Here is a 72089-nt window from a genome sequence, read left to right as displayed (position 1 = left end):
CCATTACCGGTGTGGCCTGTCATTGAACAACCAAGTCCATCAACTAGATTGGCTTACTACCAGAGCGGCTTTTCAAGGGATGGTCAAGTCCGTCAACTAACTTAACCTACTACCAGTGCCGCATGTCAAGAGATGGCCAAGTTCGTCAACTAGCTCGGCTTACTACCAGTACGGCCTATCAATATAGGGACGGTTAAGACCGTTGACTAACTTGGCCTTCTACCAGTGCGGCTTGTCAAGGGACGGTTAAGTCCGTCAACTAACTTGACCAACTACAGATGCGACCTGTCAAGGGATGGCCAAGTCCGTCAACTATCTTGACCAACTACCAGTGCGGCCTGTCAAACGATGGCCAAGTCCTTCAACTAACTTGGCCTACTACCAGTGTGGCCTGTCAAACGATGGCTAAGTCTGTCAGCTAACTTGGTCTACTACCAGTGCGGCCTGTCAAACGATGGCTAAGTCTGTCAGCTAACTTGGTCTACTAACAGTGCGGCCTGTCAAACGATGGCTAAGTCTGTCAGCTAACTCAGCCAACTTTCAGTGCAGCCTATCTTCAAATAATAAAGATAAACAACTGTACACCTGCAAGGATACCTGTGCAAGGAGGGTGGTATGCAGCTAGAAACTGTAACTGAAATCACTGTTTAGAACCTTTCTTTTTTTTAAATACAACTAGATCAAAAATAAATAGGGTGTTAATATTTAAAAATTAGTGATGTCTGTTTATACAATTAGCAAGAGTAGAATGCAATTTGCTAGGTAATTTTACAAAGACCCTAATTGCTATATGCTAAAAATGTTTTCTTTAAAACAACCAGAGAAATTTCAATCTGTTGTAGATGACATGATGAAAAATAAGGTACACTTGAATTTTGAAAACAATTGCATGTGCATTCATTTAGTTGTATTTGACAATAAACCAAGCTATCTTTATCGTGTTTGTTAGGTAAAATTGTTATTGCCTTTAATATGTTTAAATAATCTTTTTTGTATAAATTTCAAAAATCTTTTTTTTTTTTTATTTTAATGAGTAGCTTTTTAAAAGCGTATAACTGAGTAAATCCACAACAGGTTAACATACAGTGTATAATTTCACTGGAACTTTTACGAAAGTTTTTATTAATAGGTATAACTTTTTATAGTTATAACTTTTTGCAGTTATAACTTTTTTTAGGTATAACTTTTCTATAACTTTTTCATAACTTTCTTGGGGTATAACTTTTTTGTAACTTTTTCATAACTTTACAATAGGTATAACTTTTTTTAGTTATAACTTTTCCTGGGTATAACTTTTTCCGGGTATAACTTTTTTGTAACTTTTTCATAACTTTTTTTGGGTATAACTTTTTTGTAACTTTTCCACTGTTTATTTGGGTATAACTAAAGTATAACTTTGTAACTATTTTATAACTTTTTGTGTAACTTTTAATAAGTATAACTTTTTGTAGTTATAACTTTTTTATAACTTTTATGATCTTGCTGTATTTATGTTGAATAAAAAGTGAAAAGTTATGCAAAAGTTATAACTTTTTTGTAACTAAGTTATAACTAAATAATACCTCACTTAAAACATGCCATTCCAAACTCCGATAACTTAGTTATAACTTTTTTGTAACTTTTTTTAGTTACAAAAGTTATAACTAAGTTATAACTTTTTTCGGTATGGGAACATACAAACTCCCATTTTTCCAACATGTCCTTAATATACACTTTTTTTATTGATTAATTAGCTTCTGTTATGTGTCCCTTGCAAGATTATTACACTCATGTAAGATTTGGTGAAGAGCTTCACATCATGACCTTTACTAATGACACTCAGAGCCAATGAGTTGGGTGATCTTTATTAAAATTTTCAAAAATTTAGAATTTATGCACACATATTAAAAAGCATGCAGATATTGATGAAACACACATTCTTTTCCATAACAGATTAAAAAAGTGCCAAGCCACAGCATAACATGCCCGTCAAAAAATTACAATTAAAAGGCTTTCCATCAAATGACATATGCTATAACCTGACCAATGATTCTATTGTCTAATGATTCTATTGTCTAATTCCCAAAGGATACAGATATGACTGCTCTAAAGAAATTATTGAGACAGCTAACCTTCCTACATTGAACTCATTAATTAATCTTTGACTGAGATGAATGGATCTGCACTTTCTACCCTAAAACATTTTTAAAACATAAAAAACTTAATGATTTTTTTGGGGGGATATGTCAGACAGGTTTAAATATGCAACTCATATGGACAAATGGACATGCTGATTTCACCCCCTTAAAAATAGTTTTTAAATTAATAATATTATATAATATTAGTTTGTTAAGCAATATAAAAGAAGTTTTAATTACTTTTCATCAAATTCATTTTAAAAACTTATGTTGGCTATTAAACAAGAGCTATTTCTATCCAACAGGATGACCTATCTGCCCAATACCCAGATAACGCCGATGCTTCTCACACTAATCTCATTAAAGGTACTTGGACACAGATTTGAAGTCAATATTTTTCAATAATTTTCTGTAATATTACAACTTATCTATCTAAATAGCATTTCACATAAAAATTAATTAGAAATCTTATTTGATATAAAAGATATTAACATTTCAAATTCTTTGGCGTGTTTGATTGACACATCCCTGCACATTCGCAAATTTAATTTTACTCTTAATCCTTAAGAAAAGTGGCAATCTTTTTGTGCATAAATAAAAAATATTAATACTATAATCCAGAAAAATCAGAGTAGGCATGTTTGAAAGTGAAACAAACACACAATATATTGTCAGTCCGTGCAGTTGAGATAAGCAGACTGTGACGATATTAACGCACCCGGTGAATTCTAAATATATACAATGACAGAACTCGAGCCTTGTTTACAAAAACTGTGTACATAACACAGGTTAGCTCGATTTGCCAAATTCTTGACGCAACCCGTAGTTCGGAATGACGATACTTGTGACGGTGTTTTGCTTTCTAGCGTTTGTACTCAGAATAAAACTATTTTTCTGGATAAAAGTTTTAATATTTCTCATTAATACACAACAAAATTGCCACCCTTCCTAGGAATGAAGAATAAGGTTAAAATTTGTGAAAGTGTAAGGGTGTGTCAATCAAATCTGCCCAAAATTTTGAAGTTTTAATAACTTTTAAATGAATTAAGATTTTTAGTTAATTTCTATGTAAAACGCTATCAAAATATATAAGTCGTAATATTATAGAAAATTATTGAAAAATATTGACTTCAAATCTGTGTCCAAGTACCTTTAATTTTTCTCTAATTTGACATGAACAGTGTATTATTTAAAATTGGAATTATTTTGATTATTGGAATTTGGGGTTTTCAAGAAAAAATCCCTTAGTTAGACTAACTAAGACAACTAACAAGAATTTCCTTTGCAATTTTCTGCTATTAGAATTCTTCTTGACCAGTGCTTGATAATTACACTCATGGGAAAGGTGGAATTTCTTTAATATACATTATATTTGTTATAGATTTCTGTTAATTAGTATATGCTAAAAAAATAAGGGATTTTCTTGATTTAATACTTTTTATATAAGGATAGTGCAATACTCTTACATTTATCGGGATGTGTAAATGAACACTAAAAAGACAATTTAAAAAAAAAATTCACTTAAAGGTCACAGTGACCTTAAGATAGGTCGCAAGACACCTTCTATCTAAGATGCATAAACTGGCCAAGTTTGATGATTTTAAGTCTAATAGTTTTCTAGTTATGGTCCGGAAAGGATTTTTCCATATTTGGCTATAACTTTTTAAGTATAGGTCAGAGCGACCTACATTTTGTGCATGACACACCTATAAACACAAGATATGTGAAAGGAGTACACAGTAATGGAGCTGGTACCTCGAGGTCTGGTACCCTGGATGAAGACCTCAGTCCACGATGGACAGACGGACTGACACAAAGCCTTGAAACTGGCATATAAAAAAATTGCTTTCAAAGACAACTTGAGTGTCTTACATTATCAAATGTAAATTGTTACATTATTTATAAATCACAAAAAAGATTTTGAATTCAATCCAAGTTTTATTTCTCGTTATTGAAGGTAATGTAAGGTTCATGTGCTGCTCTTTGTTATTATAATTAATGTCCCCATTATAATTAAAGCCTAACAATAGGCCACAGTTATAAAATTTAAATCCCAACTATGTATGGACCAGGAAGTAAAATACCTGACAGGTCATTTGCTCAGGTGTGTAGATCATGTGACCTCAATACATAGCAACAGTCATTAACAAGTCGGCAGCCATTTTACTATCTAACACCAGGTAATGTTTACTTTACTTTTAAATTTTGATATTTCCAAAGCTATATTACTTTTAAATATTAAATTGCTGTAGGTATTTCGTTGACAAAAATAAATAGTAAAAAAAAAAAAATAGTTGTTAGATTTTAAAAACATTCATATCACACTTTGTAATCAGCTGTACATAAATTGATTACTTTTTTTTAGTACAGAAAATATTATAGTATTATAGTCCAGTAACAGAAAATAACTTTCAAATAAAACTGGGGACATCCAAAGCAATTCTTGTAGTGTCCATCCCTAGATACATCATCCATGCACATTTGGTCTGGGTAGGGCTTATAGTTCCTTGGGAATAGGCCTGCTCCAAAAACTTTAACCTGGTCACTCATCTGGAAAATGTAGGTCAGAACCAGCAAGTCTGGTAGTGTACATCCCTAGATGCATCATCCATGCAAATTTGGTCCAGATAGGGGTTATAGTTCCTTGGGAATGTACCTGCTCCAAAAACTTTTACCTGCTCATTCATCTAGATAATGAAGGTCAATTCCAGCATCTGAAGTAAGTCTGGTAGTGTACATCCCTAGATGCATCATCCATGCAAGTTTGGTTCAGGTAGGGCTTATAGTTATTTGGGAATGGACTTGCACCTTATAAACTTTAACCTGGAACGCTGACACCAACGCCAACGCCAGGGTTATAGCATAAGCTCAACTTGACTTCGTCGAGGTTTGCTAAAAATTAATTTGTACATTTCAAAATCAATTCAAATGTAAGTGTGAGTTGTGAAATATATATGGACTAACCTAAAAAATTAAAACCTGGAAATGGTTTTATAAAGTGGAATCAACAATGTTCTTCAAAGGGTCATTTTACACATCTTTTGTATTTAATGTAATGTACAATTTGACAACTGACAAACCCCCTACTTTTCCACCATGCCATTAATATAAACTACTGTAGATCACTAAATTTTTGTGTCACTTTAATTTTGCGTGATAAACATTGACTCCTGATTAGCGAGACAAAATTTTCACGAATTATGGTTATTGCTTTATATAATCTTAAGGAATACTACTGTACGCGAGAATTAAAATTTTCACAAGCACACTGTCTCGCATAATTACGCGAAAATAAAATTCTTGTGAATAAAAAGTGATTTACAGTAATTTTTTTGATTAAATGACTGCTGTTTTATGTCCCTTGCGAGATTATCACACTCATGTAAAATTTGGTGAAGGGCTTCACATCATGACCTTTACTTGACACTCAGAGCCATCGAGTAGGGAGTGGTCTTTATTGTGTCAACTCCTACTGTGACTCTTAAAGACCCTCAACTTTCACCTCAAAATGTCAATGCCCTCTGTGACACAGTACCTCAGTTTTTTAAGGTACGTCTCATCTGAAAGACCCTCAATAAGCAAGAATGAATGAGGAACAAGCGCTATCTATTTTTATGGACTTTAGTTTATTGGGGTACATGTGTCTTGAACCCACGACCATCCATTCTCTAATTTAGTGCTCTACCCATTAAGCGTGTGTGACAGCGTAATTTTTGAAGACAAAAAAATTAATTTGAAAAACTTGACTTTCAAAAAGAAATATTTTTTTCAATACTTGTCAAAAACCCAAATATACCTCTTAACACCACTAGATTTACTTTTATTGATATCCTGTTGAGATAAAGATCTATTTATATTTCAGAAATCATGGACCCCCGTACCAGTGCCCAGGACGTGATGCGATGTGACCTGTGTGAGACCGCTGTGGTACAGATGCACTGTGATACGTGTCTTGTCAACCTGTGTACAGCTTGCGTAGGGAAACACATGATATCTGATGAATCCAAAGACCATAAAGTCATCAAATTTCAGGCCAGAAAATCCACTCCCCTCTATCCTGCATGTACATCTCATTCCAAAGAACTAAGTACAATGTACTGCAACCAATGTGAAATTCCTGTTTGTCCTAAATGCATTGCATCCGGTAAACATCAAGGTCATAAAATATCAGAAATCTTAGAAGTTGTGAATGAAAGAAAGAGTAAATTTGTCAATGAACAAAATGAACTAAATGATTCAATTTACCCTACCTACCAGGACATTGCCTCTGATGTACAGAACAGAATGAGTCGGTTACAAAAGGAATATGGAGATCTCTCAACAGCCATAACAAAACATGGAGAGAACTGGCACAGAGAAATTGACAAACTTGTCAGGAAACTTAAAGCTGGAGTTGATGAGATGAAAAACACACAGTTACAAACTCTACAGAAACATCTGGATAAAATAAAAAAGACAATGTCTGACATCAAGGATGAAATCGATTCAGTCGAAATGTGTACTGATACAAATGACTTGTCAAAACTACTTGGTGTCACATCCAATGCAGATAGATACAAAAATCTTCCACACAAATTAGCACCATCTCTACCTAAATTCATTCCAGGAAAAATCCAAGGAGAAGAACTTTGTAAATCATTTGGAACCTTATCATCAAGTTCTTTGACTTCAGATAAACATGGCTACAGCATGAAGACAACACAGAAATCACCAGAAACTGGATCCTCTCCTCCAGTCAAACAGCTGCTTGATGAACCAGAGACTGTCACCATCATAGACACTGAGTATCACTATGGACTTTACCGTGTGGCCTGTCTGAGTGATGAAGAAATCTGGACAAGTGGAAATGAGAGAACCATGAAACTCTACTGCATCAATCAGGGATCACTACTCAAGTCAATCACAACCAAGTCAGTGTACATACAATCTGACATAACAGTGACAAAAAGTGGAGATCTTGTTTATACTGATTATGATACAACTGTGAACATTGTGAAGAATAAGAAGATAGAGGAGGTGATCAGATTACAGAACTGGGTACCTCTAGGTGTCTGTAGTACCTCCTCTGGTGACCTCCTGGTTATCATGGTCAGTGATGATATAAAACAAACAAAAGTTGTCCGTTACTCTGGCTCCACAGAGAAACAAACCATTCAGTTTGATGATAAAGGTAAACCTCTCTATTCATCTGGTTATCATAACACATTCTACATAACTGAGAACAGGAACCTGGATATCTGTGTGTCTGACTTGGTAGCTAGAGCAGTAGTGGTGGTCAATCAGGCCGGGAAACTGAGATTCAGGTACACTGGACATACTCCTGCTCCAAAGAACAAATCATTCAATCCACATGGAATCACCACAGACAGTCAGAGTCACATCCTTACAGCTGATTATAACAATCGTTGTGTCCACATCATAGACCAGGATGGACAGTTCCTCCGTTACATAGACTGTGGACTGAGTAAACCCTGTGGACTGTGTACAGATACAAATGACAATCTGTTTGTTGCTCAAAAGACAAACAGTCAAGTGAAGAAAATCAAATATCTGCAGTAAAAATCATCCCAGTATAGATTAAGAATAATGAAAGCATTAAATACTTCCTAGATGAAATTTACCATTATTATATTAGTTTAATTTGTGCAAAGTACATGATACAATTGTACCCCTGAACTGCATGACTGAAAGTAACAGGAATTGAAGAAAATGAATTACATGTATCAGTAAAATCCAATGCATACTCCAGAAGATGTCAGTACATGTAACTGATTTTATCAAATTTACAGATCCAGTGTACTTCATATTCAAGATTTAGGCAAAATTTGAATTCAACATTCTTTTTATATACACCTTGTACAGAAACAAAATTTACTGTATGCAAACTCAATGAAATTTCCTCTGAAAAGAAGGGATGAAATGGAAATAAAGAAAATTGTTTAGGAGACAAAGTTACATTTTTTGAGTTTAAAGAGAGGGAAAGGGGGACCAAGAACAAACAGCTCCTCTGTATAAAATTCCTACCTGTTATCTACGATGATAAAGTTGATGATTTCTGCAACTTGTTTGGGCAGGTGCTCCAGAAGTGGGAGTAGAATAGCAATAATCTGTGACATCATTTGTCCAAAGAAAGACAACTTATGGCAGATAGTTTGTTTGCTTTCAATACATCCCTTGAATCCTTTCAAAGATTCTGCCTTTGGCTTTTGTTTTTGATACTCAATCAGAAGATTGTATATTAAGTGTGTTCTCGTTCACTTTGATTGGATATGGTTTCAAAAATTGGTCTGTAGGTATCAAAGTCCATTTTCGGTCCGTAAAGTGGCAGCTCTATTGAAATCAGCTAGTTTCCACATAATCCAAGGTTTCTTCTCATATTTGGATAATGTCACGAACTTTAATTTTATGCGATCAAAGTCGATACTGTTTCGTACTCTCTCTGTGATGTAAAATATTCTCTCTTCCAGCGGCTCCAAAAGTGGTTTAAAATAGTATTCTGATTATCCAGACCTTGAAGTTACTCCTACAGTAGTAAATGGTGCTGGACACTTTCATTTTTCCTAAAAGTAGAAAGATTAATTGCTTCAGATTTCCTTTGGGTGATTTCCAACTCATTTGCAAGTTTTTCTGTTATGAAGTTCAACGATCTTTGTGATCCTTCACCAAAAAAGATACTAGGATCAATTGTCTGATTCTCATGGCTCACTGGGGCAGTAGCAGTTTTCAGTTGAACATTTGTAGGTCAATCCTCAACATTCAGTACTGTGATATTTGGCTGCATATACTTGTATGGTGTTCTTCTTACACTTTTTACACCTGTTCCAGGATTTACAATCTGAGGCATAGTGGTTTACTAAGTAGTAATTTCTTCCATCTTTTAAGATGTCAAATTTAGCACTTTAAAATTCTGTTACTTTCTTACAATCCTTTAGAAAGTGATTCCCTATGCCTCAGTAAATGCATTGATGGCTCTTCATCTGAGCTAGGTGTTGACTCTTTATTGTTTTGTGATTATGTGCAAAATGAACATTGCATTTTCTTTGAGGCTCGATCCCGTAAGAAAGATTGCTGGTGGGTGGAATCGATTGCTGTTTTCGATCTCGCGTGATTCAAGGATTTTGATGTCTTTGCTGTCAACCTTACAAAGATTTTGTATTAAAATGTTGTCAATATCGTACTTATATAGGTACAATATTTTTCCAATTTCAATTGGAAACTTGTTTATTATGATTGGAATAAGTAGAGCTCCATAATCACTTGTTTTTGCCCTGGACTCTCAAAGTTCCTAACATGATATTCCTAGAAATATCCATAACTTCTTAAACTAAGGGCATCATTTCTGGGAGGAGGAAGTTCCATGAGAGTTCTCATATGAGCGTTAATAATAATTTTCTGTGGCTGACCAAAACCGTTCTTTGAGCAGGTCTATGGCCATTGAATCGTAACTGACATTTGTACATGTAAGTGTACATTGGTGCCTGCTAATTGAGGCTTGAGATAGGTAACTGTTAAATTGGTGTCAATTAAGTACAGTTGCAATGAATTGTTGATTATAAAGAATCCCAAAATGTACAGGTAATACATCAATGTAAAAATGTGGAAGATCTAACTTTAGTAATCGATGATTATTCGTGGCTTAATTGTTAGGATGGTACCATGGGTAATGACAACACATTTTCCAAGCTACTTTGTGCATTGAAATAAGAGGCAGGGAAATTGTTCAAAATATTCTCGTAAGCTGTATAACTTGAGTTACTTGTAGCTGAAATGTTAACGTTATTTAAGGAATGAAGCTTATATATATATATATAATGATAGCGAAGCGATTTATAAGAAAGTGTAAACTGCCCCAAGTTATGTAATATCGTATAACATAAGTTAAAATAAGCTTCATTTCTTATAATTTAATTTCAATGTAGACAATGAGACAATATTTCCATTTTTTCTTTACGAAAAAGGCTTCAAATACAACATATTTTAAAAATAATGTTAAGTGGAGTGATACGTTTTGACAAAACTCATTGTGACATAGGCAAGTCATGTTATCCAAAATATTACATGTTCCTCTGAAGGATTCAGCGAGTGAAATTGCTTAATACGAGTGAAATTAAATTATTATCATGAATTCTCATGCATTTCTGTGGTAGGTGTAAAACACTCAGCATTGGCATTCAAAGTTTTACATATAATTTTTCAAATTAAAAAAATTGCACAAACTTTTCTATGACAGACAAAAAAGAGAGGATTCCAATCATAGACAATTTGAGTATGACTATAATATAAAATCCCATGAAACTGCAAACTTCTCTTGTATTAATATATTCATCCCCAAAAAAATCCTGAATTAGAACTGACTTAGAAAGGGGTTTTCTTTTTTTTCCTACGTGTGTGTACTAGCTAGCATGCTTCATGAAATATGCCTACGTGACAAGTCTGACTGTGATTTACACATCAGTAACTGGCACAAAATTTAATACTTGAAAAGTTTTAAAAACAGTAAGCCACAGTTCAAAAATTAAGCCTATAATTTGAATACACACTACATACAGACAAGGAAGTAAAATACGTGGCAGGTAGAAATTACAGGTATGTGGGTCATGTGACTGGAATACACAGCAAGTCAGCAGCCATTACTGTGGACGGTCTTACATCTGGTATGTTTATTTCATTTTAAAATTTTGATATTTACCTGAATTCCAATACTAGGTAATGGGTTGACAGCCATAATTGTAATGTTTTTGTAGAAAACTTTGAAATAGATCTGACCTTGTTATCAAACTTTAACTTTTGATATTCAATTGCAATAGACATTTTGCTATCTTGCTGACAATAAGGAATTGCTTTAAAAAAAGTTGTATTTGCCTTGATAATTGTTGCCATAATACATAGTAGAATATCCTTTTTTATAATTAATTACCATAAAGCGGGATATTTTAGTGGGGTGCTCATTTTGGCTTATTTCGACATTTTGATGGTAGACCACTAAAATTTTAATCGCTAATATAGCAGGTTCCTTTCTAAGTGTTTAGCTGCAAAGAGCCGAAAAGTCTGTGTCCACTAAAATAAATGAAGCCAAAATTAATGGCATACATTTGAACAGGTAAAACGCCAAATTTTACAACCGGGAAGATTGATTGATTGTATACTGTTTAACGTCCCTCTCCAGAATATTTCACTGATATGGAGACGTCACCATTGCCGGTGAAGGGCTGCAAATTTCCGCCTATGCTCGGCACTCAGGGCCATTGAGCAGGGAGGGATCTTTATAGTGCCACACCTGCTGTGACACGGGGCCTCAGTTTATACAGTCTCATCAGAAGGACCGCCCCATTTAGTTGCCTTTTACGACAAGCAAGGGGGTACTGAGGACCTATTCTAACCCGGATCCCCACGGGAAACCGCCAAGAAAACCGCTATACGGTATATAAAAGCTGAACATGATTCCTAAAAGGAGGAGAGTTCTCTTTGCCTGCCCATATTTAATTTCTCGAGATCTCAGGTCTCAGGCAGCTATATATGCGGGCACTTTCAATGAATTTTACTTTATGAACTACCCTATATACTCGCCTATAAGTCTGTTTTTGGGAGTTAATCTCTGGTCCAAAACTCTGTGTCCGACTTATAGGCGAGCTATAAAAAGAATGGTATATTATGGGGTCAGTCCATCTGAAATATAAGTTTATTAAATACAACCGACTTATAGGCGGATCGACTTATAAGTGAGTATATATGGTACACCTGAGAGAATGTCTCCTTCATTGTCATTGTGTTTAACTTGGGGGGGGGGGGGGGGGGGTTTAAAAAAAATGACCTCTGTTTGCTTCTGTAAAAAGTTACCAAAACTATTTGTCATATGATATCAATTGCACAGGTCAATGTGAAACAGGTGTTTGTAAAACACTTATGCCCCCTCCCCATATAATTAAAATTTTACTTAGTCCAATGGGGCATAATTCTGTTTAAAGGGGCTCGATCATACCCCAAACAGAACTTGACCTAGATATATAATATATATACTAAATTTCATTTTAATATGTGCATCCTCTGCAAAGAAAATGAACAAAAATTGATGGTAGACAGACAGACAGCAGCAAAGCAATATGCCCTCCCTTCTGCAAAGGGGGCATAAAAAGTAAAATAAAGCTGAAACACATATGTGCACGACTCGACAAGGTAATAGTTATCAAGTGTGACGAATGCCAGGGGTTTAAATATACCAGTAATATGATAGGTAGGGAATTCAATATGGCATATGCTTTTTTATGGGTCATGTTCAGCTTTATCAATCTCGATCTACAGAACAATGCTTCTGAATACAAAAAGTTGATGCCAGAATTTTTAAATCTATTCAGAATTTTAAAATCGGTTCAAATTTAAGGATGAAATAATCTAAAAATAGAGAAGAAAATTTTTCCTACCTGAAAACGGTTACGTGTATAGAGGTTGATTCAAGGTTTCAGAATTTATTAAATTTCAAAAATGAAAATTTTGCTAGTGCATCAAAGCTCACTTTACAGGTTTCTGTATTAAAATATCATAGTAAATATACAGTTTGACAACAGACAAATTCCTGTTATTTCTAAAATGTCCTAATAAACTGTAAATTTTTTTATGAATTGATTGTTTGACTTATTACAGGCTTTGTACAGGTTTTAGAACCCAAATCCTCCTGAAATTGGAGTTCTAATTAACCTTGACAGTGTTATTGTTGAAGACAAAAGAGAATTACTGAAAATGTGGTGACTTTTTAAAGAAAGATATTGTTGTTAATTTGGAAGGATTTGTACAATATTTTTGATTTTGTCATCTTTCTAAACAAAAGGCCCATGGGTAATACTGGTAATGCTCACCTGAGTAAATTTGACCTTGCCCTAGCTTCCTCACTAGATTCTCCCCCCTTGTGAAACCTACTGTGGCCCCAACCCTATGCCCTATTTGGAAAGTCGAACTCAACAACAGAGTGGTAGATAAATCATTGTAGAAGAAAATGGTAATTAATAAGTTTGCTAGTGCATTTCCCATGAAGGTGTAAATAAGTGCGTTTCTGAGGAGGGGGCACTGTATCTAGTTGTAAAATATTTTAGTCATCAATATTACATATTAAATATATCTAGTCGCTAGGTTCAGCCAATTACCTAAATCAGATTTTATATTTTTTCTTGTAAAGTACAGGCGGATTTAATAATTTGAGGTAAGGAAATCAATTAAAAGAAAAAATTTAAGTGGACCGACACTCCACTTAGTCCAGAACATTTTGTGTATCTTCCAATGTTTTTTTGCACTGGAGCCGCTGGTCCACCATTAGAGTTGAACCCTGCAAACTGTATATTAACTTTTATTTATATCTTGCTAGATATTCAGAACAACAAATATCTATTTATACTTTAGAGTCACAAGTTCAACCATGGACCCCCGTACCAGTGCCCAGGACGTGCTGAGATGTGACCTTTGTAAAATCGCTGAGGTAGAAATGCATTGCGATATTTGTATTGTCAACCTGTGTACAGCTTGCGTAGGGAAACACATGATATCTGATGAATCCAAGGACCACAAAGTCGTCAAATTTCAGTCCAGAAAATCCACTCTCCTCTGTAAATCTCATGATAAACAACAATGCATGATGTTCTGCAACCAATGTGACATTCCTGTTTGCCCTAAGTGCATTGCATCTGATCAGCATAGAGGTCATAAATTATCAGAAATCTTACAAGTTGTGGATGAAATAAAGAACAACATTGTCAAAGAACAAAATGAATTAAAAGACACAATTTATCCCACCTACCAGGACATTGCCTCTGATGTACAAAACAGAATGAGTCAGTTAGAAAAGGAATATGGAGATCTCTCAACAGCCATAACAAAACATGGAGAGGACTGGCACAGAGAAATTGACAAACTTGTCAAGAAACTTAAAGCTGAAGTTGATGAGATGAAAAACACACAGTTACAAACTTTGCAGAAACATCTGGATGAAATAAACAAGACAATGTCTGACATCAAGGAAGAAATCGATTCAATAGAAACTGCAATAGACACCAGTGACTTGTCAAAACTATTTAGTGTCACATCCATTGCTGAAAAATACAAAAAGCTTCCAAACAAATTAGAACCATGCTTACCTAAATTCATTCCAGGAAAAATCCAAGGAGAAGAACTTGATAAATTATTTGGAATCTTATCATCGAGTTCATTAACTTCAGATAAACATGACTACAGCATGAAGACACCACAGAAATCAGCAGAAGCTGGATCCTCTCCTCCAGTCAAACAGCTGCTTGATGAACCAGAGACTGTCACCACCATAGACACTGGGTATAGAATTGATCTTTACAATGTGGCCTGTCTGAGTGATGAAGAAATCTGGACAAGTGGACATGGCAGCACCATGAAACTCTACAGCATCAATCAGAGATCACTACTCAAGTCAATCACAACCAAGTCATGGCTCTATCCATCTGACATAGCAGTGACAAAAAGTGGAGATCTAGTTTATACTGATTACGGTGATAGAACTGTAAACATTGTGAAGAATAAGAAGATAGAGGAGGTGATCAGACTACAGAACTGGAAACCTCGCAGTGTCTGTAGTACCTCCTCTGGTGACCTCCTGGTTACCATGGAAAGTGATGATTATAAACAAACAAAAGTTGTCCGTTACTCGGGCTCCACAGAGAAACAAACCATTCAGTTTGATGATCAAGGTAAACCTCTCTTTTCATCTAGTAGTTATCACATAACAGAGAACAGGAACCTGGATATCTGTGTGTCCGACTGTGTAGGTAGAGCAGTAGTGGTGGTCAATCAGGCCGGGAATCTGAGATTCAGGTACACTAGACATACTCCTGCTACAAAGAACCTACCATTCAGTCCACGAGGAATCACCACAGACAGTCAGAGTCACATCCTTACAGCTGATTATAACAATGCCTGTGTCCACATCATAGACCAGGATGGACAGTTTCTCCGTTACATAGAATGTGGACTGAGAGATCCCCGGGGACTGTGTATAGATACAAATGACAATCTGTTTGTTGCCCAACAGACAAACAGTCTAGTGAAGAAAATCAAATATCTGCAGTAAAAATTACCACATTATAGAGTACGAATAATGAAAGCAAATACTTCCTATATGAAATTTACCATTATTACTGTATGCGAGTTTATTACGTGGAAAGTACATGATACAACTGTACCTCTGAATTGCATAACTGAAGGTAACAGGAATTGAAGAAAATCTATTTCATGCATCAGTAAAATCCATATATTGTGATCCATATTCTAGAAGATGTCAGTGCATGTAACTGATTTTATTTTAATTTACAGATACAGTGTATATTATATTCAATATTTAGGCAAAATTTGAAATCAACATTTTTTTTCTTTTTACATACACCTTGTACAGAAACAAAAGTCACAATATGCAAAGTTGATGAAATTTCCTCTGAAAAGAAGGGATGAAATTGAAATAAGGAAAATTGTTTAGGAGACAAAGTAACATTTTGAGAATTTATAGAGAGTGAAAAGAGAACCAAGAACAAACAGCTTCTCTGTATAAACTTGGTACCTCTTATCTACGATGATAAAGTTGATGATTTCCGCGACTTGTTTAGGCAGGTGTTCAAGGAGTGGTAGGAGAGTAGCAATTATCTGGGACATCATTTGTCCAAGGAAAGGCAACTCTAGGCTAAAAATAAATCACAACTATTTATAGAATGTGTATATTCTTCCAATTATAGAAAGATATAAATTTACAGCTGAAACAATTTGCCGCATTTCAATGCATTGAGTAAGCTTCAGTAAAAAAAAAAAATGTACCGGGTATGACTTAATCAAAGCAATTAAATTTTAATGTTTAATAAGAACATGCAATCTTATAGAATAACGTTAGTACATGCATGTACTTATAAATTTTTACAGAACTGTTTTAGTGTACCTTACCTCTTAACAAAACAGTTCCAGGCTTGACAAATAATCTCGATGAACTCTCGATCCGTGAACTGGAGTCCAATTCTGTAGGGAAAAAACACAACTATAAACATATGTGTCAAAATCTTTTATATCAAAATTAATTTTTACATTTATAAAATATGGTCATTTCAATATGTGTCTCTAAATACTATTGCATTGGGGAGGCGGCAAAATTAAATATATTTACTTGTGAAAAAAAAAATGTAATAAATCATGTTAATTTAAAAGATTAAAAGATTATAATGTTTTAACTTTATAGTCAAGAAAATCAGAAATCTTTACAAATAGAAATAATTTTTTAGGTTTTGTGAATGTCATTAAAATGATGTATATAATCTGTGTTTTTATCTGCATGTTTCATTCATAATCTATCAATTGTATTTTTCTTGTTATAGCAAGAAAATGTATTAGCTTTTTATTACCTTATCCAGCATCATTTTAGCATCCTTTTATGACATCACTGCTTGTATCAAATTCAATGCTAGTGCATGCTTCCAAAATTTCTTGTTTGTATTTTGATTTCAAGCCTTTTGATACTGATTTTGTCTTAACAAATCATGTAGATATATTTCACTTCTGGATGTGAATGCATTTTACATACTTATTGCATGTACTTTTGTAACTGAATTTTTGTGTTTATGTGACTGGAAAATTGCTTTCAAATATGGCATCAAGATGCAGGTGAAGAACTCAAACACTTTCTCAAATCCAGCAAACTGGACCAAGATACAGTTAAAACAGCAGTACAAGACTTGGGAAACAATCCATAATAACAAGAGGCCCATGGGCCACATCGCTCACCTGAGAAGCTTTGACAATTCTGTACTTAACTAGATTTACCCCTTGTAATAAATATTGTGACCCCACCCTACCCCACTGATCATAATTTAGACAATTTGAAATCTACACTACCCCAGGATGCTTCCATATATAAGTTTCAGTTTTTCTGGCCCAGTTGTTATTAAGAAGATTTTGAAAGATGTTTCCTATATATTTCTATGTAAAACTTTAATTCCCCATTGTGGCCCCGCCCAATCCCTGGGGGTCATGATTTGTATAATTCAAAATCTGCACTACCCCAGGATGCTTAAATATAAGTTTCAGCTTTTCAGGCACAGTGCTTCTTGAGAAGAAGATTTTCAAAGATGTTTCCTATATATTTCTATGTATAACTTTGATTCCCCATTGTGGCCCCGCCCAATCCCCGGGGGTCATGATTTGAACAATTTAGAATCTACACTATCCCAGGTTGCTTCCACATAAGTTTCAGCTTTTCTGGCACAGTGGTTCTTGAGAAGAAGATTTTCAAAGATTTTTCCTATATATTTCTATGTAAAACTTTGATTCCCCATTGTGGCCTCGCCCAATCCCCAGGGGTTATGATTTGAACAATTTAGAATCTACACTATCCCAGGATGCTTCCACATAAGTTTCAGCTTTTCTGGCACAGTGGTTCTTGAGAAGAAGATTTTCAAAGATGTTTCCTATATATTTCTATGTATAACTTTGATTCCCCATTGTGGCCCCGCCCAATCCCCGGGGGTCATGATTTGAACAATTTAGAATCTACACTATCCCAGGTTGCTTCCACATAAGTTTCAGCTTTTCTGGCACAGTGGTTCTTGAGAAGAAGATTTTCAAAGATTTTTCCTATATATTTCTATGTAAAACTTTGATTCCCCATTGTGGCCTCGCCCAATCCCCGGGGGTTATGATTTGAACAATTTAGAATCTACACTATCCCAGGATGCTTCCACATAAGTTTCAGCTTTTCTGGCCCAATGGTTCTTGAGAAGAAGATTTTCAAAGATTTTTCCTATATATTTCTATGTAAAACTTTGATTCACCATTGTGGCCCCGCCCAATCCCTGGGGGTTATGATTTGAACAATTTAGAATCTACAATATCCCAGGATGCTTCCACATAAGTTTCAACTTTTCTGGCCCAGTGGTTCTTGAGAAGAAGATTTTCAAAGATTTCTCCTATATATTTCTATGTAAAACTTTGATTCCCCATTGTGGCCCCGCCTAATCCCCGGGGGTCATGATTTGAACAATTTAGAATCTACACTACCCCAGGATGCTTCCACATAAGTTTCAGCTTTTCTGGCCCAGTGGTTCTTGAGAAGAAGATTTTTTAATGACCCCACCCTATTTTTGTCTTTTCTTGATTATCTCCCCTTGCGAGGGGATATGTCCCTTCATTTTAACAATTTAAATTCCCCTTCACCCAAGGATGCTTTGTACCAAGTTTGGTCAAAATTGGCCCAGTGGTTCTTGAGAAGAAGTCGAAAATGTGAAAAGTTTACGGACGGACAGACGGACGGACAGACGGACAGACAGACGGACGGACGGACGGACGACGGACACAATGTGATCAGAAAAGCTCACTTGAGCCTTCGGCTCAGGTGAGCTAAAAACTGAATGAAGGGCAAACGCACTACAAACCTTACTCAAATTTTTGTACCTTATCCCCAAAGATGTCTTTTATATGAAAGGAGGCTAACTTTCAGAAAATGTTCATTTAGTGCTCTCCCCCCAAGTGTATTGTTTACTAAAGGGGGATAACTTTTTAAATGTAATTTGTATCTCATCTTCCATGTTTCAATTTTAAACACATGATGTATTTGTAGAACAGTTGTGCTTATTTTACTTGCTTATGATGTACATGTATATGCAGTGTAATAAATCAGTTAACCTTATAAAATATCTTGTTTTCCGAAAGTCAGAGCAGTCAAGATATATATATACAGATCATACAACTATAAATTACAAAGAGTAAGAGGTCTACAAACTGTAAATAACAAGGTCACACAAACCTGAGGGTTCCGATGACTTTGTGTCGAATTGTTCCTATATGTTTCTTCCCCATCAGTTTAATAATGGCTGTCAGGCTCTCCATTGTCTAAAATGAAAGCCAAACTTACTTCACATAAACTTGGAATAAAAATGAACAGTCAGGCCATCTGCAAAATGATGTTTGCTTGCCCTCTCCCTATTCATGGCCAGTATAATGAGTCGGTACTAGGTAGGTGGAAAAAAAATCTTTTTTTCCCTCAGAAAATTTCAAATATTTGTTGACAGGATCAGACGAATTTAAGGTTTATAAACCTTCTGCTCACTAATATAAAATGCTGCTTGAACTTTAATGATTTTCCTAAAGAAATGTATTTCATAAGCACACAACTGACAATTATAGCTTAGCTTGTGGGACAAAATTGGACAAAAAAGACACTTCAACAGGCCAAATGTATAAAGGAATAATAGAAATTTATGTCATTAAGAGTTATCTCTCTTATCAGAGTATCAATGAACCTTAAAAAAAAAAATGTCCTAAAATTAAAAAAAAAAATTGAATCAGGTGATTTTTAGTGAGTTGATTGTGAGAGGGCATTCAAACAATATTTCAAAGAGGTGACCTCAGAACAAAGAAAAAAGAAGCTCTGAGAGTACGCTTGTGAGATCAATTTGCATAATGAAAGGTAAAACATTGTAAAAACTTTAAGAGACAAGTCTGTTTCACCCATAGGCATTCCATGGAAATACTGAAACCTCAAACCTTATTCTAAAATTAACTGGAACTGAGTTTTCAAACAAAGATGAATTCTACTCCCAAATACCTTGACTTACCAGTTTTTTGTCGGACAATGGAGTGCTGGCGTTGAGAAGCTGGAAATCAAAGAAAGCGATGACCCCTAGAAGTCTGGGCTGGAGGTAATCGGCCATTTGTTCTGAAGTCTTGATATCTCTAGGACCCGTGTAATTGTGGTCATAGGTGGAAAGATGTCGCAGTCCATTGAATACCTTCATTAACACAAAATCAGCAGCAATCTTAAAGCCTTTTCAATTTATTTTCAGTATTGAAATATTTGATTTCTATTACTACTGCATTCAGTGCATTGTTTAATTTACAACTAGAAATATGTCCATAGGAAATGAATGCCCCGTCGAGGATGTATTAGTAAAGCAACATGAAAATTTGTATGTGTATAAAATTTGATCAGAATATCTTGAATAGTGATGCAGCTGAATTGTTTGGTTGGAAAATATAGGTCAGATCCAGCATCAGAAGCAAGTCTGGTAGTGTCCATCCCTAGATGCATCATCCATGCAAGTTTGGTTCAGGCAGGGTTTATAGTTACTTGGGAATGAAAATATAGGTCAGATCCAGCATCCGAAGCAAGTCTGGTAGTGTCCATCCCTAGATGCATCATCCATGCAAGTTTGGTTCGGGCAGGACTTATAGTTACTTGGGAATGAAAATATAGGTCAGATCCAGCATCCGAAGCAAGTCCGGTAGTGTCCATCCCTAGATGCATCATCCATGCAAGTTTGGTTCGGGCAGGTCTTATAGTAAATTGGGAATGAAATTAAAGGTCAGATCCAGCATCCGAAGCAAGTCTGGTAGTGTCCATTCCTAGATGCATCATTTATGCAAGTTTGGTTCAGGTAGGGCTTATAGTTTCTTGGGAATGAAAATGTAGGTCAGATCCAGCATCCGAAGCAAGGCTGGTAGTGTCCTTCCTCAGATGCATCATCCATGCAAGTTTGGTCCAAGTAGGGCTTATACATGTAGTTCCTTAGGAATAGACCTGCTCCAAAAACTTAAACTTGGTCACTCATTTGGAAAATGTAGGTCAGATCCAGCATCCGAAGCAAGTCTAGTAGTGTTCATTCCTAGATGCATCATCCATGCAAGTTTGTATCAACATGTGAAGTTTGATAAATCCATCTTGAATGGTATGTTTAAAACTGAGCTAAACACTAATTTAACAAAAGTGAGGTCAAGGTAAAAAAATGTTGATGCAGTTGCATAGCTCTCCTCAATATCTATAAGCATATGAAGTTTGATGAAAATGTCTTGGATGGTTTCTTTGAAACTTAGCTTTGAGCAGAGCTAAACGCAAACTGTAACGGAAAGACAGAAGGTCGGAAGGACAGAAGGATGGAAGAACAGAAAGACGGAAGATGGACATGACAAACACTATATGCCCCGGCTATATTCATGGTGGGGTATAAAAATTATTCCCATCATAATTTGTAATTTCTCCCCTATAAAATTTCATGTACATGTATCGATCTGTACCAAATTCCCCCACCCCTTACTCATTACAATCGATCAAAAGTGTATATATAAAGCACTGCTATGATAAAGAACTACAGACTTTAGTACCTGGTTATAGTGGGTACTGAGATACAGAAGGAGTTCCTGATGTACCACCTGGAAATTCATCCTCAACAGCTGGGCAAGTTCAAGGTCAGTCTCATTCTGGTATAATGTTACAAAATCAGAGAACCTGATTATTTAATTTATTTCACCTAAAATCTAAATATTTACACGAAATATATATGGGAAGAGTCCATAAGCTTTCCATGCCTAAACAAACCAGTCAAAAGGATATATTTACACAATGTCTTTAAAAAAGGTGAACAAATGGAATATACATGTATTTAACACCCCACTAACCTGAAGAAAAATGATGGCTCGCTCCATTTCACTGCGCTGACAGAAACAAACGAGGTATGCAAACACATACTTAATGTTCTCCAGTAACAGTTTCATACGACTCTGAAACATTAATAGTTTATATAACCATAGATCTTTTATTTTACCAACATACTGTATATAACTGTAAACATGTCAATTTCTGTCTAAACAATTTTGAAATGCAATAGATGTACCCTTTTTTTCTTCTTGTAACTTTTATTTCTAACTGTGTTATAAAATGTGAGTACTTCTCATTTCTTTAAAAAAAAACTTCACCATTCTATTAAATGAGAAGGCTCTGATGATAAACATGTATAAATTAATAATGAACCTATAAAGCAGATTTATCAGAAGCTTTAGAATGTTGCAATACGTCATCAGAGCATAGGCTGTTTGGAGATATGGATGGGGTGCCCTGAATTTACTTATTATGGAACACAGACTTACTGGTAGATCTAGGATGGTGGCGATCATTTTAATGAGGGAGGAGGCTTCTGATGATGCTGTACTGACCAATTGAGGGATCATACACTTCCCCGCCGCCTGTTATAAAAATACACAGATAATGTAAAGGGTGCATTGTTATAATGTACTTTGAACAATTATGCACATTAAACAATATTTTCTACCAACTGTAAAATTATTACAGACTGGGATATAAGTGAAACATGACGTGTTAGTAAAACATTGATGCTCCCTTACGATAGCTCATGGCCAAGATAAAAGTTTCCAAATGTAGTTCAAGGTCAAGACATTAAAAATGCTGGTACCTACGGGCATAAAAAGAAATTACAGATTAGCACCACATGTTTATCTGAATTAATAGGCACTTACCTTCAGAAAAGACTTGCAGTCTCTGAAATCCAAAACATCAGCCACATCTCTTAATATCTCATCTGCCGATCTGCCAGCATTGCTCTTCTGTGAGTCTAACATTGCTGTCACCAGAAACTAAAATACAGATTTAATTAAAGCTTTCCAGTGCTTTTATGTTGTTAATTTAATAACATGCTTTCACATCATGAAGAATACTGTTATAGTCCTTCATCTACCTTACAAATCTGCTGTCTCGAGTTGAGAAACAAATTCTGAGTTTTGGTTTTCTTGTATTTGGCCACCGATTTAAGCTGAAAACCAATAAAGAAATACTTGTTAACCTTCAAAAATATCCATATGATGTTTAGGTCAATATAGGATGGAGCCCACTTGTTATATGCATCTTTTCAACAAGTTTAACTTTACACACTTAATTTTTTGTTAAAATATGATTTTGGTACCTTCAAAATCCATCCCAACATAAAAGTGTAATATTAGATATAATGTCATTATGACAATGCCTACCTGTTGGTATGCTATTGCTGCGATCAACTGTACTTTAGACAGCATGTTTTCCAGTAAACTAATAATGACCACAAGTAACAGCTCATCCTCAGCTACCCTAAAGTCAACATAAAGCTCACATTAAAAAGTGCCAGGTCTGCAGTTTAATTTGTATAATTATTATAACAACTACAGCAAAGCTCGTTGCAAAGCAACGAGTAGGTCTTCCGTCCTGTTTGACCGGAAGTAGCTTTCATTTCTAACAAAAATGAGAAATAACGCACAAAATTGGTTTGAATCCTCTAAATCTATGTTAATTAATGCAAAAATAATCAATTTTTTGGTACTTCCAGTTTAACCGGAAGTGACGACGACGGAATGAAAATTAATTTTTATGCTCCCAGAGTCATATTTTACCAAAAAAGTTGTCAAGAAAGGCAAAAACACGCATTTTCCGACTACTTCCGGTTTGGCCGGAAGTGACGACGCCGGACGTTTTTTGATTACCCCAATAGATTAAGCTTGACATTTTGAACAACTTTGCTTCTCTGACGTATTACAAATTCTCAATACGTTTTGAGATAGAAGGAAAAAACTTTCGGCCCCTCTTTAATTTTAGGGGCCAGTCCCTTATCGTTGATATCCGTTGAAAGATCGTGACATTCTTAACAACTTTTGTTCTATATGTTTTGATAAAATATTTACAGGTAAAAAGATGCTGTTGAAAAAGTGTTTAAATTTTTCAAATTCATGATAGACCATTTTTCGGAGCATAGCGACCGCCGACGTACGGCGTTTCCGGAAAAAGCCAAATACGAAAGGCACATCTGCAGACATAGGTCTATCATGCCTGAAAGTTTCATGTTTCTATCTAAACTCATTTTTCAGAAAAACTCTGGACAACACAACCCTTTAAAATTCATAAAATCGGCAATATCTCAGACCGGAAGTGACGTCATCAAAAAAGAAAAAAAAACGCATAAGGTTCAAGTGATGATACATGAGTCCTGAAAGTTTCATGAAAATCCATTGAGCCGTTTTCGAGAAATCGCGTGCACAAAATCGGTAAGAAAAAAAACAATAATAAAAGTGAAAAAGAAACCTAAGAATAACAGAAAGGTCTTCCGCTGAAGACGGAAGACCTTAATAAATCACACTTTGTCAGTATTTCCTGGATTAGTTTATCGTCTAATGAGCAGGCAACTAAAATTTTACAATATGTTCATTGAGACATTCTTTGTGGAAACTTTTACATAGAGAAGATTTGATAAACTGATCTGATGACGGAGTTATCATTAAAAATTTCTGGTTGAGAGTGATCTTTGAAATCCATGAAAAAATTGATCCCCCCAACAAGATGATTCCACAGTAAATCTTACCTACTAATCTGTAAGATCGTTAGGATCATGGTCTGTTGTAATCATATATTCTGTTAGACCCCTGGTTAATCTTACCTGCCAATCTGAGCTATAGTTAGGATCATGGTCTGTTGTAGTCGTATATTGTGTTGGACCTGCGGTAAATCTTACCTGCCAATCTGAGCTATAGTTAGTATCACGGTCTGTTGGAGTCGTATATTCTGTTGGACCCTTGCTGACTCCAGCGTCTCTTTCAGCGTTCGAACAATCAGCTGATTGGAGTCACTGTTTCCCTCCCCGACCATGGAACCAATAATCTTACTGAGAGAGAGAGAGAACAAAAATCATTGTAACTATAAGCATGTGCTTGTGTACAAGACTGCAGATCCAAAATTACTTAACATGGCTTTACATTATTTTTAAGCAAAGAAAAATTATAATCCTTTTCAAAGGTTATAAGTCTCTTTTCAATGTCCATTTTTCATTTAAATGAAATAAAATGATGGTTTAGAAGACTATTTGATACCTGAACTGTTCTCTGACCCCGAAGTCAGGGTCCTGGATGAGGGACATGCACGTCTTTAACATCTGTATGGTAGAACTATTATTAGAACGGACTCCAATGTGTCCAAAGATCCTCTCTAGACTACAGTTAATCAGTTCTACAGACAGAAAAGGAATCTGATATTACATACCTGTTTCACTTCTCTGTACAATATGTTTAATTTCAGAACATTTGAATAGAGTTTTTCCTTCTTATGGTACTAAATACTTCAGCATATTTAATTAAAACAGATCAGGGAAGCAAGTGTTCTTAAATAATTCTTTTTGATTTAGAGTAAACCACTCTATCATAGTTCTACAGTCTGTTTTTATGATACTGAAAACCACAATTTATACCTAGATTATATAATGACCAATTTATTTGTTGACAATGTATTTACAATTTATCATTGAAAATTCTCTTAATAAATCTAAACATTTATTTAAATCAAAAGCCTGAAAGGCTTCAATGGCGTCGAACAAGAAAAACAATTTCAAAAGATCTGCAAATAGGTCAAGTGAGTGACTCCAGTAACATAATAATAAAATTTTAAAAAATAGTCTTAACACAAATACAGAATAGGGCCTGATAGCCTTATGTCCTGGTCCGAATGAGTCAGGGTTCGAATTGACCAGACATCGTCAGAAATGTCCATCCTCTATATCAATCTAATTTCTTTTCAGTCAATCGAAGACATATGAAGGGTTTCATAAATTATTTTAATTAATTGCCATTGTCAGAGTGTTGTTCTGTTGTATAGTGATTGCATCTTAACTACAACTATGACTCTACTGTTACAAGTACGATCGACTTATGATAAGGCGCGGTAAACAAATGGAGGAAATGGATAAATACAGTAATACTGGCATTACTGGTCAATATCGTAGGTTGTTCGGCTAAAATTGGATTGAAGATCGTAAAAGTAAAGCTAAGATTAAGAAATTCAATCTTTATAGTCTTGTTGTATTCGTGTTTATTTTGTAATTACTTTACCGTATTTAAGATTGTTTGTATTACAGTAATCGGTCCCAAAATGTGATTCATGTCATTCGACGCACCCTCTCAGTAGAAATTTATCCGCAACAACCATAACGTTTTTCTTGCGTAAAAATTAAACATAATATCGTTGTTTTGTAGTAGTATTAATTGAAGATACAATTGATTTAATTTTATATTCAAGCTATTATTCATTGTGAACGTTTTAAAAGAAATTGGTTTACAGCTGTTGCTATTTTCTATTGCGGATGCATCCACTGACATGTGCGGTCGCGTAAACCTGACTGATCGCTAGATGACGATCGGGCAAGCCCGACTCCATAATAAAAGTTATACATATATTTATTTCATACAAGTAAACATAGGTAATCAGAGATTACAGAGCTCACCTCAACGAATGTTGTCTTTAAGTAAGGCAAAGTCACACAATTAACCAACAAAAGTTGTACATTCCAAAAATGAAAATATTTAAGCAATTTTGATCTGATACTTTGAAATAGACCTACATAAAAAATTTAAACAAGTTCTTCTTCATGAAAATGTAATCAAAATCCAGCATCTGAAGCAAATTTGAGAGTTTTCATCTCTTGATGCAACATTTGTGCAAGTTTGGTTTATACAATGTTATATATTAAGCCTTATAGTTTTTTGGTAATAGACCTGCAACCATAACTTTTACCTGGTCTATTATCTGAAAAACGTATGTCGAATTCAGCATCCGAAGCAAGTCCATTAGTGTGCATCCTAAGATGTATCATCCAAGCAAGTTTGCTCATTATAGGGCTCATAGTTAATTGGAAATGAAACATGCATCAAAAACTAACATTTTCACTCATCCACAAAAAGTAGGTCAGATTCAGCATCCGAAGCAAGCCTGGTATTGTGCATCCTTAGATGTATCATCCATGCAAGATTGGTCATTAAAGAACTCATAGTTACTTGGAAATGAAACCTGCACCAAAAACTTTTACCTGTTCACTCAACCAGAAAATGTAGGTCAGATTCAACATCCGAAGCAAGCCCGGTAGTATGCATCCTTAGATGTATCATCCATGCAAGTATGGTCAACATAGGGCTTAAAGTTACTTGGAAATGAAACCTGCACCAAAAACTTTTACCTGTTCACTCAACCGAAAAATGTAGGTCAGATTCAGCATCACAAAAAAGCCAGATATTATGCATTCTTAGATGTATTATCCATGCAAGTTTGGTCAACATAGGGCTTATAGTTACTTGGAAATGAAACCTGCACCAAAAACTTTAACCTGTTCCCTCAACCGGAAAATGTAGGTCAGATTCAGCATCCGAAGCAAGCCCAGTAGTATTCATCCTTAGATGTATCATCCGTGCAAGTTTGGTCAAAATAGGGCTTATACTTACTTGGAAATGAAACCTGCACCAAAAACTTTAACCTGTTCACTCAACCGGAAAATATAGGTCAGATTCAGCATCCGAAGCAAGCCCGGTAGTGTGCATCCTTAGATGTATCATCCATGCAAATTTGGTCAACATAGGGCTTATAGTTACTTGGAAATGTAACCTGCACCAAAAACTTTAACCTGTTCACTCAACCGGAAAATGTAGGTCAGATTCAGCATCCGAAGCAAGCCTGATAGTATCCATCCTTATATGTATCATCCATGCAAGTTTGGTCAACATAGGACTTATAGTTACTTGGAAATGAAACCTGCACCAAAAACTGCACCAAAAATGTTAACCTGCTCCAAAAACATTAACCTGGTCAGTCCTTTGCTGAAATTGCAGCATCTGAAACTTTGACTGGTACAATGAAACACACTAGAACCATCTTCCATGCATGTCTAATCAATATAGGGCATAGAAGTACTTAAAAAGAAAACTGTTCCAAAAAACTTAACCTTAACCTGGGACGCCGACGCCGAGGGTATCACATAAGCTCCCCTAACTTTGTTGAGTGAGCTAAAAAGCACCAAATTTCAATTGTCATAATCTTTATTTGTAAAAAAAAACTTGAATACTGACTAAGTTTCACTTGGGTGTTGTGTCGACCAATCAGATTCAGGAATGGTGAGAACATGTTTGGATCTACAAGTTTAGGTCTCTCTTTTGATGAAGCATTCTCATGTTTATCTGAAAACAGAAATCAACCTCACAAATAAAATAAGGCAAATTCAAGCTGTTACTTACCATGTATTTACCCCCTAAAACATACTGGACATATATTCTCATATACTCTTCAAAAAAAGAAACCCATAGTAGAATTTTAGTGACACATTGAACATAAAGATTATTTAGTAAAATGACGCATTGATAAAACAGAAATGTGGTAAGCAACAGGAATACTATCTAAATGTCATAATTATTCAACAATTTTAAAATTATAGTCAGTTTAAGACCATTAAAGATCAATATCTGGTATGCCCCCCGCAGACACAAATGACAGCTACAAACAGCATCAAATGGAAGCAAATGTGTGTAATAAAAACTGTATAGGAATACTCTCCCACTCCAAATGAAAAACTTTGGTCAGCTGTTGCAGAGTCTGGGGATGCGATTGTCTTTGGCAAATCATGTCAATCCATTTTTTCCTATGCTGCTTAATTTGGATTAAATCTAGCGATTTAGATGACTGTGGCTAAAACAGGTTGCTGTTTCTTTGCAAGAATAGGTGTGTCAAACGAGCCATATGTGGCTGTGTATTGTGAGAATGCAATACGGCTCTAGGATGCTGCAAAATTGAATGGGTATGTGTAGGTAGAACATGGTTAGAGTACCTTTTTCCATCAAAGTCCATTGAATTCGAACAAAATCAATCTTACTTTCTTATAATACCGTTTTCCATATCATTACACTACCACCACCAACTTTTTTTACGTCCTGGAGGAAGTTATCTGTCTAACATTCATTACAAAGCATTAGCACTCTTAAACTTATAAGAGGCTTTCAGGTAAACATTCTGGACTAGTAGGTTAACCAAACTGTTTGGCAGTGATGCTGTGGTCATATTCTATTGATCTGAGATCTTTGAAGTCGATATTTGGAGTGTTGTGGGGTCGGAACAATGGCATGAATAATCCTCTTGCAATAATTCGTAGTCAACTGAAAACGGTCTTGTTAGATGATCTGTTCAGTTCATGGATAGCTAATGCTTTAGATGACGTCCTTGCATTACATTCATGCAATTTACGTAATCCTCGGAAGTGATGCTGTGCTGCTGATGTCACACGTAGTCCACCATATTTTTTGCGAGCATTGGGTGTTCAATGTTAATGGTTTATGTTTTATAGGTTAGATATGTTCTGTGTGTATCATTAAAACCTCTTGCAATTGTAGATTGCGGTACCCCTACTTCCAGTCACCCATTTTTCCTTTTTGTGCTACGCAACATTCAGATGCAGCATTTTTAGGAAGCATCATTTTTCAGATAAAACCAGGTTCAAAATATCGAGAACCCCTGCTTTTGATAGCCCCTTTGTACCTGGAGGAATTGCATCGGAATTCAACAAATGAAAATCGAGATCAAAATTTTGGGGGAAATTTTGCAAAATCAGGTCTTTTTGTCTGTGAGACTTGTACAATAGCTGTAAAATTAACAATTGTATTAAAAAATCATACATTTCACTCGAATACATCGTATCCATACAAAAATAAAAGGTATGACAAAGCTATCATACGTTTTTCAGGGCATTGTTCGTATTATGCGTTTCTTTTTTTGAAGAGTATATATATATGTACACTAAGTATCAAATCTTTATTACTTTCACTTTTGTTGATGAGAATAAGAACTAAATTTGGGGAGAGAAGTCAGAGCAATTGGTCAAGTGACTTTCGTGACCTTGTCAAATACCCACCCAGGAGATTGTCACAGGATAAACACTGGATTTTACGACTGTGTTCCACCAAACCAAACTTATTTCTCTCTTTCCTGAAAAAAATTTAAATTGAAGTTAAAATATTTGTTTCTACAAACTGCCTATATGAACATTTCATAGACTATTCCGTCATGCTTCTTTAGTCTGGATGCTTGTGTTCCCAAGCAAAGATTTTGTCTGAATTACTGGCATCCCAATTAACAAAGCTCCACTGTTCATGTATATTAAAAGACATGTAATAATAATTGTGTTTTTTTTGGTCTGTGAACAATAGGCCTGCATGACTCACCTGAGTACAGCCTTTCTACAGATGACACAGGCCAGTATCCCTGCTATGGAGACTAGGGCTTCCTGGGTTACAGAATCAGTTGTATTGACCATTGGTCTGTCATTACAAAAAAAAGTAAAAAATACATAAAGAAGAATTTCTCCATGAACCAACATATAATTGAAAATCTTCACATAATTATCATTCACTCAAGGGTTAAAGGCAAACAAAAAACATACAGCAAAAGGTCATGAACCAGGTGATTTGCATTTGGTCCCAGATGAACGAGTAACATGGGCAGACACTGTACAGCTGCTATTTTGACTTCAGTATCTGAGTCTGTCTGTAAACACAGAAGTCACATTTGTTTAACTAATATACTAAATTCACATTTATTACATATCTACATGCAGGGTTGGGTAACTTACTGTAGGGGTTGCTTTACTTACACATGCCTGTCGGTACACATGTACCCTCCACTGAGGAGAAACCTCTTTAGGCAACAAAGACAGCCCCCTGAGACACTCACATCTGACTTCATTATCTGTAATCAACACAATGATAAATTTCTCTCCAGGCAAACATATCTAATATAAGCATGCTTTAAATTGCAAGCTATTTTTGAAATACTTTAAATTTTCAAAATAATTTTCACCCAATTTATCGGAGATTTCCTGACTGATCTTGCTGACTGTCTTAGACTCGACGGGTTTCAGGTCCATCCAGGAGGGATCATTCTGTGGGGAATATAATGGATTTCATATGCAATTTTCAAAGGAAGAACAAGGTTTCTGTGACATGGATAAGTCAAATTTTACCAAGTTCAAGTCAAATTCAATTGGCAGTTGCATCCTTGGAATGGATTTGAGTTTCAACTTCATCTTCTTTATCTCAAAGTTTTAACAACATGATGTAATGCTCAAGATACTAAGGTTTTAAATATAACTCAAAACAAGACATCAAATAGTTCATGATCTTTATATCTACATGTATGTGTACTTACTAGTAACCATGGTAATGACAACATCCAACACATTGTATCCTCATGATCGGTCCACTCTACACAAAACAATATTTAAAACTATAGTGTTTCTCTTAAAACAAAAAGCACACATAAAACATGTAACTCACTGAATAAAAATGGTTTTAAAAGAGAGAGATGAATTGTTTATCTTTGAAATATAAACTGATTAAATCATCTGATATGTTCAGTTTCACAACATCCTATAACTGATTGTGTCTTATTCTACAGACAGAGGACTTAACACCCATGCATTTAATATAAACATGCTTTAATACATGTATTTACATATAAACATAATTTAGCAATAAAATGTACACAACATAGATTGGTCAACAAAAAATGAAGTTTATAGATCAATGTATTGGATTTTTAATCTTCCGTGTGCGAGAAATTTTCGCAATGTTCGCGAGAGCTTCGTCATTGCGAATATTTCACGCCGCGAACTGGTCCTTAAGGTTTATGTGCCTATTAACAACAGAGCTAAAATAGGCTTGATTGCGAAAATAAATCGTCACAAACTAGTTTATCCCCGGTAAATCGTGAAATAAAGTCGTCGCGAATAAAAGTTGGTTTACAGTAGTACCTTGTGTGTCCAGCACAGCCACTATAGATCTAACAATAGACAGGGTGTTTACATTCAGTTCATCAGGGTTCCAGTGGTGACTGTACTGCAGGGTCAACTTCCAGGTGTCAAGGACACTCTCCACAAGGTCATGTTGTAACCATAGCAACACAGAGCTTGCATCTTCTGGAAGACTGATAATACAAACAAAATTTTAATGCAGATAGAAACCTTTCCATCATAAAAATTATTATTAAAGAGAAACGTTCATTTTAAATAATCCAGGTAAGTAATTTAAATAAGAGAATTAGATACTTTTTTTATGATTACTAATAATTGAATGGTCACATTTATTGGATTAATTTTCAGACACTGTAAATCACACAAAACCATATTTTTTTCCAGAGAAGAACATACATTTTTTTGTGGTTATATGAAGCCTCAAAACTTGTCATGACGCCCACACTGATCACCTTGAGAGCTGTGTGAATCCCCTCCAAAATCTCAGCATGCTTGTCCTAAATATAGTAAATAAAAGGTTAAAAGGTCAAACATAACCACCAATGATATTCCAGAGTGTCAAATACATGTAGATCCTCCAACGATATTCCAGTGTGGTGTGGTAAATTAACCCCATCCTTTACCTGATTCGGGTCCTTTAGGCTGCTGATCAGTTTTTTAATCTTTGATTTCAGCCTCAGGTATCTGTGTGGTGGCTTTGCCTTCTGCTGAGTAGGCTGTTCATCTGCCTTTCTGTTAAAAAAAAGATTGAAGCAAGTCTATATTATAAATTCTTACATTATTCAATAAGATGCGGTGATGAATTTTACATGTACATGTAACTGTAACATATATAAAATACCTTTTGCGTTTGAACTGTGATGGAGCTGTATCTGTCTTGTCCACTGCCATGGTAACTGATGTATCTGTTAGTCCACTATATGCCTGTTTGATGTCAGACATTAACAAAATCACCAGAGGCCTGACCAGGTACTGCACAGAGAAGTAAAAAACGTCGACAGGAAAATAACAATCAGAGAACTGTTTCTTTTTTTCAAGTTATATTCAAAAATAAATTTTTAAATTTCTTTTAATGTCACCTGACCAACCTTGACCTTTCATAATTCTACTTACCTGTGACCTAGTATTCTTTCCAACTTCCTGTAACAGTACAGAGAAGACTTGGTCTTTGATGTGTTTGGTTTCCCCTTCTGAGGGACCAGCTACAGTAAGAGCCTCTAAGCAGTGACTCAGGAGGTCAGACAAGGACATTGCCATGGCAACAGTAACCAGGTTGTGGAAGCCATGTTGCTGGATGTGGCGACACATTTTCTGTAGGATGTTCTGATGCTGGAAGTCTGATAGGTGACTGGGGGCCAGGGGCTTCTTGTCGGCCAGACACACACTTAACAGAACCTGGGCTGTTCTCTCCTCTAGTTCCTGTCTTTCTCTGTAGAATCAGAAAGCACATTGTTTACATGGGAATTGTATCGTCCTTGTTTTATTTTCTTCACACAGGATTGAAGTAAGACATACTGAGCTTATAAAACAAGTAGATATATATACAATGATTTTCCTGCATAAGACCACATGTACTGAATTTGTTATTTTAAATATGAAACTCAGTCTCAATTATTCAGCTCTCAGGGAATCCTATACAAATTACATGTAATTTTAAGGAACACAGTCATATACATGTAAATCTATTGAACAGGTGTCGGAGAAGACAGTTTTCACTGTACATTCTGTCATTTTAACATGAATCTCAGTCACAATTTTTCAGCTACTGTATACAAGGAAAATTTTGCCCCTGTTTTATTTTCGCCCCTTTCATCCTACCATTATTTGGATGAATTTAAACAGGGCAAATTCAAAGAGTACAGTATTTAAGGAATGAAGCTTATTTCAACTTATGTTATCCGATATAACATAACTTGGGGCAGTTTACACTTTTTTATAAACCGCGAAGCGGTTTATAAAAAAGAGTATATCTAACATAAGTTGAAATATATTTTTGTGTAGACAATGAGACTACAAAAAGACTTCAAATTGAGCATTTTTCAAAAGTAACGTCAAGCGGAGTAATACGTTTTTGAACTCATTGTGACGTAGGCAAGTTATGTTATCCAAAATATTATATGTTCCTCTGAATGATTCAGCCAATGAAATTGCTTGATACAAGTGAAATTAAATTATTACTGTATATTTTTGATATGTCCGATAGGTGAGATATAAAAAGATAGGTATTTTAGAAGGTCAGTCTTTCTAACATGAGCTTCAAAAATACAACCGACTTATAGGCGAGTATATACGGTATTTCTTTAACAAACTATAAATGGGTGAATTTAAAAAATGGTGCAAATTGTTCACAAGAGTGAAAGGTAAAAATAACAAGGGCGAAAATAACAAGGGGCAAAAAAAAACCTGTATACAGTATTACCTGCTTTCTGCCTCCTTACAGCCCTCACAGAGCAGTTCTACTAGAGCACTCAGACAGGCTATGAAGTAGTCGTGTATGTGAATCTGTGGAAGTCCAGCTAACAACAGCTTCTCTATTACCCTCAGTGACTCCTACAGGAATACAGGTCATCAAACACAGTCATATATAACTATTAAGCTATAGTATGTAATAAGTTAACTCAGCAATACTGGGAATGTAGAGTTCGGACAAAATATTAAAGACAGAAAAAATTTTTTTTTTTAAAAATCCCATTTCTTTGCCATTGCAGGAATGGGATTTTGAAAAGAAAAAAAATGGCAATAATTCTAAATGCAGTTTGAATGCTAACTTTCAAAGAATTTTTAGTGGAATTAGAAATCTACTCACAATTTTCATCTCAATATCATAAAATTCCAGATGGCAGCACATGGCTCCCCAAACAACGTCACACAGGGGATTCCCCACTAAATCAAGGTCATCACACAAGGACAGCAATACCTTCCTAAAAATAGAAACCTAAGATTATTTCAACAATTCAAAAAAAAAAACTTTTAAACTGACTAAATTTTCTTAGTAGAATTCAATGCTGAAAGTTTACAGTTATGCATCATGCAGGTGTACTTTGACAATAATAAACCTGTTAAATTTCAGCAATCCATGTAAATTGTCCCCCCCCCCCTTCAATATACTTACGTTAAGTTCATCTGTAAACTTTCACACTCCTCTACAGTAAATATGTCCAAACTTGGTATAGTGATGATGTCTGTTTCAGTTTCACCTTCATCCTGGAATTAAACATAAATAATTAACATAAAATCACTATTTAGTGAATTTATCATAAATAACAATCTAAATTTTTCCAGCATATCTGAAACTTTAAGAATCATGGTAAACAGACCAATTAAAATACAGCATCATAAGCATCGCAATTCAAATGTTGTGTTAAAATTGATTGGAATTTATTATGATCATGAATGTCTATCTTTCAATGGGATATTAACATTAGGCTTTTTTAGTTTGTGTACTGTGTATTTACTCTTACCTTCACTGGGTCCTTTAAGCTCCTCTTCACCGTCTCCTCGTCTACAGAAAATCTCTGCAGTGTGCTCCCCACATCTCCATTGTAGAGGTTTTCATTGATCTTGACCAGTTCTATTTAACAATTCAAAATAATGTTAAATAAATCAGACATACAAAAGGCAAAAAATTATGTATTTACAGCTTACTCCACTTATATTGAACTCGCTTATTTTGAAATTCCGCTTATTTTGAAATAGAAATAAATCCCCAGTTTTTGCCTCTAATATTCTTTTTCATTAAAATAACGGTTATATTGAAATCGGATATATTGAAATTTCGCTTATATTGAAGCCACTAACAAGGTGATAATGAGTTGTTTTCATAACGGTTATATTGAAGTACTCCCTAGCGGCTGTCGTTACGGTTGGTGACAGTAATTATGCCTGATTGACCAGTTGATATACAAAGGTGTGAATAATTAAGTTTTCACCTTATGTGTTTTTATACTGCATGCTCTTACGAAATAAAATTATTCTCTGTTAAATTCTTTGCATCCACGTATATAACATGTCGAGACTAAACATCTAAACGTAACATAGTAGCCCCCACAGATCTAGGGAAAAAACATAACTTTGAAATTAAATACGTACTGTTAATGGCTATTGCTATGCCTAAATTCGAAATAACTAAGGGATTGATTAGACCGAGTACACTTACGATGAGATACAAACAGCGTTCAGCAGTACTCAACCGTTTAAGGCCGGTGATTTTTTCCAAAACGTAACTAAACATGATAAATGCGATCGGGGAATAATAACGGGGTTGAAGTTTGTCTTTTCAATAAAACAGAAATTTAAAAAAAATAAACTTTCAAGGACTCATATTCTAGGTAATCTGCTCACTGTTGTGGACAAACGATGACAAATCAATTTGTTCGGGTTTGTTCCTCTTTAATTTAGATCGGGATTGAACTTGTAAAAATGGCGGCTTCACGATTTCGCTTACATTGAATTACGGATATATTGAAATGATTTGCATGGTCCCCTGAATTTCAATATATCCGGAGTAGGCTGTAGTTTCTAAGGAACCATCATATTAGACTGAAAGCTGCTAAATTGATTATTATTTTTAACTTAGCTAATTTTCACTTCAAGCTAACAAACTAAAACTAATTATTAATTCCTGGGAACTAGTCTGACGAGTCAAGCTTAGAAATTAGAGCTAATTCAAACAAAGAACAACAAAAAATAATCAAGTTTTCTTATTATGAGTGATGGGTGAACCATGTAAAATGTAAATGTCCACGTACCTGCGATGGTATAAATAAGTTCAGTCAGGAGTTGGGAAAAGGAGAAGAGGTCGCCCCATTTGATGACCTGCAGAAGCTCCACAGAAATCTTCTGACACTTGTCATGTAACCCTGCACACTCTGGCTTACTCTGCAGCCATATCATCTTCAGCAAAAACCATCGAGTGAAGGCTACAAATAGACCATTCCTCAATTAATTCAAAATAATCAGAAGCACAAAAACCATCAAGTGAAGGCTACATATAGACCATTCCTCAATTAATTCAATATGACCAGAGGGGCAAAGCCATTTTGTGAAAATTGCAAACAGATTATTCTTCAATATATGTTACACAAAATAATGAAAAACTACGAATATTTAGTTCTTGGGATCTTGCATCTATTCAACAAATTTCCATGTATCCTTCTTAGTGTTCAAGAAAGCTTGTTTCTATTTACCAAAGGACAGTAACTCCTCCTGCGGTGACCTAGTGTTGCGGGTGTTGCCCAGGGTGGGGGTTTCGTCCCCTGACGTGTGGGTGGAGGGGATAAAGTACTCTCTGTTACTGACCACATGGTGGTGGCACCACTGTAGCACCGTGTGACATTCGCTGTTCTCACCGCTACTGGTCAGTGACTCTGCAACTGTAATGAAAATTTATTGTACAGTAAAACTTGGTGTTTAGGAAACTAGGACCTTGAAGCTTGCTTCCATATAACTGAGTTTCTCATGTAGTGAAATGTTTTTTTTAAAACAATTACAGGATTGTAAATATTTGTTCAGAATTTTTTTTATATGAGATATAAGGAAGTTCTTTTTATCCAAGATTTACTGCTAGTTAACACGTTCCTCTAAGCCTTTTTTTCTTGAAAAAAAATGTTAGACAAAGACCCTGATTCTATGAATTGTGATATCAATTGTTAGGAGAACTGAAATTCTTACTTCTCTTGGTGTCTGATAAACATCCCTCCAATATCTTCAGGATGAGAACTCGACCCTCAAACACCGTCTTGGTCTGGTTACTGGAAGAGAAAAAGAGAGTACTTCTGTCATTAACCTAGACAAGTTCAATACTTAAACAAGATGTGTTTGTAAAACACTATGTGCCCAGCAGCAACAAAGTTCAAAGCAATTTCTAGCATACAGATCGCATTCAATGTTAAAAGGTCATTGTTAAAAGGTCACTGACCTTGGTTCACTGACCTTGGTGTCATTTGAAAGAACTAGAACTGTCCAATCGGGACAAAATACCCCCCGCTGGGTTTTTCAGAAGTAAGTTTTTGTATAATAAAGATATGTATCAAACACGAATTATAAAATTTTTCTTCCAGTGACCTTGAACTTCCCCAAATGACCTTGGGACAAGGTCATGACACACCCTTGGGTCATGGGCAATCTTTGAGTGAAATAAGAACCTACCAAGTTTATCAATAAGAAAGATATGGACCGGACACGAATTATTAAATTTTTCTTCCAGTGACCTTGAACTTCCCCACATGACCTTGGGTCAAGGTCATGACACACCCTTGGGTCATGGGCAATCTTTGTATGAAATGAAAACCTACCAAGTTTATCCTTAAGAAAGATATGGACCGGACACGAATTATTAAATTTTTCTACCAGTGACCTTGAACTTCCCCAAATGACCTTGGGTCAAGGTCATGACACACCCTTGGGTCATGGGCAATCTTTATATGAAATGAAAACCTACCAAGTTTATCCATAAGAAAGATATACACCGGACACGAATTATGAAATTTTTCTCCCAGTAACCTTGAACTTCCACAAATGACCTTGGGTCAAGGTCATGACACACCCTTGGGTCATGGGCAATCTTTGTGTGAAATGAGAACATACCAAGCTTATCCATAAAAGATATGTGTCAAACATGAATTTTGAAATTTTTCTCCCAGTGACCTTGAACTTCCCCAAATGACCTTGGGTCAAGGTCAACACACCCTTGGGTCATGGGCAATCTTTGTGTGAAATGAGAACCTACCAAGTTTATCCATAAGAAAGATATGGACCGGACACGAATTATTAAATTTTTCTTCCAGTGACCTTGAACTTCCCCAAATGACCTTGGGTCAAGGTCATGACACACCCTTAGGTTATGAGCAATCTTAATGTGGAGTAGTAGATTCTAATGTCCCTCTGTAAGAAAGATATGGACCGGACACGATTGCACAGACAGACGGACAGACGGACAGACAGACAGACGGACAAGGTGATTCCTATATACCCCCCCAAACTTCGTTTGCGGGGGGTATAATTAGTGGAGTACTGTGTACAGGGTTATTTTCCCCCCTTGTTATTTTTGCCCTTGCACATTTGGAAACAAGTTTGCACTGTTTAAAATTCCCCAAACAAGATTTTTGGTTTAAGATCTTATTTACTTTTAATTCGTACTGTTTTAAATTCATACTGTTTTAAATTCGCCCACTTCCGAAGAGGGTAAAGGGGTAAAAATTAAACGAGGCAAACATTTCCCTTTATACATTATTCATACCACATATGAAGTCTGTATCTTCTATGGTTCAAAACTTATGGTGAAAGTTAGAAAAAGCTATTTTTAGCATATGGGTCACCATCAAAAAAGACCTTAATTAATTAGTGGTGTATGCATATAAAATATGAAGTGTCTATCTCTCATGGTTCAAAAGTTATGGCAAAGGTTAAAGTTGACAACAGACAGACAGAGAGACAAGCAGACAAACAGGATAAAAACAATATTTGCCCCGATCTATCGATCAGCGTGCATAAAAATGCCCATTGTACATGTTTGAGATAAAGTTAACAAATCAAATAGTACTGCAGATCACTAAAGAACGAGTGCACTTATGGGCCCCGGTAAAATGTGAAAAAATAAACAATCAAATTAAGCAAAAATTTTCATCTCAAATCATTAATTGACATCTAAACCATACGATTCAACAAATTTTACCGCTGAAATCCACGAATATACAAAGAACAAAACTATACAATGTGGTAGGGGTCAGCCGACATTTGCGATTTTCTATAGTAAATCGAGAACGGTCATTCATTTCAAAGCCTTTGTTAACTATGAGCCTAACGTTGTGCAACCTTGTGCGATTGACAAAAGACGCATATTACATATATAAAACTTGTGTGAAAGTATGAAATTTGCACACGATTAGGCTCGTACTTAAAATATTAAAAATGTATAAAAAGTACACTGTTTTTCCTATAGCAAGTGAGAGCTATTTACCTGTATGACCCATGTTGAACCCACGTGTGGAATAAATTATTTAAAATACTGATAGTCACGTGAGCTCTATCCAGGTAAACATTCCTCAGAAGTGCTCACTGTAAAACATAGGCAGGTTTTGTTTCAGTAAGTGAAAGTCGTGCCGCTTAGAGATGTTTGTATGTATTTCTTTTTAAGAACACGGGAGGGTAATGAGATCTAAGTGTCGTTCATAAAGTGTCAAACATTTTTAACCTTCATGCAAGACAATGAAACAGGTATTGAAAGCCACCTATAACACTCCTTTTTAATTTCAAATTCAATAAAACTATTATTGTAATTTTTCAAATGCAATTAGTTTAATCAATTTAGATACGGGGAGCTACACAACTTCATTCCATATTTTTAAAAACAGGTTTGGCGCAAGAAATATCATTCCGCAAACGCGCCCGCCTATGATCCACCATCAGATTGTTCAAGTATCCATTTAAATATTGTTTTTATGAATAAAAAGTGATTTATTATAACTATCTGTTCTCCATAACATTTAGAGAGACCCAGAACAGCCTTGTTTATTTTTACTTGTTGTTAATATGGTTATGTATGTTACAGATGAGGAAAAGATATTGTACAGTTGAGGAAAAGATATTGTACGGAAGAAAAACAAATTTCGAATAAGTAGAATTCTGTAAATTATCTTTAAAATGAATCGAAATGAAGAATGAAGAAAATCAGAATGAAGGAAAATAAAAGGAGGAAGGAAACAAGTTGATAAATAAAATCAGATAATACAAACTTGTCTAAACTTGGTATGCAGCTGAAAAATCATTCAAAGAAAAATATAAATTAAAGCGTATCATCAATGCAAATGCAACTCTTGTTTTTCATGACTTTTTTTTTCATAACTTGCTAGAGATGGACCAGTAGTTGTCCTTATTTACATCTGAACAAGTCTCATGACTACAGTTTATCAGATAACACATCATCAATAGTCTAAAATTAAAGGATGAAGATCAAGCCAGTCATCAACTCAGTTCACCAGGAAGTTTTAAAATAATTTGTTTTTTTAAATTGGGATGTGATTATATATTTGCCAGTTGAATACTTGACAGTCAGCTGGTCATGTCAACTCTGTACATATAGCGGCAGGCTGCATTTGATGGACAACACAGGCACCATTAATTTAGTGAGTAAGTTAAAGACTGAATTTATTTTTGATAAAATTTGTGGATAATTTTTTGCAATTTGTGAAAATTTTTGCAAGACCAAACTATTAACAAGATTTTTTTAAAGTCAGTATTATAATTTTATTCAAGTTCCATAAATTTTCCATCTTTTCAACATCTTGATCTTTAACAGTAATGTGTCATTATTCTACGTCATTTTATCAAGATGATCAAGGTTATAGCTGAATGAAGAGAGAGAGAAAAATGTTAAGGGGGAGGTTGAAAAAAAAAAAATTGTGAACTCATCATCTCATTCAAAAATACTTTGTGTTCACTTCAATCTACCCACCAGTATGATTTGACAAAAAAAAAAAAAAAAAAAAAAAAAAGATTGGCATGTGGGGGAATGGTATTTATCAGTTGAGAATAAAGGTCAGCTATGAAAGCTAAGTCTTGTATTGAGAAACAGAGCAGTGCTCTATTCGCAAGTCTTAAGTTCCATGACTTAATATAATGCAAGTTTTAAAATGTATACCAGCCTTTAGATTCTCATTATCACCCCCCTCTCAAACCCCCTCACCAAAAAAAAAATCCCAAAGGTGCCAAAAGAATATTTTAACAGATGTAAAATTTATTCTACTAGGTCAAGTCTGATCATGGACCCCCGTACCAGTGCCCAGGACGTGATGCGATGTGACCTTTGTAAAACCGCTGTGGTAGAAATGCACTGTGATACTTGTCTTGTCAACCTGTGTAAGGCCTGTGTAGGAGAACACATGATATCTGATGAATCAAAAAATCATGAAATTGTACGATTTATTCTTAGAAAAACTACACCCATTTACCCTGTTTGCAAAACTCATGTCAAAGAACGATGTGAAATGTACTGTAAGTATTGCGACATTCCTATGTGTGTCACCTGCCTTGCTTCCGATCAACATCTAGGTCATAAATTATTAAAAATCTTACAAGTTCTTAATGAAAAGAAGGTTACGATCAAAAAAGAACAAATTGAGCTAAATGAGACAATATACCCAACCTACCAGGACATTGCCTCTGATGTACAAAACAGAATGAGTCAGTTAGAAAAGGAATATGGAGATCTCTCAACAGCCATAACGAAACATGGAGAGGACTGGCACAGAGAAATTGACAAACTTGTCAAGAAACTTAAAGCTGAAGTTGATGAGATGAAAAACACACAGTTACAAACTCTACAGAAACATCTGGGTAAAATAAAAAAGAACATTTCTGAAATCAAGAATATGTTGGAGTTAATTAATACTGCTATGGAATCCAATGAAATTTCAAAACTATTCAGCATAACAACTGATATAGATAAACACAGAAATCTTCCGGAGAAAATAGAGCCCTCCTTACCAAAATTTACTCTAGCAAGAATGCAAAGAGAAAAACTTGTTAAATTCTTTGGCACCTTATCATCAAGTTCTTTGACTTCTGACAAACATGGCTACAGCATGAAGACAACACAGAAATTACCAGAAGCTGGATCCTCTCCTCCAGTCAAACAGCTGCTTGATGAACCAGAGACTGTCACCACCATAAGCACTGGGTATAACAGTAACATTTGCAATGTGGCCTGTCTGAGTGATGAAGAAATCTGGACAAGTGGCCATAAAAACAACACAATGAAACTATACAGCATTAATCAGGGATCACTGCTCAAGTCAATCAGAACCAAGTCAGGGTATGAGCCATGTGACATAGCAGTGACAAAAAGTGGAGATCTGGTTTATAGTGATGCCACAACTGTAAACATTGCAAGGAATGAAGAAATAGAGGAGGTGATCAGACTGCAGAACTGGATACCTCAAGGTGTCTGTAGTACCTCCTCTGGTGACCTCCTGGTTATCATGTACAGCAATGATAACATTCAAACAAAAGTTGTCCATTACTCTGGCTCTACAGAGAAACAAACCATTCAGTTTGATGATAAAGAAAAACCTCTCTATTCATCTGGAGCTTTTCACAGAAATATAATTGAGAACAGGAACCTGGATATCTGTGTGTCTGACTGTGAAGCTAAAGCAGTAGTGGTGGTCAATCAGGCTGGGAAACTGAGATTCAGATACACTGGACATACTCCTGCTCCAAAGAACCAACCATTCTATCCACAAGGAATCACCACAGACAGTCAGAGTCACATCCTTATGGCTGATTATAACAATCACTGTGTCCACATCATAGACCAGGATGGACAGTTCCTTGGTTACATAGACTGTGGACTGAAATATCCCTGGAGACTGAGTATAAATAATAGAAACAATTTATTTGTTGCTCAATACGAAAATAGACAAGTAATTAAGAAAATCAAATATCTGAAATGAAAACATAATCATATTAAAAAGCAAAGTATTAAATACCAATCATTTAATAAAATCTATACCACATTAAAGCAATGTATACCTTATGTGTGTATGATCTAATTTTTCCAACTGCTTGTCAAATGATTTTTCAGAGATATTAAATGATGTAATACATGCACATTGTATCTGTTGGAGTTTACCCCACAAAGTGTCTGAAAGGAATACTTAAAAGAATAATGAGCAGATCTATTATTTGGCAGCAAGTCATAATGAAATGATCTATTACGCCATGGCAAGTCATAATGAGCAGATCTATTACTCAGTAGTAAGTCATATTGAGCAGATATTTTAAACGGAAGCAAATCATAATGAATCGGTCTATTACTCAGTAATAAGTCATAATGAGCAGATCTCTTGTTGGCAACAAGTCATAATGAACCGGTCTATTACTCAATAGCAAGTCATTATGAGCAGATCTATTACTCGCTAGCAAGTCATAATGAGCAGATCTATTACAGGGTAGCAAGTCATAATGAGCAGGTCTATTACTCACTATTATGCTTCCTGTCAGTTTGTCTCTATATAACCCATACCCTACTATTCTCGCATAGTGTTCTAAGGATTTATATAGCGTAAGCATACTATGCCGAAATAGTGCACGGCTTCCATTTTTGAGGAAAATCCGACAACGCCCATACCGGGGAGCGAACTCACGACCCCGAGATTGTCAGTCCGACGCGCTACCGATTACGCCACAGACGCCGTTATCTATAGTATTGTACTATAATATATATAAACTTAGTTTCAAATATTTTACACTTAAGATTAAAAATAAACAAAATAATTCTTCTAAAATAGTTTCTTGCAACCCCCCTTCCTTCACTCAAATAATATTCTCTAAAACTATCTGTAGATTATACCTAAAGCATGGAACGTTAAAAAATTAAAGAAAACAGATTATGACGTACACGTTGCATAAGGTGACGTCATAATAGAGTAGACGAATGTTACAGGTGATGAAACATTGGGAAAGAAGAAAATACTGCCGTTTTTCTACAGCAACAACAGTCAGCATAATAATAACAATAGTGTTGTGTTTTGCGTGCACTATGCCTAAATAGTAGTCAGGGTTTGACACATAGTGCACTCGCCTCCGGCTCGTGCACCATGTGTAAAAACCCTGACTACTATTTAGGCATAGTGCACGCAAAACAAAACACTATTATATAAGTAGCAAGACATAATGAGCAGGTCTATTTCTTGGCAGCAAGTCATAATGAAACAATCTATTACGCCATGGCAAGTCATAATGAACAAATCTATTACTCAGTAGTAAGTCATATTGAGCAGACATTTTAAACGGAAGCAAATCATAATGAATCGGTCTATTACTCAGTAGTAAGTCATAATGAGCAGATCTCTTATTGGCAGCAAGTCATAATGAACCGGTCTATTACTCAATAGCAAGTCATCATGAGCTGATCTATTACTCGCTAGCAAGTCATAATGAGCAAATCTATTACTTGGCAGCAAGTCATAATGAACCAGTCTATTACTCAATAGCAAGTCATATTGAGCAGATCTGTTACTCACTAGCAAGTCATTATGAGCAGATCTATTACAGAGTAGCAAGTCATAATGAGCAGGTCTATTACTCAGTAGCAAAAACATAATGAGAAGATTTATTACTTTGCTGCAAGTCATAATGAACCGATTTATTTACGTGCCTGTTCATACCTGTTCTATTACATGTATACTAATTCATTTTCATTGTATAACAGAGCCTTAACAGAAAAAATCTTACCCCAAGAATTTCACAATTTATAGAGGCAAAATCCACATTGAAAACATGCAATTAGACTGTCTACTAAATAATAAGAGGCAGTTATGAAGATACAAAAGAATTTATGCATTTTCATTACAAGATCAGTAGTGCCCATCCCGATACCAGCTTCAAACTCTGACCCAAACTCAATGATGTTTTCCTGCTCATCATAACCAGCACTTAGTTTGTTTGCTAAAAACACAGGAGCAGCGAAGAGCCCTGCCCTTTTACCAGAACCCCTGACTAAAGGGTCAAGAGTGACTCAGGTGACCTAAAATGTTAAGGAAATTATAACTGAGGACAACTGTTTGAAACTTAAAGGTACATGGACACAGATTTGAAGTTGATATTTTCTATATAATATCACAAATTATATATTCTAAAAGCATTTCACACAAAAATTAATTTAAAATCTTTTTTCATTTAAAAGTTATTAAAACTTTAAAGTTTTTGGCGGGTTTGATTGACACATCCTTGCACTTTCACAAATTTTAACTTTATTCTTAACCCTTCGGAAAAATGGCAATCTTTTTGTGTTTTAATGAGAAATACAGTGAAATATTAGTATCTCGAAGTTGAGGGGACCTGGACACGACTTCGAGATATCCGGGGGTTCGAGATATCCGAAGTTATCTTCCAAAGTCGAATCAACGATGTCCCGTTTTTTCGTATATCTTCATGCGTAACACTATCCTGTATTACAAAACATGCAGTCTTTATGGTAAAGTCTCAGGCATATTCGCAATAAATATTAAGAAAAACAATGCTGTTGTTTTCTTTATCGTGTATAATTGTAAAACAATTTAATATGCATGCCTTATAGCATATTCAGCGAATTTACATTTTCCAGGCCATGCTTACGTGGTCAAACGGGATATATCATTAGTGTTATAGTTGAAGAAGCTTCTCCGTAAGAAAAGAATAAGACAAATTTTTTAAAAACATAATTTGATGAAATTTAATGCAAAATGTTTATAAAAAAAAGAAATCAGTATTGAGACTGTGTACTTGATATTAATAGCTTACAAGTATAACATTACGTAGTACTACTAAGGAACACATAGTTTACGAAACTAACAATGCAAATGGCGGTCAAGGTTATCTATTTATACGCAGATAAACATGAATGTAATCAATCACTGTGCATTATGCACTGCAACTTAACTGTTTAAGTTTATTGTGAAATATATTTTTGTTTTATGAATTTAGGAATTTAATTACACAGAGCATATTATTAAATGTAATATCGGTAATTTAATTTCTGAGTTGCTGTGAAGTGGTTTGTTTTATCCGTCGCAGACTACACCAAACACCCAAGCTGTCAAACCAATTAACCTGTCACAGATACCCGACATCAACATGAGCTTGGGGTTAATTAAGATTCCCCAAGTTTGAAGGTGTTAATTAATAGCCACTGGCGAGAGTGTGTGAAGTCACGATGCCAGGTGTGTTCAGTAGACCGAAAAATTCACTGCAATTCGAGATAAGCCAGGTAAAAAAGGGCTTAGGACTTTGAATATACTTCGACATAAGCGGGGTATTCGAGATTACTGTGTTCGAGATATCAGGTGTTTTTTAAATCATATATAGAGAGAAAACGGCCGGGACTGGCGATCGACTTCGACATAAGCGGGGTATTCGAGATATCCCATGTCCAAGATACTGGAATTTACCTGTATTAAAACTTTAATCCAGAAAAACAATTTCATTTAGAGTAGAAATGTTACAAAGCAAAATTCCTTCACAAGTACCGTCATTCCGAACTAAGTCTTGTGTGCAAATCGATCACACTCGTGTTATGTACACAGTTTTTGTAAACAGGGTACGAGCTCTGTTATTGTTTGATGTTTATGTTTCACCGGGTGCGTTCAATCGTCAAAGTCTGCTCACCACAACTGCACGGACTGAGAATATATTGTGTGTTTGTTTTGCTTTCGAACATGTCTACTCTGATTTTTCTGGATTATAGTATTTAATATTTTTCATTTATACACAACAAGATTGCTACTTTTCTTAAGTATTAAGAGTTAACTTAAAATTTGTGAAAGTGCAAGGATGTGTCAATCAAACCCGCCAAAAAATTTGAAGTTTTAATAATTTAAAAAAAAAAATTAGATTTTTTTATTAATTTTTGTGTGAAGAGCTATTAAAATATATAAGTTGTAATATTATACAGGAAAAATTACTTTCAAATCTGTGTCCAAGTACCTTTAAAGAAACAAAATGAAAATTACAGCAGCCCCCCCCCCACCCCCAAAGTTCAAATTAATAGCATTCTATCCAATCTCAGAAATAGGGAAGGGAAAAAATGGCTAATAAAAGATAGCTGATACAGAAGATATTTGAACGGAAGGAAATAAAGACAATAAATATCGCCCATCCTTGTGATTTTAATAGATGGGAGATGAATGAAGGAAGGAAGACCATCCTTGTAATTTTAACAGATGGGAGATAAATAAAGGAAGGACATCAGATTTTAAAAATATACATCAAGATCCTGAAAAGAGGATTGAATCTGGTGGAAAAGAGGAGATAGCAAGATTCAAGCAATGATCTTTGTATGCAAATTCTATTAAAAAAGAAGAAAGTTGACTTGAGATACTGTAGAAGTACTTTTTCCACGTGGTATTAATTTACGCCATGTACGCAGTTACAAATTTTCCAAAGAAATTTATCCTTGGCAAGCATACATAATGTAAATGCAAGGCATACAGTGACAGTCTGAGAAATTTGCGTAATTTTCAACCCATGGATTAAACAGAAATTGAAATTCCACAAAATCATGACCACATGGAAAAAAGTATGTCTGCAGTTTATAAAATTACTACAGTAACTGTACGTACTACTACTACATTTACAAATAAAAATCATATCAAGATTATCATAAAGGAGGTTGAAAAAGAAAGAAAAGATGAGAAGAAAACTTCTAGATAAAGTAATGATGAATTAAACCAAAGTAGAAAATTGCAGGGGGCATAAAATCCTAAGAAACAACCTCGCTGCACAATACTGATTCAAGGAAAAAATTAAGTGTGATTTCAGTGTTTTCATATCTTATATCAAACAACTAATTTTTATTAGACCTTATTTAATACTTGCAATTTCATTTTAAGAAGCTAAAATTTGCATGTGCATTTTTTTTAATCCATCAACGTCCTATTACAAATAAATCCTTGTTTGATTTCATGATTTAAAAAAATGATATAGAAATTCTGTAAATGTATTATATTTAGCGTTTTCAATATTTGTCCAAAATTGAATTTTGAACAAGTTAGCGTGGATTTAATTTAGTGCGTATTTTTATTTTCTTTTTTATATGTACGGTATAACTTATTAAGTGCAAGACATAAAGCGTTGTACTTAAATTTGCGGAGGTTGCTTTCCACCAAAATCACTAAAAAGAATACGCAGCCAAATGTAATACGTTTACAGTACATACAAAAAAAAAAACTTTTATTAATATACTTGGGCCTAAATTAATCATGGACCCCCGTACCAGTGCCCAGGACGTGATGAGATGTGACCTGTGTGAGACCGCTGTGGTACAGATGCACTGTGATACATGTCTTGTCAACCTGTGTAAAGCTTGTGTGGGAGAACATATGATCTCTGAAGAATCCAAGAAACACAAAATTGTTCCATTTATCTTAAGAAAATCTACTATTCTTTATCCGGGTTGTTCATCTCATGTCCATGAACAATGTGAAATGTACTGTAAGCTATGCGACGTTCCTGTGTGTGCCACCTGCCTTGCTTCTGATCAACATCTAGGTCATAAATTACTAAAAATCTTACAAGTTTTTAATGAAAAAAAGGATACGATCAAAAAAGAACAAATTGAGCTAAATGAGACAATATATCCCACCTACCAGAACATTGCCTCTGATGTACAAAGCAGAATGAGTCAGTTAGAAAAGGAATATGGAGATCTCTCAACAGCCATAACAAAACATGGAGAAGACTGGCATACAGAAATTGACAAACTTGTCAAGAAACTTAAAGCTGAAGCTCATGAGATGAAAAACACACAGTTACAAACTCTACAGAGACATCTGGATGAAATAAACAAGACAATGTCTGACATAAAGGATGAAATTGATTCATTTGATGTTGCTATGGAATCTAATGACATTTCAAAACTATTCAGCATTATGTCTGCCAGTGGTATTCAAAAATACAGAAATATTCCAGAGAAAATAGAGCCTTCACTATCCAAATTTACTCCAGGAAAAATGCAAAGAGAAGAATTTGCTAATATGTTCGGAACCTTATCATCAAATCCTTTTACTTCAGAAAAACAAGGCGACAGCATAAAGACAACACAGAAAGGCTACAGCATGAAGACTACACAGATCACAACAGAAGCTGGACCCTCTCCTCCAGTCAAACAGCTGCTTGATCAACCAAAATGTGTCATTTCCGCAGTCACAGGGTATGAGAGGCTTTATTATGTAGCCTGTCTGAGAAATGAAGAAATCTGGGCAAGTGGAAACGATAAAACCATGAAGCTTTTCAGCTTCACTCAACGATCGCTACTCAAGTCAATCAGAACCAAGTCAGGGAACGAACCAGAGGGCTTAACAGTGACAAAAAGTGGAGATCTGGTTTATATTGATGATAGCGATAGAACTGTGAACATTGTGAAAAATGAGAAGATAGAGGAGGTGATCAGACTACAGAACTGGGAACCTCTTGGTGTCTGTAGTACCTCATCTGGTGACCTCCTGGTTGTCATGGACACCTATGACAACAAACAATCAAAGGTTGTCCGTTACTATGGCTCCACAAAGAAACAAACCATTCAGTTTGATGATGAAGGTAAACCACTTTATTCATCATCAAGAAGTATTTTTTTAATTGAATATAAATACATCAGTGAGAACAGGAACCTGGATATCTGCATGTCTGACAGTGGAGCTAAAGCAGTAGTGGTGGTCAATCAGGCCGGGAAACTGAGATTCAGGTACACTGGACATACTCCTGCTCCAAAGAATGAACCATTCCGTCCAGTAGGAATCGCCACAGACAGTGAAAGTCACATCCTTACAGCTGATTATAACAATGATTGCATCCACATCATAGACCAGGATGGACAATTCCTTCGCTATATAAATTGTACTCTTAGTAACCCCATGGGACTTTGTACAGATACAAATGACACTATGTTTGTAGCCCAGTGTGAAGGAAAAGTGACGAAAATCAAATATTTACAGTGAAACCACAACTAATGCATTTAAGATCATTGGCAACGAAGGGTTTCCGGAGAAAAAAGGTTTATACCCAGGTTTTTTCACTTATGAAAAAAAGTCATTGAGAGTGATCTCCCGTATGAAATTCTCTAGACGCTGAAAACAAATAAAGCATATGTTACAGTCTGAGAGGTAAACAAAAGCACGTGTGTTTTTTTTATCGGATATATTCAACTCTACAGTACTAAAAGAAAAGCAGCAATGGGTTTGTTTACATTGTGTTGAGGGGGCAGACAGTTAACAGGTTGTCATTTAGAATAGGTAAATGAATGCTGGAAGTGGAAGGTGCAAAGATGTGAAATAATTATGCTGAAAGTGTTGATTGCTAGGTGGAACGAATGAAAACGCTTCTATAGGTTATTAGAATGATGCACCATTAAAAATTACTATAAATTCTTGCAAAAATGTTTTATGACAGTTCGTTTCCAATTAAGTAAATTATAGAATAGAAACAACCAACCACTCTAAAAGTCTTGATCATTATGAATATTGATTAGATGTTATTACAGTAAAGGGAAGTAACTCAAAATTAAAGAACAGTGCTGGTATTTCTGTGTTTTGTTTCAATATTCGCATTTTCAGCCAAAGTATATGCATGTCATCGGAAATAAGGTTTCAACAATGTGTTTTATGTATAAACCTTATGAAATAAATGGGTTTTAGAGAAAATGTATGGTTAAAAATAATATAGGCCCATTTTATCAACATTTTACATAGGAAATGCATTGAAAATTGTAAAGACATTGATTTGACAAAATCTTTAAAGGAAGGCTGGCTTGATGGGTAAAAAGGACCTGAATTAAACATGTTTGGTACCATTAAACCTGTTCAAAAAATCTTGAAAAATTCTATACGAAAGCTAGAAACGTTGCCAATGTCCTTAATTTGCAGAAAATTATGACAATAATTTGTACACTTAAATTTTGTGTGATTGACAGAATTGTGCAATTGAAATTAGTGTTCCTGCAATTTTACAAAAGAAAAGGACAAAAATTTCTCAAAAAAAAAACAAGAGGCCCATGGGCCACATCGCTCACCTGAGAAGCTTTGACCATTCTGTTCTTTACCAGATTTCCCCCTTGTTATACATAATGCATCCCCACCCTACCCCCCTGATCATAATTTAGACAATTTGAAATCTACACTTCCCCATGATCCTTCCATGGGCACATATGTTTCAGCTTTTTTGGCCCAGTGGTTCCTGAGAAGAAGATCTTTTTTGGCCCATTTTCAAAGATTTTTCCTATATATTTCTATGTAAAACTTTGATTCCCTATAATGGCCCTGCCCTTCCCCCGGGGGTCATGATTCCTACTATTTAGAATTTACACTATGCTTCCACATAAGCTTCACTTTTTAAGGCCCAGTGGTTCTTGAGAAGAAGATTTTCAAAGATTTTTCCTATATATTCAATATAAAACTTTGATTCCCCATTGTGGCCCCGCCCTTCCCCCGGGGGTCATTATTTGAACAATTTAGAATCTACATTATACCAGGATGCTTGACCACATAAGTTTCAGCTTTTCTGGCCCAGTGGTTCTTGAGAAGAAGATTTTCAAAGATTTTTCCTATATATATCTATGTTAAACTTTGATTCCCCATTGTGGCCCCGCCCTTCCCATCCGGGGTCATTATTTGAACAATTTAGAATCTACATTATTCCAGAATGTTTCCACATAAGTTTCAGCTTTTCTGGCCCAGTGGTTCTTGAGAAGAAGATTTTCAAAGATTTTTCCTATATATATCTATGTAAAACTTTGATTCCCCATTGTGGCCCCGCCCTTCCCCCGGGGGTCATGATGTGAACAATTTAGAATCTACACTATACCAGGATGCTTCCCCATAAGTTTCAGCTTTCCCGGCCCAGTGGTTCTTGAGAAGAAATTAAGATTTTAAAAGATTTTTCCTATATATTTCTATGTAAAACTTGGATTCCCTATTGTTGCCCCGCCCTTCCCCTGGGGATCATGATTAAACAATTTAGAATCTACACTATACCAGTATGCTTCCACATAAGTTTCAGCTTTTCTGGCCCAGTGGTTCTTGAGAAGAAGATTTTCAAAGATTTTTCCTATATATTTCTATGTAAAACTTTGATTTCCCATTGTGGCCCCGCCCTTCCCCCGGGGGTCATGATTTGAACAATTTAGAATGATACACTACCCCAGGATTTCCACATAAGTTTCAGCTTTACTGGCCCAGTGGTTCTTGAGAAGAAGATTTTTTAATGACCCAACCCTATTTTTGTCTTCTTGAATATCTCCCCTTGCGAGGGGATATGTCCCTTCATTTTAACAATTTAAATTCCCCTTCACCCAAGGATGCTTTGTACCAAGTTTGGTCAAAATTGGCCCAGTGGTTCTTGAGAAGAAGTCGAAAATGTGAAAAGTTTACAGACGGACAACAGACACAGACGGACGGACAGACAGACGGACGGACGGACGACGGACAAAATGTGATCAGAAAAGCTCACTTGAGCCTTCGGCTCAGGTGAGCTAAAAATGGATCACTCCAACAAAAGAATGACATCACAGGTGGATTTTAACTTTTTGTTAGACGTAATTTCACGGAGTTCGAATTATCACCTATGTTTCTTTTGATATAATATACATAATGCATGGAATGAATCCTATCGCTAAATCGTGTCCATAGAACAATACCATTTTAACGATTGAACATTCTATCTACAATCACCTGAGTGACTCAGTGACCTAACAAAGTTTAGGGTTGGGATGATTTTCTTCAGTCAGTGGGGTGAACAGGACCACATTTTATGTTATAAATTATCTGAATCTATGTAGCTTAATTTTTTTGAACTATGTATAAATACCCCTGAAGTAACTGAAGAACCTCTGCTAACTGCTTCCTTGACATTCTTGGTTCACATCCTGTAAAGAACAATATTTTGAATTAATTATTTGTGAATATAACCTATAATTATAATAATTTTTAAACTTCTACATGTTAGTATTGTTATTTACTAGATCTACACTACAAAGTACAGCAGTATCTAAATATTGTTAAACTTTTGTTTTCCTTGAAAATACAAATAAAATCATCTGTTTACGGAAACCAAAGAAACTGTTACTGTATACAGGGAAATTTTCGCCCCCGTTTTATTTTCGCCCCTTTTGCCCTACCCTCATTTGGGCGTATTTAAAACAGGGCGAATTCAAGGAATACATTATTATTTCTTAAACAAAACTATGACTGGGCGAATCTAAAATGGGGCAAAATTGTTTGCAAGAGTGAATGGGCGAAAATAAGACGGGGCGAAAATATCCCTGTATACAGTAATTACCATCAAGCATCTAGTCTGAGATGATGTTCTTATTAAATTAAATGATGAGCAACAGTTGTACAATTTTAAATTAGAATTGAGAAAGAGAGGGATTTTTTTATCCATGCTTATTGAAAAGCAACTCCAAAGATGAACCATTTCAGCAAACAAATTTGTTTTTGCATAGCCATATGAGAATATTTTTGTTCGTCACTTAATTTCCTTGGTTTTGAGATGAACCATTTTCCTTGAATAAGGAAATATTTAACAAGGTCCTGAACAAGGCACTAATTCTTGAATAAAGAAAATAAATAATTATAAACCTGAAAAAAGGTTTAGATTTGTTCTTAAGAGTGCATGCATGTGCAGTGCTGAAGCTAGCAGAACTGCATATAGCTCTGCGGAAATAATATGACGGACCGGAGAGCTACAGTGACAGCCACTGAAAATAAAGTATATTTACTGAACACTTAAACACATAGTTGCCAACTCACCCGATTTCGTCGGGTCACACCCGATTTTTCAACCCGTAACCCGATTATTTTTTATGACCCGGCGGGTCATACTTTTCACCCGATTTTTGACGAACAACCCGAAAATCTCCCGATTTCTGGATTTGGTTCGTAAATTAGGTTGCACTTTTAACTTCCAGTAACAACCCAACCTTAGATCTACGTAAACAATGCCGATGGATTAATTATCAGTGCAGGTGTAAACAATTAACTGGGTGTTGTTTTGACAAATCAATGTTTGAAGTCAATTAAAATGGCTTCCGATAGAACTAGATCGTTATCAGGGCCAGCAGGAACAAATTGAACCAAACACATGTCTCTGATTGAACCAAGAAAAAGAGAAACAATATTTATGTACATATCAAGGAATCTTGGAAAAAAAAAATTAATTCCAGATAAAATAAAGTGATCAAAGACAGTGTAGGCCTAACTTCACATTTAATACATATTGCAGTAGTTAATTAATTAAGAGGGAGGAAAAATAACTTCAAAACTGAAATTGTATACTTTCAAATTTAGCAGAAACTGAAAAGGCTTTTTTTTTTTTTTTTTAAATTACACTTTTTACTTCAGGTCAATACTGAAATATGAAACCTTCAATTCTCTTTTTTAACATTTAAATTTATTAATCAAATTATGTATTTTTTTTTTTTTGGTCATTATAAATTAAAGCCTTTTTCAATAAAAGAATTCTCAATACACAAATATTTTGTATATATGTATAAAATTTAATCATGGTAAATACGTCATGAATGTCATTACGCGTTATGACCAGATTTTTAACTTTCCAAATCTGGTCATGACCAGATTTTTACATGCTGGGAGTTGGCAAGTATGCTTAAACACCCAATTTTATGTTCAACCCTAAAAAAAAATCTTTCAAATAATAAAAGTTTGTTAACGCACATACACTGGGAAATATTGAATAATATGGACAACAATGATGATCAGAAAATTTAAAAAAATACACCGGTATTCCGATCGCGGTAAATGTTCACGCGACAGATGAATGGAGTTTTTTTTTTTATTTCAACATATTATACACTTTTTTTTAATCATGGAGATTTATCTTACTGAAGATTTAAAAAAAAATATGTAGAACTGGTTGCTTTCTAGGTTTTACACGTGATCGTTCTTTTTTTACAAAAAATAATAAATTAACATTTCTTTATGATTTTATCCTTCAACAGATTACTGAATGCATTGAGTTAACAAATAATTTTATATGGAAATAATTTAATTATTTTAAGGAGTTTCATTAAAAATTGGACACAAAACACCTAATGTTTACCCTGATTACAAAACACAGTCTTCCTGTGTAATGCTGTGTATACACAGATTTTTGACATCTTGGGTATTCGGGGTCTCCAGGTAAATAACACCACTGTTACCTAGACCACTCCCCCACCTCAGGTGACCGTACGGTAAAAAACTTGGGTCTTTAAAAGTTTGCTCTTTCTCAATTTATTTCGATGTGTTTTTTCAAACTGCCATCTCAAATTAACGGGTACCTGTAAAGTGCGAAACGAAATAGAAACGAAATGAAACGAAACGAACTGAAACGAAACGAAATCTGCCGAAACGAAACGAAATCTACCGAAACGAAACGAAACCTACCGAAACGAAACGAAATCAAGACGAAACGAAACGAAATCAAAACGAAACCTGTCGAAACGAAAAGAAACAAAACTTTCAGAATGTTTTTTCAAATCAAGCTATATACATTTAGTTATATATAATGTGTAACAGCATATGGTGTATTTTTACTTCATATGAAATTTATATAGTTCAAGCACCACAGGCAATTGTTTCTCTTCAAGCTCATACAAAGGCGTCGGAAGGAAATTGAAAGTGGGGGGGGGGGGCTTAACCAACAAAAAAGGTCAACCCCAATTTTCACTGCCTATATAATAATATATTTATTTGTAAAAAAAAAAAAAAAAAAAAAAAAAAAAAAAAAAAACCCCCCCCCCCCCCCCCGCTTCCGCCGCCTTTGTCATATTTTGTTAATATCTTACTGAATAATTTACCTACTTAAAAATGACATCGTTCGCTTCGAGAGACTTATTTCTTGTCATTTAAATCGTTGTAGACGTCTCTGATCGAGCCTCTTTATTGCAAACCACTCCTTTCTTCCTCGAAAATTACCTCTAGTTGATAAAAATAGGACCGTACGTATGTAGAAAGGATACACAAGGAGTTACATGTATAATTGAACGATAAAACCAGACACCTCGGAATGGAATACTAAATACTCGAAGTTTATCCTATGTTTATCCTTGTTTATCCTATGTTTTAAGGCACTCGCAATACAACAGTACAGTGACTTTATTTCGACCCATACATAATCGAGCCTTTACATGTAACACATCAATTTTGATAGATATGTTGTATCTAGTTTAATAAGGACTGAAAATAAGAGTAAGATATAAAAATTAGAAAATACTGCACATATTGAAATTATACATGCATAGTACGCTCGTGCATATTTGCAGCTGGCAAACATGTAAATACATCATTAGACTGAGAAGGGAGCATAATTTATCGGTAATTAAATTTTATATTAACAAGTGCTTGAACTATATAAATTTTATTTGAAGTTAAAAAAAAATTTCACATGCAGTTACACATATATAATTACATAAATGTACCTTGATTTGAAGAAAAAAACATTTTGATAGTTTTGTTTCGTTTAGTTTCGGCAGGTTTCGTTTTGATTTCGTTTCGTTTCGTCTTGATTTCGTTTCGTTTCGGTAGGTTTCGTTTCGTTTCGGCAGATTTCGTTTCGTTTCAGTTCGTTTCGTTTCGTTTCGTTTCTATTTCGTTTCGCACTTTACAGGTACCCCAAATTAACAGCTTATTTCAATATTTGACAACTTCAAGTGGCCCCAACCTGGAGAGATTTCGAGACATTGAAAATACTTAGTATTTATTCTATCTAGACTCCCTAGGTTGACTTACCATACAAAAATAAAATTATTCATTAGATGATTTAGGTTAAATATCATATCAATTTGAGCTTCTGGCAAGTTCTGCTATCTTGCAGTTTTCACAAAAATGGCGCCTTTCTTCGTTTTGTTACCTTCGAAAGCAGAAGAGTTCCATCTCTGCTTATCGGAACTCATCTAGGCTTTGCTCTCAAAGGAAATTAGTTTGCGTACTTGACAACGGAAAAGATGTAATATAGTAAGTATCTAGCTTGAACAATGCGATATTAAGTTTTTATTTTGTAGAAAACACTTAAATATATATACTGATCTATTTTGGAATGGTTTATACAAAACAAAGCAATAAAATATTGACGATACATTAAAATATCATTTCGAATTTCCTCGGGAATTATCAAATACAGCATTGTGTTCAAATTTCATCAAACATGAACTTTACAGTATCATTTATTTATTTCATTAATATTTTTTTCTTTGAAATTTTAAAATTCTATTCTAATTTATGCATGTAAAATATTGTACCGTCTGCTTATCATGCCTTTTAATCCGGGTTTTTTAGCCAGGGGTAAAAAAAACATGGTGTCAGTCATGGATCCCCGTATTGCAGCTATCATGGCTCAGTACGACACGCCCAAAGAGGATGATAAACAACAGGGGGTGGTTCAGGAGGAGAAGAAGAAACCCAAACCACCCACAAACTACGAGGAGTTCATGGATGCAGAAGGACTGGTACATCTCAATTTAGTGGCCGATTTTCATTTCAGTTCCATGATCCTTCATTTTTTTTTTATTTGGCTGTTTCTTTAGTAGTAAGATAAAGTGAATTGAGACCAATAATGTTTTCAATTATATTCAAAATAATTAAGGTTTTTCTGAGTAAAGACGCAAAAACTTGGTGTGTTTCCATATTCTCTAAGTTCCCCTGTACCTCGGTCTTATGCACTACCCATCATATTTATTTTACAGGAGGAATGGCCCCAGAGATTAACCTCAGAGGGGGCTCTGGATATCTCAGATGAGGCGTTTCTACTGGGGAGTCAAGAAGACATAGCAGCCATCTTAAGGGAGTCTGCTCGTATCCTTTAGTCCAGAGTTTAGTTACTAATGTAAATAAAAGCTGTAAACTACTGCTATAAAATTAGTAATACTTATGAAAGAGAACTTTTCTGTCAGATATAATGTAATTTAAACAGAAAAAGGACATAGGTGATCAGAACAATCCGGCTAATTTTATTTGATTTATGTTTTCCTGAGCTGCCCTTTCAGCCCTGGGTCTACACATGTTAGAGGACCTGGAGGGCAGACTGGATAAACTCGAGGACAAGCTTCGTTTCTATGCCGATCAGGTCGTCACCGAGGAGAAGAAACTACAACGTGAGGAAGACATTCCTTATGGAGTCAGTCGAGGTAAGATCAATCTTTGGTGTTAAGTGGACCAGGTATATCTTCCGGAGAAGGACATTAGTTATAGAGTCATCCAAGGTATAGGAGACAGTATTGCTTCAGAAAAGTGATGTATGCTCTCTATTCTATAAATACTCTAGCATACTTGCCTCAGATGAAACAAATGGAATATATGGAAATACTAGAAACTAATTCTATATAAATATGCTATCTTCGAGGGGCACAGCCTTAAAATATTTTATTCATCTTCTATCTCCGATGCAGGGATTATTGCTTTACTCCATGAAGAGTCACATTGGTCTGTTGCAGTTAATTGTTAATTGTTGTATTCATGACTATATGCCAATGTATGATGGTGTTGTCAATAAATGATTTGAACTGAATTAATTGTATATACAAGGGAAAGTAATTTCCTCATTGCATGTCATAAAGAAGTATGTGATTAACTTGTCAGGACTAAATGCTGTTTACAGTTACGGTTTTGTTTACAGCATTTATAACCCAGATGGCTGAATCTGATGCTGTAAAGAGTCACCATAGTGCCAGGGGAAGAAGAACCATGGTAAGTGTAATTAGTCTAACTAATGTAAGGTAACTAGCCTTAACGTAATGGTAACTAGTCTTAAAGTAATGGTAACAAGCCTAAATGTAATGGTAACTAGCCTAAACATAATGATAACTAGCCTAAATGTAATGGTAACTAGCTTAAACATAATGGTAACTAGCCTAAAAGTGATGATACCTAGCTTAAATGTAATGGTAAATATAGCCTAAAAGTAATGATGACTATAGCCTAAAATTAATGGTAAATATAGCCTTAATATGATGGTAACTTATAGCCTAAAGTTAATGGTAACTATAGCCTAAACATGATGGTAACTATAGCCTAAACGTAATGGTTACTATACCCTAAACATAATGGTAACTTATCTAAACATAATATTAACTATAAGTTTAAACATAATGGTATCTAGCTTAAACGTAATGGTTACCAGCCTAAACATAATGGTAACTCGTCTAAAAGTAATAATGGTAAATTATCTAAATTTAGCCAGCAAAAATGAAATATAAACCTGTAGAATCAATCATATACCGTAAATCTGGAAATTTTTACGTCAATTTATTTTTGCGAATTTGAGTCAAAAAGCTATTGATTAATTTTTACGCTTCAATTTTTTGCGAATTGTCACTGGTGCTAAAAATAAAAATCACTGAAGATTTTCATAACAGGTTATGTTTCAGCCCAGTTAAACCACCAATATACTGAAACGTAACTATAGCCTAAACAATTTTGATAAAAATACAAAAGGATTTGCACTGAAAAAAGATCTAAATCAATTATAACAAACATTTAGAGGTTGCCTTTTAACCTTAAGAATAATCCAATTGAAGAAAAAATATAACTAATTTCCTCAGGGTTTGGTTTTTTCTCACCTAAAATTTACACGCCGCGTTTACATTTGGAACTTTCTAGTAAATACACTGAGTTTAAGTTATCGCCCGTGTTGATACACCGTTAGATAAAATGACAGTTCTGTCTTTATTGGCAAATTAATTGATGAAAATAATTAAAAAGGGGCATACCGCCTCAGTGCTTGTCAAATCATCGGACGATATGGCATATAATGAGGACAATTTACACGCACGGGTAATTAACTTGTAGTTATATAGTAGACTAGTGTAAACAGGTTTCTTTTAAAAATGACCAGTGCTTACCGACGCCTATTCACTGAGTTAAAAAAGACACGAGTTCAAAAAAAATTCTTCACATGTTGATTTGTTTTTAATATAATGCAATGCATGCGCAAATTTGCTAAAAATTTATCTACAGTAAAAATTTCCAGATTTACGGTATGGATCTAGTAATTAACGCTTAATTAACTTTCATCATATCTAGAAATGAAAAACAATTACATTGAAGGTGTTCATAATCACTTTATCATTTTAAATTTACACACTAGAAAAGTAATTTTACTGTATGTTAACAAGCCCTCTCCATATATTGCGTGCTAGGTCCTATTCACATCTTGATGTTAATTACATGTAAAATGTACTAGCTTGAGTACCATTAACAATACAATGTATATATATCGAGGCATGTAATGCTGTGAAGCTAATATTATATTAAAAATATTAACATTACTTGTATGTGTAATAAAAAACTAAATTAAATCTCATGAAATATTAACTTAATGTATCAAATGTTGTAATTTTATCATGTCATTGTTAAAAAGTGTATTGTTTTTAATAGTAATTCATGATCAAATATAAATTAAAAACTGGTTAAAAGCTTTCAAGTAACTTTTTAGTCATTGTGCCTCTAAGTCAATAATCAGTGTTTTTGTGGACTAACAAAGTTTGCATGATTATGTATTGTTTTCAGAACAAAGAAGACTCGGTATAATATTATATTAAGGCCATCTTTTAAAAAAAATTATTTGGTTGCCCTCTCCAGAATAACTGACTAAAAATTACATGACTCAAAACCTTTTTTTACATTCCAGGACAGATTCTTTTTCTCATTTTATTCTTCAACAAAAATGTTGAAAAAAATGCTGAAATTTTGTGGAAAAAAGATTTTCCCCACCTATACTTACCAACCCAATAGTTTTACCCAGAGTTGGAGAGGGCAAGCAAATATTATTTTTAAGTATGACCTAAATATTATAAACATAATTAGCACTTCCGTTAATTTTCACATGGTCCAATTTGTATCACTTTATTTTTCACTTGGGGAAAAATATTTAAAAAAAAGTTTAATTTGGTGTTGGCTTAACCATTTATAGTAGTATAATTATAACAATATTAATAGAAAATTGGTTCATATGGAATACTAAGAAGTCATTTGCAATTAACAATTCACTTGTATTATCTATGAATCACTTAATCAATCATTAGTCATTCCCCTAACTGCTGGTTCATGTAGCATGCAAGAAAATGTTGTTTTTGGTGCCTGTGTGTATAACAATTTGCATGTACATAATTTAAAAATTTGCATGATCAATTTAATTATACTCATCCCATGATAATATATTGTAAGTTTACTTATTTTCATGGGGTCAAATTTTTGTTGTTTGACAAAGAAATATCACGTTCCATGGGATTTTCATTATTTTAAATGAAACATGATGCTGCATAAATTAATTTATAGTTCGCCAGAGTAGTCTTGAAGCTAGCAATTAAGTGTCAAGAGACTGAATGAAACTCAAGAGTTGATTTGCCTAGACTTAATGCTATTTTTGCTACATTTTGGGCATAGTTTAGTAGAATTTAGAAATAAAAAAGGATGAATTTTTTTACTAATTCTTAATAAAAAGGGTCCTGTATTTACCTGTGATTACAATATTTGTTTTACACTTGATACAAGTACCTGTAGTTACCTGTGAATTCAGTGTTTGTATTCACCTGTTATTTACCACATACATATAGATTATGAAAAATTGAAAATCAAGGTTAAGTCCAGGTCATTTACATGTCTTTCAGCATGCATTTTTTATTGCAGAAATATACCTTTAACTCGTCTGATTTACCTGTAATTCAATTACCTGTATTTACCTGAATGTGATTACAGTACCTGTGCTTACCTGTATTTACCTGTTATTACAATATTTGTTTTACACTTGAAACAAGTACCTGTAGTTACCTGTGAATTCAGTGTTTGTATTCACCTGTTATTTACCCTTGATTACAGTACGTGTATTCATCTTTATTTACCTGTGATATCAGTACCTGTATTTACCTGTGATATCAGTACCTGTATTCACCTGTATTTACCTGTGATAGCAGTACCTGTAGTCACCTGTATTTATCTATGATATCAGTACCTGAATTCACCTGTGATTTCAGTAACTTTATTCATATGTGATGACTGCATTTGTATTCACCTGTATTTACCCTTGATTACAGTACCTGTATTTACCTGTGATATCTGTACATGTATTCACCTGTGATATCAGCACATGTAATCACCTGTATTTACTTGTGATGTCAGTACTTGTATTCACCCATGATAAAAGTACCTGAATTCACCTGTGATTTCAGTAACTTTATTTACATGTGATGACCCCATTGTATTCACCTGTATTTACCTGTAATATCAGGACCTGTATTCACCTGTATTTACCTGTGATATCAGTATCTGTAATCATATGTATTTACCTGTGATTTCAGTACTCTTTTCACCTGTATTTACTTGTGATATCATTACCTGTATTTACCTATATTAACCAGTGATTTCAGTACCTGTATTCACCTGTATTTACCTGTGATTTCAGTACCTGTATTCACCTGTATTTACCTGTGATATCAGTACCTGTATTCACCTGTATTTACCTGTGATATCAGTGCCTGTATTCACCTGTATTTACCTGTGATTTCAGTACCTGTATTCACCTGTATTTACCTGTGATATCAGCACCTGTACTCAACTGTATTTACTTGTGATTTCATTACCTGTATTCACCAAGGCTCAGAACTTTAATGTAAGTATTAACTGTACATAGGGTCAGTCATCAAGGCTCAAAACATAATGTAAGTATTAACTGTACATAGGGTCAGTCACCAAGGCTCAAAACTTTAATGTAAGTATTAAATGTACATAGGGTCAGTCACCAAGGCTCAAAACTTTAATGTTAGTATTAACTGTACATAGGGTCATACTGCATAGGGTCACCAAGGCTCAAAACTTTAATGTAAGTATTAAATGTACATAGGGTCAGTCACCAAGGCTCAAAACTTTAATGTAAGTATTATTACAAGCTATATAGGGTCACCAAGGTTCAGAACTCTAATGTGAGTATCAACAAACTAGATGGAGACACCATGGCTAAAAACCTTTTATAATATAATTAAATAATCAAACCAAAACTTAAATGTTTCAAGTAAATTTGTATAGGGCCTACATTTTATTTGTAGCCTGGGTTTAAGAAGTTCTGGAAGAAGCTGTTTTTATCGGAGGCCTCGGTCGCTGTAATGCAGGACACATTTTGGTGGTTCTTCTTGAACCGATTTGATGTAAGAATTTTTGTCAGCATTTAATGTCTTTATTTCTTAATATAAGCTAACAAATTGCAGAGTGCTAGTAAATAAATTTTAATCAAGAAATAAATTTTTAAAACTTCATGCCCTGCCATAAATAATGGCTTTAGCATTTTGTCCATCTATCCTTTCCTCTTTCTGTCCATCTGTCACATTTGCAATTTAGTTTACCATAAAAAAAAAAATGTGTTGATAAAAATTCATACCGGTAATTTTTACATGCTGGTAAGAACTTTTTACCTGAGGCATAATTTTCTCTCCTTGACCTTCATTGTGACCTTGATCTTAATATACCCTATTTTGTACAAAGTTACATAAATGGTAAGAACAATCTCATTGTAACTTTGTCATATTTTTTTAACCTTGACCTTCCTTGTGACTTTCTGATTCCGTTGATCTTGACTTTCATTTTTAAGACGTCTGATTTTTTCTTAAATCACTTACTAAGATAGATATTGTTGAGAGCAATTTCACTGTGTTGTTTTTTTATCCTGATATTTTCAATGACCTTGTCCTCACCACTCCTTCATTTACAATTATCTACATGTAAGATTAAGAAATATGTACATGTAAATTATTTCACTTTCATCACATTTAACTATTATTATAATATTTCTGATAAGTTTTATAATGGAATACAATTACAGATACTCATATAAGAATATTGTTTCCTTTCCAGCGACATAGTGAAGATGAGAAGAATCTTTTATATGACAGAATTGCTGACAGTTTTGTTGGTCTGTTTGCCAGTATCCACAAAGATGTCAAGGACAAGTTTCTTTCAGTACGAAAATACTAGGTCACATTTAATTACTTTAAAAAGATGCATAACATTATAAATATTTTACTTATTACACAATATAACCCATATCTGTGTATATACCGGTATAATAATGTTTTAGTGGAACTATTTAGATAAAGGATAAAGTCAGTAATGTACATTCAAATAAAATAGCTGATCATGAAGTTCTTATACATGTTGTATTTTAATCTACAATCTGAGCTAGTTGCTGTGAAATGCTTTACCCTTGATGTAAGATTTAAGAACAACATTTGTATTGTAGGTATACCCAGACTGCCTTGCTCAGGCTATCTACATGGCTTACTGGACAGCATTCCCAGAATCCCATGCTAAAATGGATGAATCCTTCAAACAAGACTTACTGAATGTCGTTCATGAGTGGGTTACAGGCAAGTCAAATAGCAAAAAACACAAAATAATTTCTTTATAGAGAATAATACTTCTTTGATTTCATAAATTTAACAAGGAACAAGGGCACTGACTGCAAATTGGAGCATCCCCTCGCAAAGAGCATATTGTCACTCCTATACGTTTCTTGCGAAAGACAAACTTACCCACACAAAGCACTGTTGCATGAGAATTTCTATGCAGTCAGTTAAGCCTTGTCAATTGTTGTAACAGTTACTTTTAACTTTTAATTTTCTGTAGGATTAAAACCTGTTCCTGGAACCTGGAAAACATGGAACATACAAAAGATGGAGGCTAAAGCACCAAAAGGACTGGAGAGGGAATCGAACCAGGCAACCACAAAACTGATGCAGGCAGCCGCTCTCAATAAAGAAAGTAAGGAACTTGTGTATAGAATTGTTAACATCTAGTGTAATTAGGGATAAACTCAGCAAAAATCAGTGCAGGAAAAAAATTAAATACTATTTACAAATGTATTATCTTTTTTCCTGACTACAGTCAATTCTCAAATTATTGCCATTCGATTCATCGCCATTTTCGCAATATGATTTCCCATTTTTCCTGCTATATAAAATTCTCTTTATAACGCCAAATTCGCATAAGAGAGCAAACGTCCATTTTTAAGTGTCAATTAAAATGGCCACAGGTGCGTGTGGTCAAAAATTTCACTATCCCTGTTGTAAAGCATGCAAAGGCAGACAAGGTACAAGCAATTAAGTAATTTAACAAGAACTAAATAAACAATAATTTTAACTTGAACTGTTATAATAATTTTGTTTTCTTTAATAAAATTTGTTTAGTCAGGATTAAAACCGTTGTTACCTATATTATTTAGATGGTCTCTGCTTTAAACAATGCAAAGTTTGCTGAAAAAAATAATTATACGGTATAAATTGTGAATGTTTAATTAACAATGTTGCCATAAACAATACATTTATTCAAGAATTCATTTTACTTACTATCGGCAATATATCACGACGAACTGTTTTTTTTCAATAGCAGAACTGCAGATTTAAATGCACACCTATGTACTTGTCTTTATTTCATAACTGCACATATTGTTTTAGCGAATTTGTACATTAAAAAAATTACTTGAAGTATTTTTAATCAGAAATATGTTTTTGTATACAGGTACATGTAATAATAAGAATAGAAACGCTAAATGATATTTCTAGCTAATTACTATTTCCATGATTTTATCGCCAAACTAGTTTTCTAAATTACAAAAGGCAGTCATTTAGATTCCGAATATATTCTAAAACATTTTGCCTAAAATGCAGGATTAATGTCCAGCTTTAAGTTGGATAAATTTGCATTGTACATTTTATTCACAAACTGAATAACTTTTAAATAATTTTTAATCCTAATTATATTGCCTTTTTTTAAGTGAATCTGAGTCTGGACATGGATTCCTTCAACAGAATGATGGCATCTCTGGGTGGGAACCACACAGGGCCACCTTCCTCTGTCAGCCCCACCCCCCAGAATGTGTCCCGAGAAATGACCAAACTGACCACCATGACAAACTTCACCAACATGACAAATGGGTTGTCTATAGCCTCCCACAACTTTAACATCCCTCCCACTGCGCTGTCTCAAGGGTCCACCTCTAGATTGGCCACGTGTGGCACTGCATCTCACAGGGTGGAGAAAAAAGAGGTAGAGTTTAGCATGAAATCAACAATTTTACAGTAGAAAAAAGGGGTTGGTTTTGAAAAAAATCTTATTATCATCTCTTACTTTCTGGATTAATTTTGCTTTAAATTTAGTTGTAAGAACTGCAATCATTTATTTTAAGTGATTTGAAATAAAGCAGAATTACTTGTTTTAAAATCCACAAGTATTCAGATGATTTTTTAATGCAAATGACTTATGGTCAAATTGAATACATACAACTTTGCATCTAAAATAATCTTTTGATATGAGGATTTGCTTCAAAGTACTCTTCCTAAGTGCAAAAATAAAGGACCACTTTTGCTACACTGTGCATTTGTATCAGTAAATGTCTGCATCTGTTTCAGTGCATTTATGAGGTGCTCTCTAAGTTCCTCTAACAATCATTTTACTGTTCTATTTTTAGTCCCACCAGCTGGGACCTGGACCAGAGTATGAGAGAGTCCTCTTCAACACGAGCGGTCGCAGTCCACTGATTTCACACTACCTCCACCTACGACAACTCCGAGACTGTAAACAACCCGGCAAAAAAGTCCGCAGGACCGAGATATCAGCCATGCCATATCCTTTCTCAAAATGACTGAATTTTAGTCAATATGAATGTTGTTTAAATCAGTTTGACAATTTGAGCATTGCTTTATATGATAGTGGAATTAAAAAATTTAGAATTCTATGCTAAGAAAAACAATCAAAAACAATCTGTTAACAAGTACTTGTAATATAATTTTAATATGAATTTCACTGAATACTTTTATGACACTATAGGTATTTTAGACCTCAATCATTATAATAAAAATTTTTTTCCACAAAATTTGAATCATCTTTAAGGTTTTCTAGTGATACGTGGCAATGATAGATGTTGATATAATTATTAGAACATTTAAGTTGGATGAATTATTGCCTTAACTCGCACACTCCTCCAGGTCCTACTTACAAACAGCTGATAGAGACTCGTAAGGCCATGTCTGAGGCTCTAAAGAAGGAATACGAAAAGTCAGTATAGTCAATTCAACAATTTATCGACCTATTCTCTAGGACAATTTCTTTATATCATCTTGTGAAAATCTAAGTTTTTAATTAAATTGAAATTGAAGACACTTATTAATATTTCTGCATCCTAAATTACATGTATTTGGGAAATATAACTTGATTGTTATAAAGGATTATGTGATCAGATTTTAAGGACATTGTTTGAATTATTTAAGATACAAATTGATTTTTTTGTAGGATTTGCGATCAGACCCATAAAGACATTGCTGAGATTGAAAGGAAGAGGATCAAGACAAACCGTGAGATAAGTAACATTACGCGGGAACTGATGATGACCAAGAACCCGCTGGACATTAAAATACTCAGCGAACGGATCATGGCCATTAGGGTAAGAACTGACCAGGTCAAGTTTACATTGGAGGATTTATCATTGAATCAAAAATGGGAAGAGAATGTCAAAGTAAATCTGAATCAATATTGTAGAAAACAAATTTCATAAAGCTCTTCTTTAAAGTGATATGACATTTCATTGCAAAGGTTAAGAAGAGTTTATCAATTTGTGAATTAATTCTTTTGATAACTTTTGATAAAAGTACTTGGATTTTTTCAAAGGAGAAGGGGAGGGGATTAGTGTTTTTTAAGGGATGGGTGGGGAGGTTAGTGTTTTTTGTTTTGTATGATGTGTACATGTTTTAGAGTAGTTGTCTGAGTTACCTAACGAACACCTATGTTTGTAGAAGTAGGACTCTGTGAAATTCAATGTTTTTAAAAACAAGGCTAAATGTTTCTATGGTTTTCTGTGACTTGCTTTAACAGGACGACAAAGATCCCATTTTACTGAGGAAACTAAACAAAGTATTAAAGAGTTTTGTAGACATTTATTATATCTGACACTGTCACATGATATGAATTATTGTGTAGTCACGTGTAATGAATTATTATGTAGTCACTTTCAAACATTTTTAAAGATGTAAATCACATTGAAAGAGTGAATATTGAACTTTTTGTATGTTATATAGAGCATAATGAATAGATGGCAAAAAACACCACTTATTATCACTTTAAGTGAGGTTTAATTCAATCTGTGATACACTTGATAATGACAGAGAGGAATTTGACACTGCACTTTTTAAGATTTTAAAATTACTTTGTTTAATAATGATTTCATGCATTTATTTTCACAATTGAATGGTTAATGAAATCTAAATTTGTCAAAAAATTAAGAATCACCTTTATAAAAAAAAAAATGCATTGTATATTGATATCTATCAAAATTGTGAGCCGCACAAATCCTTATTCAGTGCTATATTAAATGGATATTTTAAAACTACGTATACAGCATAAAATTTTGATATTTCAGTGTTAAAGAATGGTTATTTTTCCAGAACATATTGAATTTACAAAATGTTGATTTTTTTTGTTTAGTACTATATACCTCAGTTCATGTGATGATAATTTTGCAAAACTTTATTCTCATTGCAAAAATTTCCCCATTCAATTATATTTTCATGTTTATTTTAAAAATTGAGCTTTTCTGATCACATTTTGTCCGGCGTCCATAAAAATTTTCGATTCTTCTCAAGAACCGAATTTCAACCAAACTTGCCACAAAGCATCCTTGGGTGAAGGGGATACAGTTTGTACAAATAAAGGGCCACACCCTCATTCAAGGGGAGATTTAAAAAATTTGGTGGCATATTTAAAAAATCTTCTTCTCAAGAACCACTTTGCTAGGAAAGATGAAACTTATGGAGAAACATCCTGAGGTAGTAGATTCAAGTTTGTTCAAATCATGACCCCCGGGGGTAGGGCGGGGCCAAAATGGGCGACCAAAGTTTTACATAGAAATATATAGGAAAATTCTTTTAAAATCTTCTTCTCAAGAATGACAAAGCCATAAATCATCATAATTATGTGGAAGCATGCTCATGTATTGTAGATTCAATTTTTTTTAAATCATGACCCCGGGGGGTAGGGCGGGGCCAAAATGGCTGACCAAAGTTTTACATAGAAATATATAGGAAAATTCTTTTAAAATCTTCTCCTCAAGAATGACAAAGCCATAATTCATCATATTTATGTGGAAGCATGCTCAGGTAGTGTAGATTCAAGTTTGTTCAAATCATGACCCCCGGGGTTGGGCGGGGCCAAAATGGACGACCAAAGTTTAACAGAGAAATATATAGGAAAATTCTATAAAAATCTTCTCCTCAAGAATGACAAAACCATAATTCATCATATTTATATGGAAGCATGCTCAGATAGTGTAGATTCAATTTTTTTTAAATCATGACCCCGGGGGGTGTGGCCGACCAAAGTTTTACATAGAAATATATAGGAAAATTCTTTTAAAATCTTCTTCTCAAGAATGACAAAGCCATAAATCATCATATTTATGTGGAAGCATGCTCATGTAGTGTAGATTCAAATTTGTTCAAATCATGACCCCTTAGAAAATGGCCGACCAAAGTTTTACATAGAAATATATAGGAAAATTCTTTAAAAATCTCCTCCTCAAGAATGACAAAGCCATAATTCATCATATTTATGTGGAAGCATGCTCAGGTAGTGTAGATTCCAAATTGACCCCCGGGGTATGATGGATGTTTAACAGAGAAATATATGGAAAATTCATAAAAATCTTCTTCTCAAGAATGACAAAGCCATAATTCATCATATTTATATGGAAGCATGCTCAGATAGTGTAGATTCAATTTTTTTTTAATCATGACCCCGGGGGGTAGGGCGGGGCCAAAATGGCCGACCAAAGTTTTTAAAGATATATATAGGAAAATTCTTTAAAAATCTCTAAAAAATAGCAAATCCATGATTGGTCATGAGACTACTTTTGGATTTAAACTTTACATTTAAAAAAGCCATTTTCTACTTTTTCCTACCCTTAGAGCTCAGGTGAGCTATGTGGCCCATGGGCCTCTTGTTTACATTATGCCTATATTCTGTGTTACAATAAATGTAATTGTTTACAATAGCTGTCTACTAACTTGTCTAGAGTAATTTGTAAATGTTATGTTGCTTACAGAACATGAAAGTGGTAGAGGTATGAAGGCTAACTGTGTGTGTTTGCTTCTCTTTATGTAATCAACACCCCACCCCCCTCCCTGAGCACCCAACAACACCGAATGTGTGATTTTTATCTGTTATTGTTTTGCATGTTCTCACTTTTATTTAAAAATCAAGGCAATCTATATAATGCATTGTTATATCTCAGCATGTGTACAAAAATAAAAGAATTAACTTACAAAATTTAATGAATTCACCCAATGGTGTATTAATACAACTTAATTAAGAAATTCAAATCTCTCATCACCATGTACATATTTTAATTCTCAGCTGCATGTCTACATTGTCATTTATTCATACCAAATAGTATTTAAAATTATTTTCTTGAAGTTTGAATTAATTTAATTTTGAAAATGATAAGTCTTTTGATAATATTGAGTCATATTTCAGTTACCAGTATGAAATGCATGTGACATCATATCAATACAATTTACAGCAGCTACATTCAATTTGTTTCTATACCATGTACCCCCTTACATTGTTTGAAGTGCCACAATCACCTACTGTTGTGTGTGAAATTCCACTTACAGTCTTTATCACTGTCATGCACCTTTTCACATTTAATTCCAGACACCAAACTTTGCATTTGTGTTATTAAAATGTCAGAACTTTAGGCACATCATATGCACATCAAAATTTTTGATGTTTATTCCAAAATTTAATGCAAATAATACTTGGCACATTTTTTTTTTTTTTTTTTAATGCAAAAATAAATAAGTTCATAGTGATTACTTTTCAAAATCTTATAAGAAAAGAACATATACAGCAACTTTCTTTTCAGATATGAATTAGCTTTGTTTTTATATATTGTTTATTTCTGTAAAACAATCAGTTAAATTTTCTTCTCCAATACCAGGGAGACCTAAAACATCTCTGTTGTGTGTGATTTTAATTCATATCCTGTACTTACTTTTTTAAGCGTGACCGTTGTCTCTCCTTATGCTGGACCTCTGGATAGAGGAGGAGGAGGAGTGAGAGAGATTCCCACCAAAACACTGTGATAAGGGAGATAACTCCCAGTGATAGGGAACATAACTCCATATTTATAAACTTAAGGGAAATATCTCCCCAGTGATGCAGGAAAAAAACTCTGTTCATAAAGGGAAATAACTCCTAACTTGACACAAATTTATGCGATTCATGTTATATAACATTGTTTTTTTTTATATGTTTCATAAAATAATATGTATAGTGTATAGATTTAATTGAAAATGTATACATTGTGACTGTCTTGTGCAAGTTTTGACATGCTTGAATAAAAAACAGTTGAGTTGAATTTAGTTGTCTCCTCTTATTAATTCATTCCACAATCAACTATTTCAGTTCTCTTCATTAGGCAAAAATAAAATTATAGTTTGTATGGAATTGCCTCCTGCCTCATTGAAATGCCCCCTCCTGAAAAAATTTTATTGACCAAAAGTAGAAAGATTTTTTTTAAATTAATCATTTTTTTTTTGCCCATTACATGTATCACATACACCATACAAAACACTGAAATAAAGTGTCAGATGTATATAAAAAATTAGGTGTTTTTGTTCTTTTTTTCATATATGTATTTACTGTTAGTTTTGTCTTTATTGTTTATTTAACAAAGGATGAAATTTTAAAGGAATTATATTTTCAATGGCAACACTATTCATCGAAATCAAAAACCAATGCACTATTTTATGTATCTTAGTGTATCTACTTGTGTGCCAAGTAACATTGAAATGACCAAAACTGTAGAAGGAGTAGCGTTTTAAAGGAATTTCACAGAAATTCTATTTTTAGTAACAACGGCAACACTGTTCATCGAAATCAAAAACTGATGCACTATTTTATGTATCTTAGTGTAGTGTAGTCTACTTGTGTGCCAAGTTATATTAAAATCAAACCAAAACTGTAAGAGGAGTAGCATTTAAAAGGAATTTCACAGAAAATTCTATTTTTAGTAA

At 34.5% G+C, this 72089-nt stretch overlaps 5 protein-coding genes across 8 annotated transcripts; 4 read left to right on the top strand and 1 right to left on the bottom strand.

Annotated features, from left to right (window-relative positions):
• The first annotated feature begins 6381 nt into the window (after positions 1-6381).
• Positions 6382-7715, top strand: LOC134257423 (uncharacterized). The gene has a single exon (XM_062740043.1). It carries the CDS (start codon positions 6402-6404, stop codon positions 7674-7676), a length of 1275 nt encoding a protein of 424 aa, XP_062596027.1. The 5' UTR covers positions 6382-6401; the 3' UTR covers positions 7677-7715.
• A 6508-nt stretch (positions 7716-14223) lies between these two features.
• Positions 14224-15608, top strand: LOC134257424 (uncharacterized). The gene has a single exon (XM_062740044.1). The coding sequence runs from the start codon at positions 14335-14337 to the stop codon at positions 15196-15198; it is 864 nt and encodes a 287-aa protein (XP_062596028.1). The 5' UTR covers positions 14224-14334; the 3' UTR covers positions 15199-15608.
• Positions 15529-56882, bottom strand: LOC134257421 (serine/threonine-protein kinase atr-like). 4 transcript variants are annotated; one of them, XM_062740040.1, is made up of 33 exons: positions 56773-56882; positions 52850-52907; positions 37187-37266; positions 36703-36888; positions 36265-36435; positions 34978-35087; positions 34629-34720; positions 34323-34437; positions 33936-34066; positions 32630-32945; positions 32358-32488; positions 32140-32248; positions 31913-32013; positions 31517-31689; positions 30913-30968; positions 30565-30646; positions 30359-30453; positions 30149-30252; positions 29931-30026; positions 29621-29694; positions 27792-27899; positions 24777-24912; positions 24422-24571; positions 22914-23010; positions 22625-22699; positions 22407-22523; positions 22020-22115; positions 21552-21653; positions 21258-21353; positions 19715-19888; positions 18904-18989; positions 16056-16127; positions 15529-15801 (listed from the first exon to the last, which is right to left on the bottom strand). In XM_062740040.1, exons 2-33 carry the CDS (start codon positions 52891-52893, stop codon positions 15597-15599), a joined length of 3780 nt encoding a protein of 1259 aa, XP_062596024.1. In that variant the 5' UTR covers positions 52894-52907; positions 56773-56882; the 3' UTR covers positions 15529-15596. The 4 variants fall into 4 exon arrangements, 3 of the variants coding, with proteins under 3 accessions (XP_062596024.1, XP_062596025.1, XP_062596023.1); XM_062740041.1 differs by lacking the exon at positions 56773-56882 and adding an exon at positions 24347-24405 and having other exon boundaries at positions 24481-24571; positions 52850-52936; XM_062740039.1 differs by lacking the exon at positions 56773-56882 and having other exon boundaries at positions 52850-52936.
• Positions 40467-50356, top strand: LOC134257422 (pyrin-like). The gene is made up of 3 exons (XM_062740042.1): positions 40467-40638; positions 41262-42199; positions 49133-50356. The coding sequence occupies exons 2-3, from the start codon at positions 41275-41277 to the stop codon at positions 49984-49986; spliced, it is 1779 nt and encodes a 592-aa protein (XP_062596026.1). The 5' UTR covers positions 40467-40638; positions 41262-41274; the 3' UTR covers positions 49987-50356.
• Positions 56883-56951: 69 nt separating the features above from the next.
• On the top strand, positions 56952-70173 carry LOC134257430 (protein FAM227B-like). Its single transcript, XM_062740049.1, has 16 exons — positions 56952-56997; positions 57319-57488; positions 57726-57834; positions 58026-58166; positions 58655-58725; positions 62543-62644; positions 62765-62854; positions 63078-63176; positions 63880-63984; positions 64265-64391; positions 64651-64785; positions 65798-66069; positions 66491-66645; positions 67000-67077; positions 67312-67462; positions 70115-70173. Exons 2-16 carry the CDS (start codon positions 57336-57338, stop codon positions 70136-70138), a joined length of 1812 nt encoding a protein of 603 aa, XP_062596033.1. The 5' UTR covers positions 56952-56997; positions 57319-57335; the 3' UTR covers positions 70139-70173.
• The last annotated feature ends 1916 nt before the right edge of the window (positions 70174-72089 follow it).

This window comes from Saccostrea cucullata, unplaced genomic scaffold (genome assembly GCF_032062105.1).
Source record: "Saccostrea cucullata isolate Sc308-1 unplaced genomic scaffold, CSIRO_AGI_Scuc_v1 ctg1671, whole genome shotgun sequence".
NCBI classification, from domain to species: domain Eukaryota; kingdom Metazoa; phylum Mollusca; class Bivalvia; order Ostreida; family Ostreidae; genus Saccostrea; species Saccostrea cuccullata.
Note: the sequence above shows the minus strand (reverse complement) of the source record. Positions and strands in the feature narration are given on the sequence as shown.

Coding starts and splice junctions, on each gene's coding strand:
- LOC134257423 (XM_062740043.1), top strand. CDS start 6,402: ATGAGTCGGTTACAAAAGGAATATGGAGATCTCTCAACAGCCATAACA.
- LOC134257424 (XM_062740044.1), top strand. CDS start 14,335: ATGAAGACACCACAGAAATCAGCAGAAGCTGGATCCTCTCCTCCAGTC.
- LOC134257422 (XM_062740042.1), top strand. CDS start 41,275: ATGGACCCCCGTACCAGTGCCCAGGACGTGATGCGATGTGACCTTTGT. Junction 42,200..49,132: donor CATAAGCACTGGGTATAACA/GTAACATTTGCA, acceptor AGATCACAACAG/AAGCTGGACCCTCTCCTCCA.
- LOC134257421 (XM_062740040.1), bottom strand. CDS start 52,893: ATGTCAAGGAAGCAGTTAGCAGAGGTTCTTCAGTTACTTCAGGG. Junction 29,695..29,930: donor TGTAGAAAGGCTGTACTCAG/GTGAGTCATGCA, acceptor AATTTTTTTCAG/GAAAGAGAGAAATAAGTTTG. Junction 21,654..22,019: donor CCACCATCCTAGATCTACCA/GTAAGTCTGTGT, acceptor TTAATGTTTCAG/AGTCGTATGAAACTGTTACT.
- LOC134257430 (XM_062740049.1), top strand. CDS start 57,336: ATGGTGTCAGTCATGGATCCCCGTATTGCAGCTATCATGGCTCAGTAC. Junction 62,645..62,764: donor CCAAGGCTCAGAACTTTAAT/GTAAGTATTAAC, acceptor AAATGTACATAG/GGTCAGTCACCAAGGCTCAA. Junction 64,786..65,797: donor AGCCGCTCTCAATAAAGAAA/GTAAGGAACTTG, acceptor CCTTTTTTTAAG/TGAATCTGAGTCTGGACATG.